General features: G+C 37.3%; 1 protein-coding gene across 3 annotated transcripts; it reads left to right on the top strand.

Annotated features, from left to right (window-relative positions):
• Nucleotides 1–20,363: 20,363 nt before the first annotated feature.
• On the top strand, nucleotides 20,364–71,168 carry LNPK (lunapark, ER junction formation factor). 3 transcript variants are annotated; one of them, XR_005602346.1, is made up of 14 exons: nucleotides 20,364–20,447; nucleotides 24,179–24,260; nucleotides 25,495–25,539; nucleotides 26,674–26,861; nucleotides 30,160–30,218; nucleotides 33,442–33,482; nucleotides 39,639–39,719; nucleotides 39,806–39,857; nucleotides 46,900–47,118; nucleotides 53,336–53,441; nucleotides 54,144–54,214; nucleotides 55,487–55,657; nucleotides 63,763–64,019; nucleotides 70,424–71,168. XR_005602346.1 is itself a non-coding variant. In XM_039555093.1 (13 exons), exons 2-13 carry the CDS (start codon nucleotides 24,234–24,236, stop codon nucleotides 63,954–63,956), a joined length of 1,251 nt encoding a protein of 416 aa, XP_039411027.1. In that variant the 5' UTR covers nucleotides 20,364–20,447; nucleotides 24,179–24,233; the 3' UTR covers nucleotides 63,957–65,203. The 3 variants fall into 3 exon arrangements, 2 of the variants coding, with proteins under 2 accessions (XP_039411027.1, XP_039411026.1); XM_039555093.1 differs by lacking the exon at nucleotides 70,424–71,168 and having other exon boundaries at nucleotides 25,498–25,539; nucleotides 63,763–65,203; XM_039555092.1 differs by lacking the exon at nucleotides 70,424–71,168 and having other exon boundaries at nucleotides 63,763–65,203.
• Nucleotides 71,169–72,089: the final 921 nt, after the last annotated feature.

The raw sequence follows: 72,089 nt of genomic DNA, 5'->3' as shown, positions 1-72,089 counted from the left end.
TCCCTGACAGTGCTATACAAAAGGTGCCCTAGGCCTGGGGGGTGTTGGGCAGGTTACAAACACATGGTGTTCCAACAAGAGGTTCATTGTACCTCAAGATGTGGATACACCAGGTGTAACTGAACAATGATTTAATCAAAGGTATTTCATGGAGTGAAATAGTACTCTGTCCTCACTGGGGAGTGTCAAACACACATTTGGCTCCAGGCTAGCAGATGATGCAAAATAATCTGGTTTACAGTTGCTGCAAGTGCCTTCATCTGGATTTTTTTTTTTTTTTGGTGGAAAGATGTCTCATAAGTAATGTTTTATATATCTAGTAGCATAGGACCTTTTAGGAAAAGAAAATAATTTTTCATATATTTTGACCTAGGTATTACACAGTCTGACTGGGATTTTATTGTTTAGGTTTGTCATTCTTTTCATTACATAAAGCTTAAACTGACCTTGTTTCAATATCAGACATCCTATTGTCACAAGGACATGATCATTTTGTTTTGTTTTGCTTCCATTTGATAGGATACCTCTAGTCCCTTAGTATTGTATGTGTATGTCTTATTGTCATTTAATAATTTTATCTCTATAAAATCTGGATGTTAGAAAGGTCAGATTAAGTCCAGATGGTATTCCAGGATCCTGACTATAATTAGAATGTCCTAAAATTTATACTAAAATACAACCCACCATTAAAAGGGTGGCGAATTTACACAATTTCAGGAGCCACTGTTATTCAAATGAGAATTTGGGGAATGAGACAGCAATACTGCCCTGAAAGGGACCATGTAACATTTTTTGTCTCTGTCCCTTCACTTCTCCCAAAGACAAGCTGGCCTTTTCCTTAGCTGATACTCCTAGAGGCCAAACCCAACTGCCTCACCAGCTGAAGCAAGACCACAGGTCACTACACCTTGCCTGGGCATGGTCTTGAAAAACCTAAAGGATATAGCCTGACATTTTAATTTTTTCTTGTTAGGCTGATTTTACCTTAATATTAAACTAGTAATTTTCTCAGAATTTACACATTAAACCCCCCTTCTTTTTCCCATTAGTAGCCCCTGAAGACCTTTTGCAGTTTGGCAGTATGGAAATAGCAGGTGCCTGAGATTTGCTGAAATTAGTTCATGTCTTCCTGGTTGAAAAGGAAGCACCAGTTGTGTTGCTAAAAGACTGTCTGGGCTGTCTTTTGAGCTTTTGAACAATTACAGCTTTTGGGCTACTATTGCTTCTTTCAGAAGAGTAATTCAGAGCACTCACCATTTGGAAAATACATTGTGTTTCATATAATGTACCTACAGTACACAACTAGAACAGGAAAGTCAAATCCAAGCAGAGTCCTTAAAGAATACAAAACATTACAGGGAAATTAAGAACTCAGTTATTCTGTGAAGTGAGTATGAGAATCATCCTTCCTTTTGCTTTTTAAAGTCAGTAGCTCTTTCTCACATATGCAAATAATTTTCCACACATATAATGTAACTGAGGAGTATTTTTTCTTATATTATACTCAAACTACTTGTCTGAAAACATGATGTCTCTATTTCTTCCCATTTCTCTTATGGAGAGTTTAAGTTACAAAATGCATTATTTTTTGCATTCTAATTACAGTATCACTCTTCTGAAGCCCCCTAAATGCAATAATTTCAGTGAAATTAGCAGAAATGGTAGGCTTTTAAAAAAGTCATTATCTTCCTTTTATACAATTCTTCAGTCAGTGACACAAAACTAATTTTGGAAAATCAGAAATTCTTGCAGTAATGGTTGACAACAGGTAAGTTGGATTATTATTATCTGAAAAATGGAAAAACAGTGACCTGCCCTGGGTGACTGGCCAAAGACAGAAAATTCACAGCAAAACCAGAAACAACTTTTGAATCCCAAGGGGGCTGTACTTTCTTCTATTAAACATCCTAAATCTTTTTCTGCCAAAAAATCATAGCAGGAAAAAAAGTAGGAGACAAGCTGTATATACTGCTATGAAAATGTTCAACATTTTTGTAATGTTGGAATGCTTTGTAAAGTTCAACATTTGTGGAATCTTGTTAGAGGTTTCATTTGCTCATGACATGATCTGTTTCCATCAACCCAGAACACAAGAAAATGTAGCAAGGCAAAAAAACTATGATTGAACATTAATATTTGTTAATTTTATTTCTCTCCCTAGAACTGAACATTAGTTTTTACTAATTTTATTTATCTCTCATTTGTGAGCACTTTCCCCTTCCTCTGTAAGTTTTCTCTGTAGCAAGTGACTGAACCACCCAGCCCCTCAAGAGAGTCCTTGTACCATCAGAAGTAAATAATGAGAGAGAGGGCACCTCTTGCAGAGGGCCTGAGCTGAAGCCTGATGAGATCAGTAGGAATCTCAGTTACACATCCTCCTTTGCAGAATGCTCACTCAAGGGGTAAGCACAACTCAAAGCACATAAATAAAGCTTTAACAGGTGTAAGCAAGGCACAGTCCTAGGTGAGTCCCTTGCTAAAGGAGGAAATTTCACTCCAAGGAGAATACTTCTATAATATAATTCTCTCTAACTCAGGGGAAAACCCAAACCTGTTACTGATTCCTAAAAATTTGCATTCATACACCAGTAAAAATACAATGAATTTGGAATGAGCCATCTGAAATTACTTTCAAGCCCACTTGGCAAGCAAAGTGTGTTTTTTTCCCAAGGCACTTTATTGAAGGAAACATTGGCCTTTTATCCTTTAAAGTCTGGTATTTACAAGTGAAGCTCCTGGCTGTCTAATTGCAGCTCACAAAAACATCACACAGTCTCATCTAATCTCTCTCAGTTGTTGCTATATTTAGTTTTCTGTGGGATAATTTACATATACCTGAACTGAATTATAACTCAGGTTAGAAGAAAAAAAGAAATGAAAAAGACTGAAAAAATCCCTAATATGATTTGCATGCAATTTTTTTTCTAGACAAAAAGGAAAAGAAAACACTTCCCTGTGGAGATACAAGGATATCCATCCCCACACTATATAGTCAACAAATTAGAGCTGGTGCCAGTGACATCTAAAACAAGTGATAACTTTCCTTCAGAACGGACACTTGGACGGATACTTTGAGTGGGAACGACTCCCAGTCACACCAAAACTATCCCACATGTGTTAAAGGCTTTAAGTCAGGATAGATGTATTTTGCAGACCTGTGTGATGTTCTGATCCATGTGAGGGTGTCAGGCAGCTGGCCCCCCCACAAGCTTTCCCTGGTTTCTGCCTTGCACCTTAGCAGCACCACATCCTGCTTTCTGTCTGGCTTTGGCCAGTAGGAAACCCAAACCTGGGTTATCCAGTGCTGAGAACCAAGGCTGTAAAAGAAAACTCACTGCTGGTAACAGCTGTATAAAAAGCAAGAAACAGTCCTCAGTGGGTAAATGCTGGGATCAGTTCACCTCTCCACCGGCAGCAGGGAATTACTTTTATTCACCAAGGTCACATCTTCAGCTCCACAAATGAAGAAAAGCCTTCTGGATTTGAATCTTTCTCTGTATAGATGGAAGAAGATCACTATCACTGTTTAAAACACTTTTTTGTCCTTACAGTTCTTCTCAATCTGGGGAAATACACATGGTGGGAGAAGAGGGAGATGTCATGGCAAGGAAAGGAAGGTTGTGGTATGTACAGGGAGTATGAACCCTATGGTGTTATCCTCCGGGGCAAATATTTCACCCCGTAAGAACATGTCTGTGTGTGGCAAAACTGGTGGGAAAGAGAATTTAAATTTTAAATTCCCCTAAGTAATCAAAAGACGAACAGAAATAGCAAGTGGAATCAAGAATCTGGCTTTTGCTCCATTTCACAATAAAAGACTTTATAGTGGAATCAAACAAGATGTAGATCTTAGAGTAAGAATCTGAGTGCTTTTTGCTTTCCAAGATTCAAATACTGCTCACTAGTATTAATAACCTTTTGAAACTAGTTAATTTTCCCTGGGTATCTCCTTCACAATAGACAGTTTCTTTTGCAGAGTCAACACATGTCAGTAATACATGAGGAATGCACGTTAGAAAAAGTATTTTACAGAACGCAGTGACATGTGCTTGCTTTTCCTTTCTGAATGTATGTTATCAGTTTGCTTCCTGGATGCCTGTGATATTTTTAGACTTTCTAACTATGCATTAAAAATCTAGACAAGCCATGTGTCCTTTTGTCTTTCAGGTGATGATTTTTTCCTGGTAATCTTCATCTCATTATTATTTACTGGCTTGTATTTCTTTAACAGTAAATTATGATTTATTTGCTAACTGAAAATAGGTGATATATGGTTATAAAGCATAGTAAGTTGGGAGATTATACGTGCTACATGAAGAGTTATTATAGCACCTCTATTTGCCGTAAGTTCATCTTTGAGCATTGTTGTTACTGTAATTAATACTTCTAAAGATTCTGGTTTATTTGCATTTACTACTGCCATAAGGCAGCATATAAAAGCAAGCTTTCTATTATTTTTTTCAACACAGTTGTGATGCATTGATGCCTCCTCGCGATAGCTATGAAAGTTACTGTTCAGCATTTTGTCAGTGTTCTATTTCACGATACTTTAACATCTACCTATCCTTGTTTTATTGGCCTTCAACTCTTTCCCCAATAACATACCTCCTAATTCACTCAGCCAAAGTTTCTGACCCACCAGCTACTTTAACTTTTTTTTGTAGAACTAAACCTGAACTCTTAGGATGCTCTATTGCCATATGTTGTTCAAGACCTTTTTCTGACAGTACTTGAAATGGAAGAACAAATGCTAAGTATGTGGACTCTTCCTGAAGTACTTCCCTGAGATAATAGCTCCCTTACAGAACACTGTGTTTCATAACTGCATTTTGAAATGATTTGGTAAACTTTCTCAGGAAATGCAGAAGGGCTAGTGCAGCTTTATTGCATAGGAGCTCAGTCTGTTGTCCATAATAGGAGTTTCAATTTATGGGCAAAAATGCTCTTAATGACACATATGATTTCAACATACACATTTGCTTTTGATTAAACTCTGTAACACATTGGTACACCCATGTAGAACTGACATTTGTCTTTATGAATCTCATGTAAAATGACACTTTGAGTCATGCATAAGGAATTTACAAGAAGAACATGACAAAACAATGTCCTTTTTGTGAATAGAGCCCATATTGTAAGCTTTTATTGCTTTACCAGTAATACATAATTAAATATGTCTACAAAGTCTGGCTTTGATCCTGGGGCTTTCTTCCCTGGGTTTAAGCTAGATACAGTTCCTGTATCCATGATACGACTACGTAGTAGGTAAGGTTTATGCCCAGCCTGTACTTTTAAAACCAACTCCCTTGTGAATTCATTGTTCTCTAAACATAATCCCAAAGAACAGTTTAAAGCTACAATGACATTAAGATTTCAAGTCAAAAGGTCTAAAAAGAGATTAAGAGTGGAACGTGGTCACAGATGGACAGCACAGGCAGCACACGGCAGTTCCCGGTTGCTAAAACACAGTGTGTCCCATGGAGCATGTTCCTGCACAGCCAGGCTGAGATACCTGTCCAGAACCACCAAACCAGCTTTGCTCCAGGGCTTCCTTCACTTACAACACAGCTGAAACTCATCCCCAGGGTAGTTGTGGAAAAGCTGAACCAGGGTAAAATAATTTGGAATTCTGTAGAAATAGAGTGGAGGATTTATTAAAAATTTATTTGTTTGTGAATCTTCCTCCCTTCCATGTCACTGCTTTGCCATCTACTTTTTAGACTAAAAAATTATTAATAGCTGATACTTATTTTTGTTTTAGCTTGTCCTGAGCAATCTTTGCTGAGAAATGATACAGGGCAAATAAGAACAATTTTGATAGAAAGCAACTAAGTGTATTTTTCCACAGTGAGATGTAGTTTGATTTTCAGAGGTATTTAGCATCTGGAATATCCTTCATAAAACTTCTGAAGGAAAATAAGTATCTATTTATTTTCTTGACATAACTTAGTATCCAATGCCTCTATTATATTTTGCTTCATGATATTTACTTTCTAAGGCTAACTGATTATTACTATTAGATTCAGGCTTCTTGAGCTGTTAAGGTCACTTAGAAAATTTTGAGATATCTGCATATGGAACCTGATCCTCACACATACACTGACTGCAGGTATTTTGCAATATTTGGTCCAAATTCCCTGTTTTGCAAATATTTACAGTAGGACAGGCAAGACAGCAACCCGAAGAAAGGATTCAAATGCTGCCAAGGAGAATTTGTCCAAGTACTACAACATCTGAAAAATCCTGTCCCATACTTTCAAGGCTGCACTGTCTCACCTCCGACCTTAGAGACAGGCAGACTGTGTATGGCAAGGTGAGAAATATGAAAGGGGATGGCAGCAAAAGTGAATGAGAGATGATGAGGTGAGATGAGATGAGATGAGATAGACATTTACGTCACAACTTAGACATCTGAATCAAACGGAGATATTTCTGTATCATTGTAAAGTTGTTTTTCTCAGTTGGTCAGATGGATGGGAAGAACCAGAGTCTGGGAAATTCAGAAGTACCATCAGAGGCAAACTGATGAGTGTTCATAGTGTGCTTTTTCTTCTGGGGAGAGTGTGACAGCTCTTAAGTAAGGTCTCGGACTCCTCAAAGCAGAAAACCATTGCCAGCACAGCATCTTTGTACTGCAGGAAATCCAAGAGTGTTTGATGAAGTTAGTAAAACTTTCATTTGTTTTTATGTTCAGGGTTCAATGTTCAGTTTATATTCCATGTTCAGGGCTGTTTTCTAATTTCCTCTGGAGAGACAACCCATGGCACCAGCTCTATTGGTCTATGGCAAATCTAGAGCCTAAAATGGTGCTGAAGGATAAGCTTGATAGCAGAAGAGGAAAAACAAATGAACAAGTGAAAATTAATTCACAACTCCAGGAAAACACCTGAATTTGTGCAATTACAGCCATCAAACTCTCTGCATGTGAGTTTTAATCTTAATTTTGGTACTGCAAATAGTACTTCATAGAGCTAATGTTTCCCACACCTCCTAGAAGATCTCACTGTCCATTGTTCCTGATACCCTGACTTACACTGTCCACACCCACTCATCCTGTATCTGCCTTTTACCAATGTTTGAAAATTTTAACACCAAAAATTAAGCTCTTGTATTAATGAAAAATATTTTGTTTTCTCCAAGGTAGAAAAACAAATCCCAGTCTTGAAGCCTTTTTCCAGACAAACAACTTAAGACTAGCAGAGTTGTCCTTAAGTTCGGTATGTGCTTTTTTCCAATTTGACCAATAAATATGCCTCTTATTTCGCACATCCTGAGTGGCAATGTGCAAGGCCTTAGTAAATAATTTCTCTAGAGGTCTATCTGCAGTGAACACAGTCCACCTTCACATGGCAGACCTGCTTGCTGCACTGGATTGGTACATTTTTAGAGGTGCTTTGAATAAACTTTCCTCTTTCATTGCAATTGCTTGTAGCTGTAACTAAATCATGTGGATCCAGGCCATGGGATACTTGAATTTCCAAGCTCCCAGTCTGTGTGCAAACAGTATGGGACAGGAAGGATGAGGGCATAGGAATGCCTGTGGAGCACTTTTTGTATGAGAAGAAAAGATTGAATGTGATGCCATGAAGATTGCCTTAAAAAGAACCCCTGAAATCTTCATGTTTTGTCTCAAATGGTGTCCTGGTAACCTATTCAGATTATAATGCTCAGATTTGCCCTTTACTGTTTTCTTTGCCATCTATACCAGATCTTCCATATATAGTCAGAGTAATATGCTATTGCACAAAGTGCTCCCTCCCAACTGCATTTCTATTCTGTTTTCACATTCTTTTTATTCATGCTTTATTTTATTGGATTTGCAGTACTTTTAACTGTTTAAAATCCTCACAATAAGGATTAGCTATGTATCACTCTTTTACTTGATGAACAAAATCCCTTATATTGCTGGTATAATGGAGAAACATCTTCAACTTAAAAATCTTTTGATGCTGTAAGCCATGTGACTATACTATTTTTAATAAATCCCCTTCTTAATTCTATAGGAAGCTGCACTTGGGGTTATTGCCTTTAATTCCCCAAGCAAGCAGATTGTATGTTGCAATATCACCTTTTTTATCAGTGTGTAGCTTCCTTTTCCAATGTTTTACTTCAGTTTTACTTGGCCTGGATTCAAACTGTTCTGATCCAGCTTCTTTCTTTTAAACATTACAGTCCCTACTGTATTGATAAACTGGTCAACTTCTATGAACACTGCAACAGTCTTCAGATCAGGCATTTCTTTTGCTAGGTGAATATTTTCTAGAGTCCGAGGGATGCTGAGCTACTTACACCCCTCCTTGATTTCATTTGGGGAATTACCTGTCTCTGTCATCACATTTTTCCCTTGATGTTTAGGCACCATTGACACAAGTACTTTATCTTTTCCTGCATCAAATCTATTACAGGACTTTCCTCATTTCATAGACTTTGTAGTTTCTCATAACTCTTGGATCTCAGGTTTTGGTGAAAAGGAGGCAGGATGCTGAAAGTTGACAATGAATTTAGGGCTTACTTCTAATGTCTTTATATGTAGGTCATTTGTTACAATTACTTTTAATTGAAGATATGTTTCTTCTTCTTAACATATTATATTATGTATATGGAGTGGCCATGGAAAAAAAATAATAGACTAAAATTTGCCTGGGAACAGGAAAAGCAATAGACTATTCAACTGAGAGATGTATTATGTAGCGAAAAGTACAAGATTTAATACTAGTAGTATAAAAGAAGCTGCACATAAAGTTGTCTCCTTCCTTATAGAAATGTGAGTCTACAAGCAGCGTGTGTGATACCTTAACAGTAGCAATTGAAGCACACATACAAAGCATGAAGGCTAAAAACACTTCCAGAAAGACCATGGTTTTCCCAGAGGGCAATTTTTGTTGCACTAATGGCTGGCACTTAAAATTAAGGACAGTTTGAGAAATACGGATAAAAACCTGAATTAGTTATTTCATTAGGAATATTTGTTTTCTAAAGGTTGCAAACATACCTGTGATTTATCCTAGATAACTCACACTGAAACTAATAGCTAAGCCTTGATCTGCTTTTTTGATAGAAGAAGAAAAAAAGAGCTTTTCAGCTTAATTTGAGTGTGGTATTTCAAAGAGTGTGAGTATTTGCAAACTCAGAAAAAAAGACCTTTTCATTAATCCATCCTTTTGGAAACAGTCACACTAACCCACAACCACATACAAATACAAAAATCCTAATGGGACTATTTTCTTACTAAGCCTGTAATAGTTTACATTCACCTAATGGCCTGGGGTTATAAGCAAACTACTCAATTAGAGAATTTAGGCTGGTTGCCCACATATTTTAGAGCAAATTATCCCTTCTCAAATGCAGAACCCCCTATATAAAACGCCTAAACAGTATTTCCTGTTAAAAAAGTAAAAATACTATTCCCTAAATTCCCACCTTGAGTCTACTATGTATTTCTCTTTATGCTAGTGTAGCCATTTTATGGAGAAATATTTGTTTTTGCCTCACATACCTCAATCTAGACCCTTTTGTTGGAATGTTTTTAACCTATCAAGCAGCTAAAAAATGCTAATGCGACTTGTTTTCTTTCTTCTCAGAGTAAAATTTTAAAGGGCAGTTTCCCACCCTCCTTATTGGTGACACTGGAACACAGAGGTTTTCCAAAGGCCTAGCATTTTGAAGCTTCCAGGATAACAGATCTTCCTCTTCTAAGGGCATTCTGAATTCAAATTATCTTTTAGCAATTACAATTTCTTCTACTTTTTTTTTTTAATTTAAAAGAGAGGTTGATGCTTTTAACCTATAAACACCCATTAAAAGTTCCTCACCCTATTATGTTGAACTGCTGCTCTTAATTGGACGCAGCCGGGTGAATTCTCATGTCAAAGATTAAAAAATACAATCAATTAGATATCAACTCCTCCTAATATACCCCTTTCTGACATCTAGATAAGTGATTTCTCCCATGTGCTGGGAATTAAAGTCTCCCTTGTAGTGTTTGGCTACAGCAGGGCAAGTTCAGCTCAGGCCCAATGTGGGTGACCAGTGTCATGGGTCTGATGGCACCAGTCTGGTTTCGAGGCTGTGGTGAAGGGGTTCCAATCTCTGTTAATCCTATTCTCCTGTGTGTTGTCATAGTTACACAAAATTACTTTCTGGGAGATGTAATATGAGCTGAAGGATCTGTTGGTTGGTGGACGTGTAAGTAGATGAGACACAGACCCCTTTGGAAATGAAAATATTTTATATATGTGCCATGAGTGCTGTCACAATTATGAGCACCAGCGAAGTGCCCTTTCTCTTGTTTGAGATCTGGGGTAAAGAATGAGGGTGGCAGATCTTCCTCTAGGATCTCTCTGAAACTTAGAAAGGCTTGTTCTGTGATTCCTAGCAAGAGAGAAGCCTTGTGCTGTACAATAGAGGTTGTAGATGTCCTTGCACGAAATTCTGCTGAAGTCAAAGAGCCATCTTCAGTTCATCTGAAGACAAAATTTAGCTCAAAAAGTGAAAATGTATGCAATGTGATGTAAGTTAATAGCTAAAAAACCTTTCAATAAAGCAACGAGATCGTGAGGAAAGTTCTGAATTTCCAAAGGAGACTTTAGAGCTGAGGAGCCTTCCATTTTTGACATGTTTAACATTTTCAGTTCTAAGTGCCTCCATTTAATGCTTCAAGTAGTCTATTCCTAAAAGTCAGAATCTCTGGAATTTCTTCACTATATCACCCAACACAAGCTGTTGCTTGGGAAGGCATGGGTGTTACAAAATTAGGTGGACTGGACAATCTCCTAGACCAATGCACAGTTCAGATAATGCAGCAGCAAAGATAAATAGAAAGCATATGTCCCCTTTCAACTCTGCTAGCCTTCAAACACTGTGAGGGGCCAGAGTTGAAAGAATAGATTAAAATTGTCAAATAATTAAGGAGATGTGTGTCATGGAATTACCAGGTTTCAGTCCTGCACTAGCTTATGGACCCCTACCACTGTGTAGAACCCCAATAAACTCTGGGGAAGGATGCAGATAAAATATCCCACTAAGACTGATGAAAGATTAGGGTATAATTTCATGCAACACCCAAAGAATAGAGAAAGCATAATTTCTAAACTGAGGAAAGAATGTGTTAAGGAACAAAAGATGATGCCAGTGTAATAAAAGCAGTTAAGTACAGTGTGAAAACCAAAGAATTATTATAGCTATATAGAAATTACGATATAGTATTAGTATTATAGATATACACTAATTAATTAATTAACTAATGCACATACTTTTTTCTGCTAAAGCAGTCTCTTAGAAGAGTTTTAAAACCAGTAGGCTGCAGGTGTCTATTCCATGAGTAGGCTGTTCCTTCTCTTATGGAAATCAAGAACAGCTATACCAGTAGGGAATCACTTACTCAAGAAAATTTTTAATATCACCAGAAAAACAAAATGCAAATATACTTCATTTTCTCTAATGGGCTCATTAAGCAGGATTTCTTCTATTAAGATAGAATTTCCTTACTAAGAATATGGTAAATTATTTACAAAGCTAAGAATATCATCAAAGGAACGTGCGAGTATTTCAGGATCAGACCAGAAATTCTGGAGCAAACTGGGTAAAAATAAAATGCCCAACCTATCCATGTGATAGAATTTGATTAAGTTTTACTGGATTTTTACTACAATTTCCAACTTGATAGGCCCTACTAAAGCTAAAATTGGACTTCTTATACAAAGCTTATGTGGTTATGTTTGTTATTAGCATTGTCTTCCCCGGAGATATTTGGATTTTGTTTAACTGAAAAATAAACAAGTTAAATGCCGAATTGCCTAGCTAAGACAGTTATATGATGTGGTCTTTTCCTTTCATTATAAAGACTGTGAGTTTTGGGATTCATGTTTAGGAGTTTGTGGTTACTTTACTTTAAATCTAATACCATGGACATATAACGTTTTTGTTCAATGTTCTGCTTTTTTCATATAAAGTTCTGTGTCCCGGCCAATTTATGGCCAGACTTATCCAATAAACAAGTTTGTAGGAATGCATTTATAGATTGTTAGAAATATGTGTGGTGCCTGCACTTTTCTCAGCAATAATGTAATGATTTATTTTGACTGTTAATTTTAAGCTATATTACAACAAAAAGGGAAAATAATTTACATACCTCAGAAATTATTTTCCTAAAAATTAGACAAAACCAGGAGGATGCATAGGTCAAGATAAAAAAAAAATACCTAGCAAGTATGAATGGATTCCTCTGCTCCTGACATTTAAATCCCCTTGATTTTCTAAGGTTAGGCAATTAGCACTTCCTGAAAATCAGATCCCTTGCAGTATCCCACCTGAAGCATTTCTGAAAGTTTTCTTGGTAAATCAAAGAGTAAGCAAACAATTCAAATAGGAAAGCCTATAATTTGTCAATGCATATATCAGAGAGATATAACTTACTACATTATAAAATAGGAGAGGGATATTTTCACTGTGGAAGCTCCCAGGAATCCTAGGATCTAATTTGCTAGCCATAGGTCATTCAATCGTAAAACAGAGACAGCACCAAACTGTTTATATCTTATATATAGGGAAAGAAGCAAAAAGCATCCATCAAGAAGACATCAATAAGACAATACTATTTAATTAACAATGTGCCAAATATTGCTATTTTTCACAGGTCTTCTCAGTGCACTATGGTGTTAGAACTTCTGTGAAAATGAAGGGAGCTTGTGATGATTTGAAAAACAAGTTGCTAAGACAGGCAGCTAACAATGAAAGCAACAAAGTTTTCATTGTACTTCAATAGGTTGATGGGTTTGAGATTAGTACCCATCTGTCTTAAAGTGAAGATAATTAAATTAATGTGCAAAACTACTGTTCTTCATAAAGAATTTAAGTCACTGACAAGCATAAAATGTATTACAGTAACTTTTTCTGATTTTCTGGCATGAAAGAACTGATCTAGTACTGATAAATGTATATCACTTAATAAAATAACCTAGACCTAACAAAAAAACATATTTTACCCTAAAACAAAAGTCCTATACTGCACTACATGCTATTTGTATTTTATAGTAACTCCCTTTATTCTCAACTACTTCTCCTGGAAAATGAGCATTTTCTAATGCATTTTATTCTGGTTTACTTTGCCTAAAATCCTAAAGTTTAATTTCAAATTTTTCTCTTCCCCCACATCTCATCTGCATTTTACCTTTGACTCATAACACCTTTATCACTGGCCTTGTTTTTCACTGGTTGATTATGGGCCCACTGGTTGATTATGGGTCCGTTTACAACTGGAATGTGGAGAGTACCCCAAAAATGTGCAATGAAGACCCAACACATTGCTCTGAAATGCCAGTTCCCAAGTGTGCTTTTAAAATTCAAGACACATTAATTTATCTAAGCACCTCTATATAGCCAAAGGAGGCTTGGAATGATTTTGAATACTATAATTTGAAATTATTGGAGTGATCACAGTAGAAGTTCTTCTTTTTTGTCCAACTTCTATATGCATTTAATGAAATAAATTTATTTTGAGAAAGGGAATATTTTTGATACGCTTCTAATGCAATTAATTCAAGCTCTGCTTCAGACATTTATTAGTATGACATACTATGAGAAAATCACTTTGCCTGGGAGTTTTGCATGTGATGGGACTGTAATTTCAGATCTTAAATTATGTAAACTTGAAGCAGTAATAGTCATAGTAAAGGATATGCAGTAGCTGCAATATGTTCAAAAATTCTGAACACTTTCAAATTTCACATTCTTTGAAAAGTTATTTGAAAATCACATGTGAAAAGACTAGCGGAGTTTATACCACGAAACATGAACACAAAGAAACTGCTCATTGTCCTTCAGCTTGCAAGATATATATTTGCTTTCAAGGGGAGCCCTAATATTTGTCATCTTTAACTGAATGAAACCACAGATACTTCTACATGTGGATTTTATTATAAGAATTGGTTTATAAGCCTGCTATTTAACATGATTATATGAATTACGAACTGTGATTTTATTTCTTTTATAATCTCTGTAGAGCTTTGCCATTACTTTTACATGTCTGTGTCTGGCATTATGCACCTTTGAAATTGTGCCAGAAATATTTATTGTCCTATTTCTGGCATTCTGGGACTCTTGGTTCCGTTTGGTTTCCAACCAGAACAAGGCTTATTAGCAGACCCAGTTCTTCATACTTTACTGAAAACAATTTTATATGTAAATTTAATACTTCATTAAAGTAAGCTTTTGTAACAATCAGGAGTATGTATGAGCTGCATTTACTGTAGGTAATGTTCTATCTACCATTTGAACAGTTATCAAAAGCAAAATATATGTACTGATTAGAACTTTCCTTCTCATTGCCTGTCTTCTCCAGCTTGACTAATAAGAAAGCATTAAAATGCAGTCAGGTTGAGCAGAAATGGGACACTCTTCCTGCACTTGCCTGTGCTCTGCACACACACGCAGTGCCCTGGAAGGAAAGCTTCCTGCAGTAACAACAGCACATTCGCATTCAGCCCTTGAATCACATTTACTTGGTTCCAAATTCCATTATTCTTAATCAAGTAAAAATCCTCTTAAGGTCAACAGAAGTTTCATTCAAATTACTTAATAATTTGGCCCTCATTTTGTTGGGGTAGTTTCAACTTTGCCCAGTAGGCACAACCATATTTAAAAGGCTTTTGGAAAGTATTCTTTATTTTATTTAGCTTCAAGGAAATAGATGTTAATAAAATTTAAGGATGTACTTACATGTTTATTAAATAGGAGGAATCCTGTTGGATCAGAACTCTAATTTGTTTAAAGAGCAAGCTGCTCCAGGAAGCAAAAATGTAACTGACTTAGGTATTAGTACAGCTCAAATACTTTTAATGAGAATAATCATGCTTTCATTTGGAAACTAGGGAAAATTGATTTAGTATGGTTTTTTTTTTACAGAACATTGAGTTATTGTTTATATAGTAATTTTTATAACTATAAACATAAATTACTCATTACAGCCTTTAAGGGTCAGAAGCTTGAAGTCATGCCCATCATGGAAGGGAATGTACTTACATGTATATAATAATTGCTTCTAAAATTTCATATATGATTCGAAGCATGACTGATCTCAAATAGAGGTAAAACCATTTTTCTCCTTCTCATGTGAGAATTTCACACTAGGCTTCTTCTGTTTGCTCATGAGATCTTAATGACAGAACACATTCACTTCAGTATTTTATAAGAAATCACTTGCTTAATTCATTGTGCCACAAAAACAACCCAAAGTTTAACCATGTTCCAAAACATATTGTCAGAGATGTATAGTACTCAAATTAAGAAGAACCTCTCATGTCTACTTTAAACTTGACTGTCTTCCAAGTAGAGAAAAGGGTATCAAACAAGAGGATTAAGACAGAAAGATATTTATTTAATTTAATGCTTTTAAATGTTTACATTTGTGACAGAACAATAATCAGTAAAATAACCATAGAAATAATAATAGAAACAATTGTAATAATAAATAACTACATAGTTATTAATTACTAGTTATGTAACAATAACAACAGTAACAGTTGCCATAGCAATACAAAAGTAAGTAGTAATAATAGTAATATTATTAACCAAAAGCAAAGACCTTAATCACAACAAGAATACTTTATGGAGTGGAAAAGTTGTTCTTGGCTTCTTCTGGTGACTGTATGCAACTGCTAAGAGATTTTTATATGAGCCTTTTACTTGAAATTATATCTTTTGACCTGATGGACTATATATTTCTTTTTGAGGTAATAATTTTTTGGCAAGAATCAGATGCAAAGAACTTAATGAAAGCAATGGAGCATCCAAATGCCATATATGATGAAATACCAAAAAGCTCAGGGAACTGGAGGCAGCTCTAAGAATACAGACATCTGACACTCCAAATACTACAGCTGGATCAGAACATCAAAAGAAGCATATACTATTACATATGAAAAATTAAATCAAAACTATTATATCTTTCTCAGTGCTCTTGTTGTGGAACATTTTTAAAGCACATCTTGTCAAAATATGTCACTGAAGTCACCCCAGCATGGGAGTTCCACCTTTTTTGTATGCTCTGAAGTAATTTGAATGTCAAAAATTAAACATTATGCATTTGGTTAATCCAATTTTAATCTTTCTTGCAGGTACCAATTTATATCTGCCCTCAGGCCTCAACTCTTTCTAGTTCAGCAATTCTCGTACTAGGGTTCTATCTGTCCCTTGTAATATAAACTATTTTCTTTAGCTCTTTTCACAGTCTCAGTCCTAACTGGGACTTGCAACAAAACAAGACAAGAAAGTAGTCTGGAGTCATCACAATCAGTCACATCAGTTAAGAGCTAGGTAGAGGCTTTGGTGTGACTTTTACTACAGATACGCCCACACAAAAGTTATTAATTACATACGTATTTTCTTGCATCGGTAAAAAAGAATTTCTTCCTATATTACTTCTCCAAATATATTATAAATGAAATAGACATAAACATAATTCTATTTTCCCCCAAGCTGAATTACATAGGACATTCAAAAATGTCTGCCAGTTACTGTGTGTCATTTATGAAATATCAGCAAGCACTCATTCTGCTCAAGATGCAGAGAAAACAGATTCCAGGCCTTGAGACACATCGTCCATTCTTGTCCTGATTAAATTTTGGTGTCCACTAACACCACTGGCTGTGGTACCTTCCACTGAGGATGGGATGGCAGGATGCTGCAGCCACCCAAACCCCACACCACCTTTATTCCACCAGGGGTGGTAGAGTGGCTTTGCAGGTTGAGAGCAGAGCAAGGAAAGCCTGGATTGTGTCCCTAACACCTTGGGCTTGCTTTAATCACTGAGGTGCCCACAGGGCATGAGGAAGTGCCCCAGAGTGAAGCTGTGCTCTTGAGGAGTCCCCTGTGGTGTACAGCAGTGAGCACAGAACGGCCAAGGCAGACAAAATAAGTGGAGCACAGTACCCCAGCTTCAGTCTGAACAATGCAATGTGCAGCAGCACCTAATCCTCAAAAACTGGGAAGTGAAAAACATGGTGAGATGGCACAGAGCATAGTCATAGTGGTATGGGTAGTGAAGTTCCTGATCTTCAGGCTATATACATACCTTCATTTGCTGCAATCACATCTCCATTTGCAAAGTAAACAGTAGTTCTCTTTCAGCATCTAAAATTCCCCAGCACCTACATGGCCTCACCAGCCAGAGAAGTCCAAAAGAGTCTGTTTTAAAGAAAAAACCTCAAGTAAACACCATTTGGCAACACTAAGTTTCTCTTAACCAGACAGCATTTTCCAAATGATGTACAGACCCATACACTTATTTAGAAAAATAAATTGGTCTACTAGGCTACATATATTGCTAAAATAAAGGAATGCTACAAATGCTACCATGGAAAAACTCTTCTCAACAGCAGTCTTAGGGTGTGAGACCAAAACATTTTAAAAGAAGCTTATTGTTTGATTTTTAAAATAAGTTGATTGTTTAGTGTTCTGCATATAGAGGGACTGAAAGCGCTAAATGCTGCCTATGATGCTGGGGAAAATTCTGAAGATGTACTCTGCTGCTAGAGTGGTTATGCAAAGTCAGGTTAAACACTAATCCTGCTGATAATGAAGGATTTTGAAGGGAATCTATTTAAGAGTTTTAAATACTCTGTAGGGGGCAGTTTTGAACCAGATTAATGAAAATTTTAAGCTGGCTGATTCAAAGTTATGTTTTTATACTCAGTTTTATTATCCTCAGCAGCTACATGGGCATAATTTCTTTTTTTTAGGTATATCTTGGTGCTTAAGCAAACAGGGAGCTGCATGCTATTGTATAACATCACCCAGATGAGAGGCTTGTCTGCATGTAAAGCTCAGTAATGGTAGCTAATAATACTTTTTTAAATTACCAGTTAAATAGATTCATAGCTGAATAGCAATGATTAGAACTTCATGGTGGAGGCCTGCATAAAAAGCTCTGCAAAAGGCTCCAAGGACAGAAGTAGAGTTTGGGATCTCCTTCACAACTCTGGTTCAGCCCTGAATCAGGGCTCAATTTTGTTGTGACTTGAAAGTATTTATGACATTTTTGGGGAAAAAAAAAAAAAGCAAAAAATGAGGCAGATTCGTGGAGACACTAGTGTTGCCTGCAGCATTTTCAGAGGCCTTTAAACATGGTATCTTCATTATTTGCATTTATTTTAAGTGGATATGCTGCTAGACCGTGGAAAAAGATGTCAGCACACTTAAATGTGTTAGCTTAAAGATGAAGATTTAAATCAGCCTCTCTCCAGCAACACACCACTTTGAAGTATCAAAGTCAGAAGTGGACTACAGCTGCGTTTGATCTGAAACAAGAACGAAAGATATCCTCTCAGCAAAGTAATATTAATTGTTACAAGGATTTAAGTAGAAGTTGCTCTAGAGTGCAACCTGAAGAGTAGGAGAGGCTCAGTCACTGAGTTTTTTTCCACTTGGAAAGGAAGGAACAGTCTAGGCCTCAATGAGAAAAAGGAAGTTGCATATGTAGGTGACCTCTGTAACCGATAGCAGAGTATTTCCAGTAGGGTCAGTGGCTCTCTGTTGACCACCATTATTTTGATTTGAATGAAGCGTCTTGAAGCCGGTCCTAAACCATGATTCTCAGCTGAAGTTGTTACTTACCTGGTACTGTAACTATCTGATCATGTAGAGCAGCAAGGTTCACAATGAGCACTGGTGGGAACTAAAAGAATCAACTTCCCAATGTCCAAACTAAGAACAAATGCTTGGCAGATGATCAGACTCAGCAGCTCTCCTACGTAAAGCTTGAAGCTGATTGTGTTGCCTGGACAGGTGGTGGGATATCTTTTTTGTCCTCTCCTGGCCTAAAAGCTTTGCCTATTCTTTTTGAGTTTGAATGATTTTTAAAATTAACGTACAGGGTCTGGCTGGGTCGAGTTAATTTTCTTCACAGCAGCCCATATGCTGCTGTGTTTTGTATTCTGTGACTAAAACAGCACTGATGACACAGCAACACTTTGGCCATTGCTGAACAGAACTTGCACAGCATTGAGGCGTTACCTTTTTCATGCTCTGCTCCCTTAGAGAGTAGGCTGGGGGTAGGCAAGAATTTTGGGAGGGGAAACAGCCAGGACAGCAGACCCAAACTGGCCAAGGGGATATTCCATACCACATAATGTCATGCTCAGCAATAAATCTGGGATTGCAGAATAAGAATGTGGGAGGGGTTTGTCTTCCAGAATCATCAATTGCTTGAAGACTAGTTGGGCATCAGTCTGCTTATGGAAAGTGATTAGTTATTTCCCTTGCATCACTTTTTTTTCTTTCATTCACTTACCAAACTTTCCTTTAACCCAACCCATGAGCTCTCTGACTTTTCCTAGTATTTCCCCCATCTTCTGAGAGGGAAGGAGCAGGAGGATGTGTGAGTCTTTACCTGCTGACAAGGGTCAATGTACCACAGCTGGAAAAAACCCAACATTTATAGGCTGTATTATGATGCACTGTTACATACGAGTTCAGCAATGCAGGGTCAGCTGAAGGTGTACAGCTTTTGCATAGGAATTTGTACTACAAGGCACTTTGACTTGGACTTTCTTCCACATCTGTGCACATGCACCCACTTGTGTAATTGCTAAAGTGCTAAAACTTCTGAACAGGGCACATCAGAAAGATAATGCAAACAGAGCAAGTATTTACTCTCTGTTCCTGCGTCCTCTCAGCATGAGGCAAGGGACGGGTGTCAGCGACATAAGAAAACTGACGAAAGCAGAGCACCAAGGGAGAGGACATTGTTATTACAGTAATGCGATTTAAAGAAACCCAGAGTTCTGTTTCTCTCCAAGGATATTCAACACTTGCCGTCTGGAACGAAGAGGACAGTGAGAGCGGCCCTCTGCTGTGACGCTAAGGGGACATCCAGCACGGCGCCTCTTTGTCAGCACTGCTTCATTGGCTGAACACGAGTGCCAGGAGGCCTGCAAACCTCCATATGACCATTTGACCCTCACGTTCCTACGTTTTTGCGTTAAAACACCTTTATTTTCTGTAAACAGGGACCAGCGAGAGCCGCAGGAAGACGGGCTCAGCGTTCCTGGGCCCACCGCCGGTGACCGCCTTCCGACACCCGCCCGCTCCGACCTGGCCGGGCGGCGCCGCTCGGGACAGCGCGACACCGCCCGGGCCGGGCCGCGAGGCGCGGCGGGAGCGGCTACCCGGCATGGCACGGCACGGTGGGCTACGATTCGGTACGGTTCGGAGCGCCGGGTACGATACCGCACAGAGCGGAGCGGAGCCCCGCCCCACACCCCCCATGCCGCCCCGGCCGCCGCCCGCCCGCCCGCAGCGCGGCCCCGCCCCGCTCCAGCGCCCCCCGCGGCAGCGAGCCGCTGATTGGCTGCCGCGCCCGCGCGGGGCCTGGTGGGAGTAGCGGCCGGGCGCCGCGCTCCTCCTGCGGCGGCGTTGGCGGCGGGCGGGATGCGCGGCCCGGTCCGCGGCAGGTACGCGATGGCGCGGGATGCGCGGCCCGGCCCCGAGCGGCTCCGCGGTGGGAGAGGGCCGCGGGGTGGCGGGAGAGGGGCGCCCGGCGCTCCCTATAACCGCACTCAGGCACCGGCCCCGCGTCCCCGGGCACGAAGCGGAGCAAGGCGGCAGGTGCCCCCTCCCTCTTCCCGCGGGCAGCCGGGCGGCAGCGGGGCGGCGGCGGGCCGGGGTGCAGCCTCGGAGGAGGAAGCCCCCGGCTGCGGGGAAGGGCGGCGGGCGCCCTGCCCGGAAGAGGGGGCGCGGCGGCGCCGTGCGGCTGTCCCGGCCGGCGGGCCGAGGAGCCGGGGGCTGCCGCCGCCCTCCCTGGCCGCCGGGCCCCGGCCGCTGGCGGCCCCTCGCGCTGGCTGCCAGGGGTTGGGTTTCAAAAAAGAGCGCCTGACCCGCCCACTTCTCGCTCCTTCGCTTTGCGGTCCGTGTGGGAGCTAATTTGCCTTTTTAATTAAGGCTCTACAAAGCATAGGACCTCTGTGGGATGCTTCCAGACAGAAACAGCTGAAAACGAAATTTAAATGGAAAAAAGTTCAGTATTTTGTTGTAGCTGGGGCGTCCTGGGACAGGCCAGCAGTAGGTGGTGGGTGATGCTCCTGGTTTGGTTTTGCTTATTTCCTTGTCTGTGGCACTCATCTGGAGAAACTTTTTATGGTCCCAGTGGAAGTTTCTGAGGTCAGTAAATTGTGAGAGAACTCTGAGCAGAACTGGAGATTCAACTTGAAAGGTAGAACTTGTTTTCTTTGTAATGGTAAATATCTAAAAAATATTGACATAAAGTGAAGTCACTAAGTTTGCAAGAAGCACCCATTTAAAAAGCATTGCCCATTCCTTTAAGGGAGAGCTCTGTATGTCTGTATGCAAGGCCTTGATTATGAGTTGCTAACTTCTTTTTTTTTTCTTTTAATATGTCTTCCCTTGATGTTTCTCAGTCTTGAATTTCAGCATGTCAGTTATTGAAATTTATTTAGGAGACTGAGTTTTTGGAGAACTTCTAACCTTTAAAACATTAACAAGCCTGAAGAAATTTGAGACTGAGTTGATAAAAGTGTAATGAGATCATGAAGCTATTTTCTCCACCTGGGTGGATGGGCGTGGATGACTTCGTGGATTTATGCCTCTTTCAAAAGAGAAGCTTTTTCTGCTCTGGTCTCTTAGTCTGGCACTTCTGCTTTTAAATAAATAATGTACATGTTTTGGAAGTAGAAGAGCTGCTATCTATTTTTTTCTTGAGTGAGTCAGGTAACAAAATTGGTAGTAGTGTTTTCTTAAGATTCTCTTCTCAGTGTTTTTAACGATTCTGTTGCCTGTTTTAAGCCTAGGACATGTTGCAGCTGTCTTACTTGTGTATTGAATCTGTGATAATGGACGTGGAAATAAGTCCAACTGCACTACTGCTTAGTCAGTGGCATGCACAGCTCTGTGCTAGAATGCAGCCTTCAGAAGGGAAAAGTGCTATGCAATAATTTGTTGGTTAGGGAATGGGAAGGCAGAACATGTGGAAGATCTCTTGCCATGAATAGCAGGATATTAGTGGTGGGTATGTGGAGTGGCAAGTAAGGAGGAAGGAGGAGAGTTTGAAACAGTTGAAGACAAGTTGTGTTGTCATGTCAAAAAGAAGAGAGGGGAAAAAGGAAATCAGAGAAAATTCTCCATCTCCTCACTGAGGATTCAGTGACTAAACTGCAAATGTGAATCTAGTGGCCCTAATCCTTTAATACCTCTTTGGGGAAGGGTTTTGGTAGTATTATAGACTTGCAGAGCAGCATCTGTAAAGCCTGTCGTCATCATAGCTCCTGTAAAATCACATGTGTAAGTGACACTTGCCAGACCTGTTTCTCTTCTGAGCATTTGCCAGATATTTAAAAAAACTTGCGTAGCAATAGCTCTGTGAATGTGTTATTGATATAAGTCAGTGTCACCAATAGCTCATGGATGACCTATTCCCAAAAGATCCTTTAACACTTCTAGTGGAGAGGTTCTCAAACTATGGTTTGAAGGAAAATGGCACACAACAAAGGCTGTGTGAGCATCTCTGTGTCTATGTCCACCCCTAACAGCAGTGACAGTGCTAGGAAAGCAAGCTAGATTTGCGAGCTTTGTGCTAGCTTTACAGACTTCTCAATTGGCTATTTGACATAGTATCTTGATTGCAAAACACTATGAAAGCCATCTATCTCTGTAGAAATATCTGGGAAGAAAGTGTATGCACGGATCTACTGCAATACCTGCCATGCAAAAACTTACCTGTATCTGCAAAGTCACAGTTGTGTAAAATTCTTGGTGTTGGATTGGGTTTGGAAAAAAAAAAAAAAAGACTGCTGTTTTACTGAGGTGAGTTGCTGCAGTAGTGATTATTTTGAGAATTTGTTCGAGTCCAAGGGGTAATTGCTTTTTCCATATCTCACCCCTTTGTGGTACTAATTTGGCAGCAGCAGAGCTAATTTGCCCATCTGTTCCAGCTTAATTTTCATGGCATTTCCAGTACGGATTTCCTTATCTTTAAGGATTGACTTCTGAAACCAATAGGGCCTATAGTTCTGAAGTCCTTGGCTTTCTTAAAAGATGATGAGGTTACCAGACTACAGTAGTGTTTGTGCTAGTGAGCAGTGCATATCCTATACATATTAACTTGTTCTAACAGCCTCAGACAATTTGAAAACAAACTTGGATTGAAATATACCTTTCCATTTTTGGCCAAAGGAAACTTAATAAATGAGATGATAATCACTTACATATTATTATTCTGTCTAGCTAGATCAGTGCTTTGTTTTAATAAGTGTTAGTGTTTCATTCCAGAATGAAAAAGGTTTGAGCCCTGGTTGGGATTGAGTATTAGTTTACTGTCAGGGTTGTTTTGAACTGATTATTTTTTCGTTCAACAGATAAAAAACTTGTAAATTAAATGATTGGAGAGAAATTCTGCCATCCTAAAGTTCAAAGTCCCTTGATTCAACTACCTTCTGATGGAAAGTTGCTACAATTTTAGTTCAGGAGCTTAGACCCAGATCATCAAATTAGTGTTGTTCATGGGTTCCAGGTTTGTAGGGTGAGGTGAGCTGCTTTTGCGGCTTTGGAACTGTTTTAGTGTAATTTGATGTGCAGAGAAGACCTGCCAATGTAGTGCTTTTGTATAGCAGATGAAATCTTTGAAACTGGTTATTTGAACTTAAAACTGAGCATACAAAAGAAAATAGTGCTATCATGTGTATTCTTACTGATGAGAGCATAAAAAGGAAGTAGATTTATTTGAGAAGCTTTCTCATGAACAGAAGGATGTTAGTGCTGAATGCCTAGAGTGACAGCTGAAAAGGAACACTGAGTTATGCTTATGGGAAGCAGAGGAAACAACTGGAAATCAGTATCTTGAATAATCCTGCCCAGTACTAAGTTTTTATAATTGTTTTTCTGCTGGAGCATTTTGGTGTCTCTTTTCGCAGTTACTTTGTGCCTGTGTTTTTGGGACTCCCCTCTGGTTAAGTATTTCCAAAATAAAAATGACTTTGGCCGCATCTGAGCTGATCAACTGACTTACAAGATGGCCTATGAATCAGAAAACTGGATTTAAAAATAACACGTAGGTAGATAGCAAGACTATGGCTTTATGCAATATTTTGATTTCTTAAGATGTTGGAATGAATTTGAGAGTCTTTGATTATGTCATTAGATTGCTCCTAAGTGCTTAATACTTTATTTCTAGCTGTGAATTCTTGTAGAAGATTGATAGCTCTGCCAACATTCGTCCAGAACAGAAGATGGGTGGATTAATTTCAAGGTGGAGGGTAAGTAACATTGTGTAACAATGTAGTCATCTTTACTCTAGAAGACTAGGACATGTTGGCTGTTAATGCTGGCTGAATGTTAGTGCTAAACTTTTCCTGTATGTCCCTTAAAAGTCCAGTAGTGAGGTATCATGACTAAAAGCATTTTTTGCTAAATCAGTAAGCTGTGAAACACTGCTGTTGTCCTTTATTTCCTCTGTAGTACCAGTCTGTCACTGGCTTGGTTAACTTAGAAAAATACCGTTTTAACTCTTTCTGTAAATCTAAATACTTTTGTGGTGCATCATTAGGATAGAGACTGCAGCATCTGTGACTTGAGAAGTTGGTGACCTAGGTAAAAATGAATATGTGCAGAATACATTTCTGTCTGTTTTAACAAAGTTTGGTAGCTTCTTAGTCCTGTACAAGTGTGTCTTCTTACCTGCTTTTACTGCTTTGTATGTTCTTGAGTGGTGTACTGAGTTTATGAGGAAGAAGGGGCATGAGGTTTTTGACTACTCTCCTGGCAGGTGTGAGTTGTTTGAGTCTAGAATTGCCTTTGCTTATTAGCAGTTGGCTTCAGAGCCTTCCATACAAAACTCCTTTACAGGTGAAACTTAGGTGGAATGTCAGTTTTGTATAGTAGAAACTCACTTTCAAGGGTGATTCACTGTGAGCTATGCTTTTTGAATTTGTGGTGTGAAGGGTGGGGAAAGATTGTGGCTTGATAATTCTCAGAAATTAGGAAAGATTCCTAGAAGGTGGATTTCCAGTTGCTCCTATGAGGAATTTTATTGGAGATGGCAACACTTACTTGCAGTTGCTTATGATTTATTTATACTATGTGTCCTTATATGGAAAGAATAGTAAGAAAAAGCTGGAGTACTCAGGTTAGGGCTTCCTCTCTATATTCTCTGTGTTTTGCCTATTTCTTCCACTCATCAACTCTGTTCTTGTTTTACTTTCCACCCACGCATTCATTAGTGCTGTAGATGCATTATAGGTTTTCATTTTTTGTGATGTAGGAGAGGAGCCTTCTGTTAAGAATAATGCCAGCTGTAAAATAGTGATTCATTATGGTCCCTTCTATTTGTCACCATTAAAGTAGGAAAACTTCTTACCTTTATGTAAAATAGATAATTTATTAATCTATTATGAATATGTCTTTTTGTTAGGAAACTGTTAATGTACAGTAATCCTCCAAATACTGAGTTTTTAAAAGTGAGATTAATATCTTTGTTCTTTCCCTTGTAAGCAGGCAAAACCTTCCACTGTAGAAGTGTTAGAAAAAATTGATAAGGTATGTGTTTGCTTTTTGGTGCTTTGTTTGATTTTTGTTTAGAAATATGCCTCATTTTTGCTGTCCATGTATTTCTCTCATATTAGGTAAAATACTCTAATGAAATTTTAAATTATTTTGGTAATTATTCCAGTAGTAGAGATTCTGCATTTCAGAGGAATTATCTTTTTTCCCCTTATTGTTTAGTCATTTATAAAATACCAATACTGTATAATAGATAGTGAGAAACTACAGGGCAAGTATTTATTTAGAGAGCCTGAAATGGGAATGAATATTAAGCTGCCTTGATTGCACAATTCAGTTATAACTAATGGTTAAAGTCCCGTGTAATGGAAAATGTCACTAATGCAAAGTTCCATTCATCAGGTTGATTAGAGAAGCTTCAATGTATGCTTTTGTGTGTAGAAGTTGTAACTGTAGTGGTGGTAAGTAAAGTCAGGGGCAGAATAACTGGATAGATTGTTCAGTAATCCATTGTGATTTTTCACCAGCATTTGTGACAGATGTCTGTACTCTGTGGGGAAATTAACTGTTTTGAAATATGCTGCTGATATTTTTGTTTTCCTTTTAATGAAAGTGCGAGTACTTCTGTTGTCACTTAAAATCCAGTCAAAATGGTTCACATAGCAGAGCATTGCTCCATCACTTACTAATATGCTGGAAGCATCATACAGATGTTCAGGATTTCACTTTTAACGTGAGGAAAGCACTGAAAGGAAAACAAGTGAGGTGATGGAGAGGTTTCAGCAATTCCCCATGTTAGTAGAAAGTGTTAGAGGCATTTAAAATTCCACAGGTACCTGATGAAAGTTTTAGAATGCTGAGTATGGTTAGTAGTGACTTATGTGATTGTGAAGACTGCCATTCATAAGATACTGGTATTTTTCACTTGTCCCAAATATACTAATGCATTACAAATGTGGAAAAGTGCTGATTTTTGACTTTTCTTACTAATTGCTAATAAGGTGCAAGTGGCCCATATCATAACCTTAGTAGTGTCATTTATCAAAAAGGTGCTTGACTTTTCTAATCAAGTACCAAAGTGATAGGGCTGATTTTAGGAAACAGTTCAAGGCAGCTTAGTAAAACTACCTACTAATTTCACTAAAAAGGCTGAACCCTGTTTATTTGCAGGAAATACAGACATTAGAAGAATTTAGAGAAAAAAATCAGAGGCTACAGAAACTATGGGTTGGAAGGCTTCTTCTCTACTCCTCACTTCTTTACCTTATTACTTGCTTAATTGTATATTTGTGGTGTCTTCCTGACGAATGGACAGCAAGGCTGACAATGACACTTCCATTTTTTGCATTTCCATTGATGTAAGTAAATATGCCTTTTTATTTTGTAACTGCTGTCTCTTTGATAAAAGGAGATGGAAAATACATCTCAGCAGGGGTTTGGGTTTTCTTTGACAATCCTTGAGATGTCATAACTTGCTGAATTTTTTCTTCTAAAATAAATTCAAGTAGTTAGGCAGACACTTTCTTTGAGGGGAATGTCTCTCATGGGTCTGGGTTTAGTATAGAACTAAGTCTTGTCATCAAAAGATAATAGCATCTAAAGTTACTTGGTTTGTCCAAATTATACTGGGGCTAGAGAGCTGTATCTGAACAGCTGTAATGTATAAGCACAAGAGCATTATCTTGGGTTTTATTTTTACTGCAATTTGAAAAGTAACATTACTATATGGAAGCAACCAAAGGCATGTCACCTGCACGTAAAATGTAGTGTATAAAGCCTGGGAAAAAATAAAAAATGAATGGAAAAACTTACTTTCATGTGTTAGGTGGCTATTAACACAGAATTGACTTGAAAGGTCGTCACCCTAAGTGTATTGAAGACCAGTTTTACACAATTAGCTGTTTTTCTGGAAAATCATTGACTGTTTTGTTCAGCAAGAAGGTATGCAGACTTCATCGTATGTGAACTGGAGGAAGTAATTGCCTACATTTTTGTTCCACTGAGCTGATTGGCTGCTTATCCTGATGAGTGGCTTTTGTTTTCTAAGAAATCTACTTTTCTAAAAGTAAGAAAATGGGCTTCCACCTCACTGAACAGCTGCTTTGCTGTTCCAGACCATCAGGGAGGTGAAAGCAGCCTGCTGAGCATCTTTCCTACCGACGGGGAACACAGTGCATTTGCTAATTTGCTGAAATGATCATGAGTACTTCTGTATTTGTACAGCACCTTTGTGTGAAAGCATGGCTTATAGGTGCCTTAGCTTTAGACTTGAAAGGCAAAGTCAAAAGTAAATATTTAAGGCCTTGCAAGTTTGATGAGTGTGGGTCAGCATAACGTGCAGAAAACCCCCAGCCTGAAGATGCTTTTTGTATGTCGTACTTTGTTATGCATAATATACTGATATTCTGCTGTTGTGGGTTCCTGTGGAGAAGATACATGGGCAGCAGTATCTTGACTGGAAAGGATTAATATAGAAATTAGAGCTCAAATTAATCTTTGGCAGTAATATGAATTAATTTTGTTCTTCAGGACAAGCATTTTGAAGTCTTTGTTGTTAGTGTGTGAGGCTTGCTCATGCTGATAGAGAAGCTTGTAAAAGAGGAAGTATTACCTGCCTCCTTTTGCATAGATGTGTTAGAATTAGTGTAGAAATTTTATTATTGAAGGTGATGGCTTCTAGTGCTGTGGTTTGAATTTACATGTTGGACTTCAATTCTCTAGTTTGTCTTCCAGTTCTGCTTGTTTTTCTCAGGATGGCTCTCTGTAAAACTCTGACTTAGATATCAGCTTACTAGGACTTAGATTGTTGTTCTCTTATGACTTGCAACTGTTTATCAGATCTTTTTTCCTTTAAGCTATTCCTCTTCAGCTTTTTTTTGGCAGATATGAGTGGCAAGCAGCTGCCAGCTTGTCTTTGTTCTCGGTCAAGAGGTGATTCCATGCTGAATGCCTGGTGCCACCCAGTAATAGCTCTAGAGATTTTTCAGCCCTAATCAAACTGGAGTATGTCTGCCTTTTCCAGCTTGCAGTCAGTCACCAACTTATTTCTGCCTTAGGTCAGTCCCTCAGGGTCTCAGCAAGTTACTGATGTTGGTGGAGCAAGTTAAGTTTTAGGAATATAACTTCATTAATTTTAAATGTATACTGAGATACCGGAACAGTTGAAAAAATATGTTAGCATTTTAGAAGGGTGCTCTTCTTGAACTGATTTTTATTTGAATTAGTTTTAATTTGAGTGTTCTGATTTTCACTGAAATATGGTGTTTTTTGGTTTTTTTGGTTTTTTTGTTTTTTTGGTTTTTTTTTTTTTTGGTAAAATTGGTCTGAAATGGTCTGCTATTAAATTTTCATCTTGGATTTCTTAAAGTGGAAATGCTTTTTTATTTCATGGTGTCCTACCATATTTAGAATACAGCTTTAGGCAGAAGACTCTAAGGCATACATTAAAAAAGAAGTAATGCTTTTGCCTGTGTAACAAGATATTTAAGGCAATTTAAACCCCGTAAACACTTATTTCTTCTGGTAGTTTATGAAGACACGTTTTGTGTTGTGTAAGCAGATAAATCAACCTGTATTCTTAGATCAGTTATTTTAGCACACCTTTGAACATGAAATAGTTAAACTTCTTTGTTTTTCCTACCTTGGATAGGTTGCTCTCAGATTCCAGTTGCATCATCTAACTTGCTTAATTTGGGTTGTGTTGTTAATATGTGAAGACATTTTTAATTGGGCAACTATTATATAAATACAGACAATGTTCTTATGAATTAAGTCAAAACTATTTGAAATCTTAGAGCCTTTTGCGTGCTTTCTTATGCATGTTGTTAGTCAGATAACCTTTCTAGCCTTTATGATTGTTTTTTTTCTTAAATGAAACATTGCTAATTTAGGCTCTATTATTTAATTAACGTTAGGAGCGCTTTAAATAAGATGCTTGGAATAGCTTGATGTATGAGGTTTGCCCCTTGACTTAGACTGAATAACTTACCAGGAAATGTATTGGCTTAATACTTATAAGCAATTCTAAGCTTTAAAACAAATGAAGTCCTGATGATTGCAGAGAGACCTTTCAAATGTAAAATGGTCATAGATCAGTTTATCTTGACATAAACTGCTCCAGCTAAGTCAGCTGAAACCCTACAGAAACTGAGTAGACCTAGAGCTCTAAAATCACTAGGACTCAGGTCAGTTAATTCTGCTTGGGAGAACGTTTATACAATAGCTGTATCTCATGGTTTTCGTTGGTATTAGAATTCTTCCCACAAATCTCTGGGGCCTTAATTTTGGGCCTTAACTGGTAAGTTTCTTTTTTTTGGAAAAAATACATTATGAAAGTATCAAATAAGAAGTGATGACTAAGTAATTTTCAGCTGAACATTTTTTAGCAAGTGATGATGTTGCTGCTGCTGCCTTAGTATTTCTGCCTTAAGTAACAATTTTAGTAGAAAATACGATTTTATTTAGAGCAATGTTGATGTCTTGTTGACAAGATGCTGATTTAATTTTTAGTTTTTATATAAATACTGTTTGAAGTTTTCTGTCCTTTGTATTTGCAAAATAAAATCTCATCTGGTAAGTATTCTGTTTGCTAAATGATTTCAGAAATGGTTGCTGTAATATATTTTAATTAATATAATTCTTCTTTGTCTTCTAAAGAATCTGGTGTATAAGAACACTGCTCATTTTTTTCTTTTCCAAACGGACAGAAAGGAATAGTAAGTACTTTCTCCTTGTGGTGTTTGTTTGTTTGCTTTTTTAATATGTAGCTAGTTGAGAATGATGCTTGCTATGATAATGGAAATGCTTTGATCATTTGGCTTCCAGGAGGACAAGAGTAGCCTTTTAGTTGATGCTGGGTAGTATGAGCTGAACTTTTTTCTACCCCATAATTCATGAAAGAACAGGAAGGAAACTGCTTAACCTTCCACTTAATTTATAAAATTGTGCTAACTTTCTCCTGTCTTTGCATGTGTCAAAAGTGTAATGGAATAAAATATGGTGTAGAAGTGGGAGCACAGGGAAAGGAAATATAAACAATAGTAGTAGTTCCCTTGATACTTGCATCTCGCAAGTATTCCAGCAGTCTTAATCTGTTATCCTTATACAAAAGGGAAGAGATTTGTAGCTGATGTGTCTAATTTATTTGTCAAGATAGCTTTTCTCTCTCAAGTTCTCCAAAGCATGCTTACGTTTTCCTGAGTGGGAAAGGTGTAAGCAGGTGTTTTTCTGCTTTTTTTAAGAGCTAAGGAAAATTGGAAGTCGTGTAACAAAACCAAAAAGTAATGGAGGTGTTCAAATATATATAAAAAGTTGTTAAATTTTGCATTAGAATGAATCTGCATGCTATTTAAAAACAGCATCTGTGGCACTTGTCTGCAGTAGTTAGAATTCATTTGAGACTTTCCTTGAAAGCAGTCCAGCCTGTAACAATATCTCATGGTGATGTGAGCAATAATACAGGAAAACCTCAATGTTGCACTGTGTTTTATGACTTGCAGAACAGCATGATGTATTTAATTTGTGACAGCTTACAAGTTAAACATCACTTTTAGAATTTTTCTTAAACTTAATGTTTGTATTTGATATGCAAGTGCAGAACATACATTTTTATGTAGAAATAAAATTGTCCATATATTCCGTGGTGCTGTGTGATTCATTTCTAAGGTGAAATGAATGATTTGCATTTCATGGCTGAATAGGAAAAAAAAGTATGTTTTTCTATTTTGCTTAAATGTCTTTATTGCTGTTTTGAGCATAGAGGTAAGTCTAGTGCTTTTGTTGAACCTGTGTTTAAAGGGTTTAGTAGATGATAGAACATGTCAAAAGGGATTATTTTTGTGTGGTTCCAGAGACTGGATAAAAATGAAGTGTTTTAGCTCAGAGATAAAAGTCCTATGTTTGAAAAAGAAAAATCGGCTGTAGAGTTGAAGCAGTAAAGCAGGAGAAAGTGTCGCTGAGAGAGCAAACTGTCAACCAAGTTGCTCAAAGCTAAGTTTTTATTCTGGGATAAGTTAGTATAACATACTGAGACACTGGAGGTGGTTATTTAATACAACAAAGCCCTGTGCTGGATGACCAGTATACACCAGATTTGGGAATGATGCTGTGAATGAAGAAAATTTATAGCTAGACTCCAGGAAAGGCGATGCAGAGAAATGATAGAATTTCAGTTTTTAGGACTGGTCAGGCAAACAACTGTTAAGGGAGATTTAGGCTGATCTGTCCCAAAGCGTGGAGAAAAGAAATGAGGTATATTGCAGGTATTGACTTCTCTAGTATGAATTCTTTTTTTTTTCTGTAGGTTTAATTAAGATGAGATATATTGGTTTCTTGAGAGTACTTTGCAGTAATTGCCATTTGGCCACATTAGAAGGGGCAGGTGTTTCATGAGGTTCTTGTTGAATACAGGAGGTACAGTGATCAGAAAGAAACACCCACACTTTAAAATGATTGCATTGCTTCATGGAAGGCTATGCCTGAAGATGTTCTAGGCATTTCTGTAGCAAAAGCAATTTCAGTTTCTTGAGTAACCAGCCATTAACAGTTGGCTGTAGTCTGCTGTTTATTTGGCTTTGTGATACCACACTGCATTGCAGTACATTTCAAGATGTTAATCTGTGTGGAGCAACATGTGAGATTGTGTTCTAATATAAATGTAAAATTTATTGAAAGGAACCTTACTAATTTGAAGATGCACACTTTCTGGAATTGTCCAGCTTCTGTGCTCCAGCCTAGTATTAAATACGGTCTTGTTTTCATGTCCTATTAACAAATACGGATAGTTGTAGTTACCCTTTTATTGCATAAAAAATAACCTTTTGGATATGTGCATGCCAGTTTCAGTATTGTGGACATTTAATAAGAGGTTTATCTGATCAAAATGGATTTTCTGCATTCTGCTAGTAATTATTTGTTCCCTTAATTTTAAGTAACAGTTTTCCTGAAGTAAATTTAAATGGTATAGGATACTTACTTACAAATAAATAAAGGTACAAAAAAAAGTGTATTTAGTTTGGTTGGTTTTGGTTTTGTCTTATAGTTCTATGAAGCTTTTCCTTTCTTTGAAATCTGAAAAAATGGGTAAAAATAGGTAAACTGCCAGTGTTCAGTAGAGCTGAGAAGGGGTAAAAAGTTGTACAGTTTATTGTTACAATCTTCTTGCTGTGAATGATGGTAGTAGAAAGCTAATTTGTTGAGAGAGTATCTTCTGCATTAGGTGATGGTTTATTACAGTGAGTTTTCCTTGAGTGTCAAGCTCCAAACACTGACTTCCAGGAAAATCCCACATGCATTTGGTCTTTCTTCTTCCTCTTAGAGAGGTTAGGTGCTGTGCCTACTTGTTGTAACAGTTTCTTAACATTTAGTAGTAGAATGACCTTCTGGTATCTGTTCTTACAAAACTGGGGGGTTTTGCTGTAGTCTGAATGTATAGAAAGGGGGGAATAGATTGAGCTTTGAAGCTTGGAATTGACCTGGCATTTGAAACTAGTATGTGTTAAGAGGTTTATGTGGAAATACTGAACCCAGTAAATCTGGTGCTCAGATATATTAATGCTTAGACCTCAAGCTTTTTTCTGTATTTTGACTCATGAGATTAAATGTATTTGGTCCATTGTTGTACCAGTTTTAATGTAGGTCAAAGCAGGGCACTGGCTAGAATTGGTTTGCTTAATGAGGAAATGGTACATAAAATTTTTTAATAGTTATAACTGTAAAGTGATAACAGTGGGCTATAATTTATAAGTGATTTCAGCATTTTAAGTGATTTATTTTCACATAAAATCTCTAGTTATTTTATACAAAGTTTACTGATGTGTAGAGTTGGTAGTGGTCAGTGCATAATTTTTCCTCATTTCACAAGGCGAAGTCAATGTTTAGAGTGTGCTAAAATTATCTTAATTTATATTTGAAAACTAATGTATAATATTCTTCTTTTAGATGATGCGCTGGAAGATTTAAAATCTCAAAAGAAAAAAATAGTAAGTAAAATGTCAAGAAAAAATCGTTGCTATGGTCCACTAAAACTGGTGTATGCCACATATTTGCACCAAACTTGATCAACATTTAATCTTAGACAAATTTAGGATGGAAAAGGTTCCAAGTCTTGGATAACTTGCCCTCTTTGCAAAGTTTGTAACACTGAAAGCTGTTTCCTCTCTGTTTAATAATTCCATAAGGAAGCTTGCTGTTTTCTCACATGGTTGGCTTCAGCTGCCTTGTAAGGCAAAACTTAAAAGCCACCACAACCCTAACACTCTCAGCCCCCCAACCCTACCCCACCAAAGCAACTCCTCCTCCCTCCAAAACTCCAAAAATTGTATTATGAGGCTTTGTTATTAATGAGTTGCCCAAAGTGTTCACCTCATACCTTCTGGATTTTGCCATGGTAGCTAAATTAATAGAAAACCCACAACAAAGGTACCAAAAATGAGTTGCATAAGAGTCTGGTATTATGTCATGATCTGTGTTTTACCACTTCTAAAATGTAGATGTAAAAAAGATAACCTGTAACCTACTGATGTCATTGTCCTTTGGTGTAGAGGATTTGCTAGTATTTAAATGGATGTGTCCTTTGGTTGTAGTGGTGATACAAAGGGGTTTGAGAGGCTTACATTTTCTGGGAAAGAAACAAATGAGCATGACAACTGCATTGTTACGTTTATTTTATGAAAACTGCTTAACTGAAATTAGTTAATGTTTCCAATTAACATTGTCATTTGGTAGCGTTCAAGGAAAAGTTCTTGAAGCCGAAAAAGCGCAGTGGAGAACAAAAGAGTTTTTGGAATCTTAAATGTAAAGTCTTCATTTCAGTTTAAGTTTAGTTTTCTGTAATCATGAAAATCTTTATTGTAGAAGAACTAGTAATGCTGAATTTTTGTATGTGAGAAGCAATTAAGAATAAAGGCATTGAATAAAAGATTAGTCAGGAAAAACCTAAATGTGTATTTTGCATATGCAAAACATCAAACCAGCATACTGTAGAAGAACCAGGAGTAGTTAAAAATGAAGCAACTGCACAAATACTTTGTAAACAATAATGAAATTATAGTGTAACTATGGGGAATTTAAATCTGGAAGTATAAATTGCCATTAGTATATATGCAAGTCAAGCTTTAATCATTAAAGACAAACTTCTAAATAGGATTAGTGAAACTGAGTTCTGGGAAGTCCAGTAACATATAACTCAGATATTTTTCACAGTCTGTGATTATCACGTGGTCTTGTGGGTGCCTGGTTCCTAGCAAGGAGCCAGAAACAGAGGACTTACTGCAACTTCTTGAATCAGTGCAGTGTTGGTATTTTTTACTCAGAAGATGGACTCAGGAGGTTCATCATAATTTAAGATATTCAATTAAGCATTAAAATTAGATAATTATACACGATACAGAATATGTTGAAATGAGCTGGAAGGGGATGCAGGTAACAAGACAGAATATAATTCATGTTTTAGATAAAAACACTGATAAAATTGCATTCTTTAAAATTTTGTTTTGATAATACTCAGACTTGATTTTGTTTTGTTTTATTAACTTCCTAAGGAGTGCCTTTGGCTATGAATAACCTACTTTTGAGTAAAACAAAACAAAAATCAAGTGAAATAATGGGGAGGGAGAGGTTTTTTTTTTCCCCTGTTGAATTCTGATTTGCTGCTAAGTTTGCAAATAGGATTAGTTACTAAGAAATTTACATTGTGGTCCTCAAAGTATCTAGGATAAGTAAATTATGTGTTTCCTGTTTATTTGTAATGCAAATTGTTGCCTAGGCACAGATCCTGTCGAAACAGCTGTGCTTTTTCACTTTGTTGGAGCTCAGCTACCTAATTGCTGGATCAATCTTATACTGAAGACAATTGTCCTTTTGAAAAATGTTACAGTACTTGTGTTTTACTGTGATGTGGCCCACCTTTTCCCTACAGACATTACTTGCATGCTGAAGGGATATAAGGCTGTTACAGGGCTTACCTATAAATGGTGTAAGCTCCTCATTGGCTAGATAAAATGTCCTTGTGGGTTTGCAGTGACTGCTCAATAGAAATTAATTTCTGTTTAATTTCTGTTCTGGCTTTGGTGATAGTCATGTGGATACTCATGTGGGTAAAATACTTGACAAATACAGATGCTTCATCTGGAAATTACCATTAGTATTGTCTATCCTGTACTTTGACTTAAAGTTTGTGTAATACTTATTTCTCACAGAACTGACTGTCTTATATTTTTTTCCTAGTGAATACTTTAAAGCTTGTTGAGTTATGAATTAGGGGTAGGGATTAAGTTAATTAGCTGTAATTAAGGCACTACTTCAAGATACAGCTTTGTTTCCCTCCTTGATCATAAGGGATACTGTGGTTGTGTTTGTGACTCTTTAGCTGTGATTTTTGGCCTCAGAGTTTCTCAGTTAATGAGGATGTCAGCCCTTAAGCCTGAACATGGGTAGTTGAGCAAGTTCAGAGGGTTAAGCATATTAAAGCAAGGGCGTAGGACATGTATCAAGCTGATACCATGGGGAATTAGTGGAGAGTTTACCTGGAACAGCAGTCTTAAAGATAGGATAATTCTTAGCCTGAGGACAAAGTCGTGAAGCTAGTGTAGTAATTACCTTGCTAATTTTAGAATTAAACTTTGCTGAAGCTTGCTCAGCTACTCTGAATAGTAGGCTAAGTGTAATATTAGACTTTGACAGACTTCCTAGCCATTTCAGGTAAGAGTTTAGAAAGTTGCATTTGTTAATCTAGGAAAAAGCCCCCAACTAGTCTGATTTCAAGGCTGTCTTGGAGTTATGTTAGTAATGGGAAAAAAAATTCAGCATATGAGTTCTGCTACTTAAAATAATTACTCTTTAATCAACTTTGTCTTCAGCATTCTAGGTGTAGGCAACCTTTGATATTTTGATAATTTTCGTATGTGATAAAAACACTGCGAGGAGTTGGTTGTTGTATAAGCTCCATTTTGTCTACCTGGTATATGCTAGAGTACTGCAAACATGCGGTTGGAAACTCAAAATACAGTTAAAAATCATATTTACTGACGATGGGTCAAATGAATTATTTCTTTCATGTAGCATTCACGCAAAGCAGTTACTTTGGTGGTTTTAATGTTGGCATGGATCTGTTCAGAGTACACTTGATTACTGTGACTTAAATGATTTATTTTGGATTTTAATGAAACTTCTGTTATGTGTACTGGTATATCTTAAATGGTGGACTGGAATGAGTGTCATGGCTTTGTGTGAACATAAAGAAAGACCTCTTCGTAGTTGGGTTTGAAATACCAAGTAATTCTCAGTTCATGAACTCACGTAGTAGTATGGTGAATAATGAGTGGTTTGCACCACACCAATACTTAAGTCTGTGGTTGCTAAATTGCATTTACAAGAAGCTTAAAATACATTACTTGTATTACTTTTCAATTTAGGCAACTGATGTTGTTCCCAAAGGAATTCTGTTTGGTTGCCTGTTGGGAAGGAGTTCATTGATACAGTTGCTCATATGAAGAGAATGTGATTCCATACTTCTTTTTTAATATTTGATTAATTCCATGAGAAATTCATGATTAGGCTGGTATTAACTTTCTTAGAGAGTTCACTTCTAATTCTGGTTGCTCAGTATTATAATTTTATTGATAAGGATAGACTACAAGTTAGCCCTTGGCAGAAAGCAGAAAATGGTTTTATAGGAAAAGTTTTGGGTCTCAGAGAAGACTATTACAGAAAAAGAGGAAGAGGTGTTGAGCAATTTGCTATGTTAGTGAGCCAGTGCTCAGTGTTAAGTTAACCCTTCCCAGATTATGCTTCAGGATGGTGAATGTTCCAGAAGTCAGTGTGTTGGTTTACATTCATCAATGAGCTTCCTGCGTTGGCACGCAAGCAGTTTTCCTCTGCTATGCAAACATAGAAGTAGTATTTAAATTTTACACAGGCTCTTACTTTCTTCTAGTAATTACACTAATTTGCTCACAGTAAGTAAACTTGGACTTTTTTGGTTCTTTATTTGGTATTGTCAGCCAAGATGCAATTTACTTTAGAAGAGTATATTCTATAAGTGAAAGCATGAGAAATGTGGCTATGCTTATAGAAATCCTGACAATTTCTATATATTTTCAAGAAATTTGTAAAGAGTCAGTTGTGATATTGAATTCTTGTTCAGATTCAGCTTTACTAGAATTTTAAAGCTATATATGAATTTCAAAATATGAAGAGTAACTCGTTGAATTATCCAATAACTGTGTAATGTGAAGGATAACTTCGACATCTGAATCTTGTGGTGAGAGTTGAATTATGTTTCAAAATAATGTTACTGTATTTGCAAAACTTATGTATCCACAAATAGCTATGATACTGTCTAATACTGCTGTGGCAGGAAGTGCTTTAGATAAAGAAAGTGTCGAGTGATGGTGGAGCATTCTGGTTTTTCTCTCCCCTAAAGGTCACTTTGTCCTGCAGAAGGTTATTTCTCTTTTTGGCTATACAGACAACTGCATGCATTTTATGTTCATTGATGTGAAGTGAATTGGGTTTTTTAAATTTTGATTTGCTGGCCAGATATTAGCACTGACTGTTAATGCTTCCCTGCTTTGCAGCTTCACCTCACTAGCCTTACCCCTTTATATAAAAATCTGTCTTACGATTTTTACTTTTATAAGCAATAAGTACTTTATTTTTCCTATTAGGCCATTAATTCTGCTCTTATTGCACTGTGTGGCATTTGTTTTATGAAGTTAGTGGGTTAACTCCAAAGTGATGCTGAAATACAAATTTAGGAAATTGATTTTTACTTCCTTCTTCACTCCCTTTTGTTTGAACAGTCCTTAATTAACAGCCTGGAAAGTATTCCTTGCCTCAAACTTCAAGAAATGTGTGGAGGAGTGAGTGTTAAATGAATACACAGTAGCCATTAAATGGAGTGAATTTTTATTTAGCTTCTGAGGTCTATTTGTAATCCTGAGGTCTGTCAAAATGTAAAACTCCTTCACAGTCTGTATATGCAGAATGGCTGAAACTTTAGTTTCTCACTAGCTAAATAATGGCATAAAATTCATGTTAACCTGCACCATTTGTTATTTTAGCAGTGATAAATGAGTTTGAGAGAATTTAATTTTTTGACCACTGACCTTTTCAGTTTTGCAGTTTATGCCAACAGCAAACTTCAGAACAAACAAAGCCCCCACTTTTAGCTGAACATGGCCATTAGTCAGCATATCTAGAAAGGTCTGCTTAAGATACTGTAAAATGTATTATAATTTCTATACATATTAGGTATTTGTCATAACTTCAACTATCTCACTTTTAAAGTTAAGATGCTTCTGATGTTGGCTGTTAACCACTAAAATGATACTTTACTAGTGATTACTTTTTTTAATTAAGCCTGTGTATTAGCAATAAAGCCACTTGAGTGCATTGTAAATAAAATGCTGTAATAATGAAGTGCTTTAATTACACTCCCTAAAGTATGCATAGTTCTCAGTAAATTTTTTTATTTAAATTCTTAACGTGTTCCTTTTTCTGAAAAGCAGTTTGAATTGCTGTAAAGATGTAGATCTAGCCTTTAAAGTCATTTGAGCAAATTCCATGGCTGTTCTCTAGTTAGTGAGTTTTCACAGCATTTGCAGCAAGCTAATTGCTTCTGCTAATAAATAATCTAAAATCGATGCTGACAGCAGTTAATTGGCACAGGGACTTTATTCTGTAAAGCACTTGGCTAACGACCTTCCTTAAATTAATAGCATTAAGTGCTATGAGGAAATAAATCTAAGGAATTGCCTGTCATTTGCTTGTCATGTCTAATAACTTCCAATAATGATGGCTGATAGATTTTTGCACATTCCATTATTGAAGTTGGTGCTTGTAATTATTCTCCTCATTATATGTAAACAATTAGCAATATTTGGTGTTTCCTTGCAATAAAGCTGTTAAGTACAAATAGTCCATTAGTGTTCAGAAACTCTTTTTGGAAGCAAAATTTATTTTCCATTGAATACAGCAAATCTGCAGGTATCTGAAAATGCTACTGGTTCATTGGATGAACCTCACCTTTTGGTAACATTGATAAGATGCTTGTAAATGGGAGGCTGTGGTGCTATGGTGGGGGAGAAATACTTTGAAAAATTCTCTACTGATGTGTGGAACCTTTTTGTTTCCAGCTTGAGGAAGTAATGGAAAAGGAAACATACAAGACTGCTAAACTAATCCTTGAAAGGTTTGATCCAGAATCAAGTGGAAAGGTGAGTCTTGTTATTGATACTGATGTTATGTGAAAGGTGCTATGGAGCTGAGCATTCAGATAATGTTATTTATAATTAATTGGCAGGAGACTGAACTACCATCTGCTGGAACATCTGCAACCCCAAGACCTGGACAAGGTAATAGCCCTGTAAAACAGGTGCTCTTTAGCATAGATACTCATCTTTCACAGCAATTTCCACTCTAGAAGTCTGTCTATGATAAAATTTGTAGATCAATTGACCTTTATTTAGGGTTAATAGACTGTTCATTAGGCTGTGCCCATTACTGTTCTGTATTTTTCAGATAAGGGATCTATTACTAAAGCCTGATGTTCTAGACAGCAGAATATTTAATGCTGCTTGATGTTAAAGCTGAGAGAAAATTAACTCCTTGTGGCATACTTGCAACTTTTCTAGAATACTAAGGTGTTTTCAAATCTAGTGTAATATTCATTGACTTAGCTTTTCAATTGTGTTTCTATTCATGGCTAGTTAGACCTTTCCTAATGCAGTGCTTAAACTACTTCTGTTTAGTGCCCAGAGAGGAAAAAGAAGCTGGTGCGTAATTCAACTACTTTCTAGTTGCAAAGAGTGGACACTTCTTTACCGGTTTATGATGTTCCATTTAAAGGTGCTATTGAATAAAAAAATAGAAAAAAAACTTGAATGTGTTTCAAGGAAGCCTTGTTTCTAGATTATCCACACAAGTTTCAAAACTCTAAAGATATCACACACAGTAGAATGCTTACATTAAAAAGGTGGTATTTATGCAAATATTTATGTGACCAAACTACTGTTAATTTTTGTTAAGGTTGAGTGTAATATGCTGTGCTGTAGTTAAACTGAATATACTTGTATGAACACAGTATGAAGGCTGCCTCGTATTATACTACTGGGGATTGTACTCGCACTTTAAGACAGATCTTTGCTGTTAACTTGCTGTTATAACCTGAAAGGGCTGATGCTCAAAATAAACTGCAGAATCTGATATGCATAATTTTTCATAAAATAGACAGATTGCTTTAGAATTTATTATTAGAATTGTCAACTTTGTGTTAAATTCTTGTGAGTAACCAAACTTCCATTTTTCCCATTTCTCAGTCTTAGTAGTCATTTTGTTGGGTGCAGAGCACCTGGATTTACTGACAAGGGTATTTATAAGCTGCACCATCAAATTTGCTGGTTTATTGTTCTTGCTTAGCTTCAAATTGCCATGAAAATGTTTTAAAACTATCCTTACTTGTTGACATTGACAGTGAATAGTTGCTGTGCAGTACCTCAATAGTGAAGCTTTAATCTCTTCTGGTGTCTTAGGCACAACAGCTTTTTTCAAGTTTGCTCCTTACCTGCTCTCCCATCATTCCATTTCTTCAGCATTCATAGTTTTATTCAGGCTGAAGGGCCATTCTGACACCCTGTTCTGTTCTCTGCCTTAATACAGCTCCTGTGTGGTTGCCAAGAATTTTCTGTTATACCTGTAATGTGTAGGTAGTCTGTTGGCTTTTTTTAACTCTTTATAAAATTCATCCTCCTTAAGCTATGTTAGAAATTACTCCAATAGTCTGGTAGTAGCGTGACAGATCTGTTTATAGAATGCAAGTAACACTGACCAGGGTATGAAACTGCCTGGAAATGTGTTTCTGTATAGAAATCTACAGATAATTAGCTATAAATTAGATGGTGATAAGTCTTTAGTCACTCTGGCTTTATTAAGAAGAGAGCAGCAGCAGTTTTGAAACTCCTTTGGAGGTACATGACTGATCTCTTCCCCCCTACCCAGGCAGTAAGGAGCAAGTAAGTGTAAGGAGCAGTGCTGAGAAGTGAGTTGGTGAGTCTCTATTAATTAGTCTTGTGTGTGTTTGGGTTTTCAAAGCATAGTGCCCCTGCTTTTGATCCAGAGTCTGCCAAAAGCAGATCAGTTGGGTCCAGCATATGCTGTGTTGTGTTGATTGTGTCTTGACTGTTAATAGAAGGGCTGGGAGGGAGAGGTTCTGAGATAGAATTATTTCTGAGAGCCAGTGACTATAGGCTGTGGTCTACATTAATAAGTGTGGTATGAGTCGATTTGTGAACCAGTTTTTGCTGAGAAGTTTGCTCACACTGTGCTTTAGAACTTTTTATTTAGAGCCAGCTGGAAACAGGTCTCGGGCTTGGTGGAAGGAATCTTTTAGTACAGTTTCATTTGCAAAGAATGCTCTCTGAGACTGTCATGTTGTGAACCAATAGCCTCTAAGTGGGGACACAACTGAGAAAATGTACAGTTCTCTTTCAAAGAGATTCAACTTTTTGGGGTGCATGGACATTCTTGCTTGAACCTGAATAAAAGTGCAGTTTAGCTTTGGGAAGGATTTTGGAAAATAAATTTTCTAGGTTGTCATGGCTTATAGTTGGATTTTATGATCTTAAGGATCTTTTCCAACCTAAATTATTCTAGGAGTCAATGTAACTTTGTTCATATACAGCACAATTTTATTTTATTTTTTCTGATCTGTTCTCTAACACATTGAATTTGGAATCGGTGCAGCTTTTATCTCCATGTAAGTGGTTAGTCAGTCTATTCTATTTGGAGGTGTGTTATAGTTCAAAGGGACATGCCGTGTTTGGCTTTGGCTTGTGAAATTATGGAGACTTAATTTCCAAATAACTTGTTCTTGTTATATGCAGTAATTATTTCAATTTTTCGCTATCAAAAAACCTGCTAGCTTACTGCTGTTCACACTAAATGTCTGCCCAAAATGAGTATTAGCTTTTGTTCTGTGCAGTATATAACTTACTGTAACTAGATGACACCTGCATTCTATGTGGTTGTGGTATAATTTGGTGCATGTAGTATGTGGTAGAATTAGAGTGGTTAGGAATAATAAAGTATCTGTTAGCAAGTTAACATTAAATCTTCCCTGATCTTGTCTTTGCTCACTTTGGACACAAGATAGCTAAGCAACAGAACTCATTTTCTTGAGCTCTTTAATGGAGTCTTTTTGAAAAGAGGGTAAATAATGACTGATGTATAATCAAGTTGGACAATGTTGTGTGTGAGTCAGCTGATGAAAGGTTAATTAGTTGGTATGTTTTTGACTTACTGGTTGAAATGAAAGCTTGCACATCATACTAATTGGTACAAAGGTTTAATCAGTATTGCGTAATAGTTGGTTCTCAGAAAAACAACTGGTAGTGCCCCAATTTTCCTGTGTATTTAGCTCTTTTTGCAGTTCTCATGATTTTGACATGTACTGCTTGAATTAAGTAATGGTAGTTTTAACAGATGATTTAGGTCAATCTTGTGTTTGGCATAAAAAAAACCATGAGGAAATCCAGAAGGAAAGGAATTTGAAAATTTAAGTGCTATTTTATCTGTTCAGAAATGTTTTGAGGGGTACAGTTAGTGAATATATGCTTGTTCAGTACTTTGGCCATAGAGAAAAATAGTGTAAGTATATATTTGCAGTGAAATATTTATCAACAATATCCTGTTGTTACCTGTTCTTCTCATTTTGCTAACACCACTGTTAGCAGGGGTGTATTGTAAATGAGATCACTCTGTGACCTGAATTAGAAGTAATGCAATAAAAGATGGTTGCAGGCTGTCAGATGGATATAGGCATGAGGAGGAAGAAAGAAAATTACTGGTTGGGCTTTGATACTAAAGCCAACAAGTTATGTAAACTATCTACTGACCTGCAGTGTACTGTAGCTCTATAAAAATAATATATTCTTCTCTACAAAAGTCAAGGTGTTTCAAAGGGAGGGAAAAATAAAATAGTTATGCTTGTAAACATGAAACATATCACTGCCTCACCACTGCAACATTGTAATAGTCTTTAAGAGCTCGTACTGAATCATCAGTTGAGTAGATACCTCTTAAGTAATGTGTCTGCTTATATGTGTGAATTGTCCAGTGCCTGTAACTGCAGAATTTGAACTGTGTTCTATTTTTAAGCTATTTGTCTGTCTTCATGCAGTTGACTTTTGGATACACAAATACCGTTACTGAAGAGAATCCTTGGAAAATGGCAAAACTTCGTTAAAACTACATCAGCAGTACCTGTATATTGTGTTAGTGTTGAGGTCAACGGACATGTTTCTTAGCTAAGCTGTGTAACTTGGAATTACGGAAATCTGGAGCTTTGCAAGAGGCTCATTTCTAACACATTGTATCTTAAGGCAATTTGAGAAGTATATAGATCATATTCAGTTACATCAGAAGAATATTAGGGCTGCTGTTGTGGAAGTGCACAGCAGATTTAAAAGGAATTAGGGGAGTTCATGGGTAAAGGGTCCACATGTGATACTAAGATGATGAGACAGGGCTCTACTTGCTATGCCCATGACAATGCATTTATGGATCCTGGGGATGCTATCAGAAATGTAAGCATCAGAAATTCAAGTTTGTGTGTTGTCACTGGATAACATCTGCAGCCACTCTATGAAAGGAAACACTGGAATGAATGGGCTGTTGGTCTTGCCAAGGAGAGTGTTTCTCACTTTCTCATAATGCAAGTTCTGGTGACTTCTCTTACTTGGGGAGCAGCAGAGTGTTGGCAAGTTCTCTTAAGTATGAATCATAGAATAGAGTGAAAGCCAAGTGAACTTCTAAGTGAAGGCAAAAAATAAAGGCATTGTGCATAACCTAATATTTTGTGGAAACTAGCAATGAGTCTTGCATTCTTAACTCTGTAATGAGACTAAAACTACTGAAGCACATCTCTCTAATACTGACTGTAAAGTACTGGTTCAGCATCTTTATAGGAACAAAAATATGGGGAAAGAGTTGTTAAAGTAGCAGTATCTTTTTAATTGAAAGTCATTTAAAGAAGACTTGCCAAAAATGACCCTTCAGAAAGAACAGGCATAAGGGGCAAAGCTCTTGCTGGCGGCATGGAAATTGCTTAGAAATAGTGTATTATGGACTCAGAATAAATGTGAGTGTAGCCATGACCTATTGAAACAGACTCAGAACTCTTAAGCAATTAAAATTAATATGCTTAAACCACATGATCTAGTAAGACAGCCTTCAAAATGTAAAACTAACATCCATTTTTGAATTTTGTTTGGTTTTGTAATGAAAAAAGAATGGATTATGATCTCTTTTTATACATGTTGAAAATTATCTTGGAACAAGTGGAATTGGGCTTTATCACTCATTTTTTGTACATATGTGTACCAGAGAAGACTTGAGAAATTACATACCTTGTAGCCTAATTTTGGAAACTAACACACGACTGGAAACTGTAAACCAAACTTGACAATAATGGTTAAATAAATCATGGATTTTAATCAGTATTTTGTATTTGGAGGTGGGTCATGCCTGTTGGTCAGATGGCATAGAGAGAATGCAGTTGTCCTAGTGTAGTAAAACTTGAAAGGTTGCTGCTAATGTCTCTCACAAAAAGCTCTTGAAGACATGTTAATGGGGAGGTTCCTCATAAATGAATTCTTACTTCAGATAAAACTCTCAACACCAGGAGCAGTTTTCAAACTAGAAGCAAGTCACCAAGGAAAAGCTGATGGGATTTCTGCAACTACCTCACCAATTAATCCTGGTTTCCAGATTCTGAACATCTTAAATAGTGAGGGGGCAAGCATTAACTTCTAACTTGTTAAAATCAAGTTAAAATACAGAACCTTCAGACTTATGGGGTGATGTAATTTGGATGATGAAGTTGTGTGAAGTAATGCAGCTATGCACATGAAGGTGTGGCGGGGGAAAAGTAGTAATTTGTTCTGCTTTGTAGGAAACTGAACTAGATGGATTTTTAGTAAGACTGTAGTTTTTTAACTTGTAGTTTTTAAAGTGGTGATACCAACAAAATTTTAATTCTTTCTTCTGTTGTATATTAATCCTATTTATATGTACAGATAAGTAGGCAAGACCATAACCTATGTATGTTGCAATTTTCATGGCACTAGATTGGCTGTTTTCCCACAGAATTGTTATGTTTGACCTAGTACTTCAGTGATAGCAGCTTTTTCTTAGCTAGTGCAAGCCGATGTAGCATGCTCCCCTCCTCCACCCAAAGCAGGAGCTTGGCGTGGTAGTATTGTACTTTTGGGGGCAGGGATCGTTCCTTCAGGCTCAGCACACCCATTTTCCAGTGGCTGGTTGCCAGTGGACCTATAAACTGCCTGTGAAGCATTTAAACTCTTCCAGCCTGACACAAAGTCAGCAGATAAAATCCCTCTAATCTTGACACTCATGGAAATGATTTTAGAGTCCAAATGTAGTGTTAAATTCCATTTGCTGTGAAGGAAGACATGCAAGCTTGTTCAAAGTGACTTGGGTGCTATATGCTAACTGTGTAGGGTATTACAGCCTTAGGTGTGGGTGTTACTGGGGTGTCCCTTTTAGAGACTAAGCTGGTACTTTTTAACCATGTGAATATCTGCAGACCTAAAGCAATGGTTACATTTCAGTTCAATTTGTTGCAATAGTGACTATTACAGCATTGAAACCATAGTATGTTACTCTGGTGATATTTGGCTTCAGGTAAGAACAACTGAGGAAGTATGTTAAGGTTTTCGTGATAGTGATTCAATACTAACTGATAGTGGTGTGAGAAGAGGTAAAAGTAGGGATGTGTTCCAGCAGAGCCCGTTCGTGCTTTGTGAGAATCCATGCACGTGGTTTGATAACAGGGTTACTGAAACAAGTGAGTGAAACTACATTACTTGAAAGAAGCATTACCTTTTCTTCTGTTTTTAGAGTTGTTTCATTTATCCAATCTGATATTTTAAAATAACTCTGGGCACTTAGCCTGGGCATTTTAGGTACTGACTGAGTAATTTTGGTCCCATGAAAAGCTGAATACTTGGAAGCATTCTTAAGCCATGGAGTAAAAAGTGGTCAGTTCTGTGCATTGTGGTTTGAGTCTAACTATTCATATGTCCAGCATTCTGCCTTAGCAGATACTTTATGGTTCTGTTCTCTAATTGCCTTCTAGAAGAATTTTGCCCAAAGTGTTTAACAGTTATGATAATTGCTATTGAAATATCAGTATTCTATGTGGTATTTACTTCTGCATGGTATTTACTTCTGTGACATGCTCAGCTGATGATATTAAGACCTTCCTGGTTTTGTTTGATTCTGTAATTTGCTAAATGGTATAACAATATTAATGTACCTTTACTAATATCTTGCCTATAATGCTAGATACTAAATTCAGTATGTACATGTTCTTGTCAGAAATTCGTCAGAGGACTGCAGCTCAAAGAAATGTTTCTACACCTCAACCTGCAACTCCTAAACAAGGCTCTCCAAAGTCCCTGCTTCCAGCATCTCCGAATCTGCAGAGAGAGACACCAGCTGCGAGCGGGCTCCTGGAAAGAGCTGCTGTGGTATCCTTGCAATCAAACGTTTTACCAAGACGCCCTGGATCCCCTGCTACTTCAGTGCCTGGAATGGGTAAACACAGCACTTAATGTTATTTACAGTTTATACTGTTTTCTCTGGTTACCAATAAAATAGGCCATTTTCAGACAGTATGGAAATGGCATTTCATTTGGAGATAGCAGAGCAGTTATCTGATTAAGCAGGAGTTCCATATTCAATTAGCCATAACTCTTTACAGCTGGCACCTTTTGATGCTGAAACCTATTGCCTGAGCTCATTTAACTGTTATGGCTTCTTTGTTTAAATGGCAATAAAACTTTGCAGTATTCTGTAGTCAACAATATAGCATACCTTTTTATGTTCTTAGTTTAGAAGAGCTCTATGCTTGTATAAATCAGGTACAGAGGAGAACACTTTCAGAATACATTCATGCTTCTCACTAAACCCTGCACATATTTTTTTTAACATGCATTTTGACATTTATTTAAATTTTTACTCTAGAAGGTATAGTCATGCAGCCTCTACTCATAGATTAAAGTGTGGAATACCAAATACAACAGAAAAGTTGTCTGTGTTGTAGCTGAATGCTAAAAAGGCATTGTTATTTTGGTACAAGAGTACAAAGTCTAGCAACAGGTTGAAATCTGGTAGGAATGAGTAGTCCTTACAATTTGGTTTTGTAGCCTGAAAATGTTTTTTACTTGATTTCTTATTTGGTATTCAGATGGGATGGACTTTCAATAAATAGAATATGAACTAAATGGAATTGGAGGAATTGCAAAATTTGAGAGTTTTGGGTGGGAAGCACAGTTCTCATTTTCCTCATGGAAGGTAAAGCTGTGTGTAAAGGATGGTTTGTGCCAGGCCTTCCATTCTTCATGGGATGTTTGACAAATTGGATCACAAGGCAAGAAAAGATATGAAATGCTGTCTTGAAAATAGAAGGGGTACAACTTGCCAAGAATCTCGTGAGCACCAGTGTAATGTGGAGTAGTTCTTTGCTCTATGTATACAGAGATCAAGAGTATTTTTCTCTGCCCTGTGTTCCTGATTTTTACTTGAAGCTACTTAAGTCTTACCAGCTGTATGTCCTTCCTTACTAATTTCCAAGATACAATCTAAAAGTAGACCTGTAGATAATATATTGACACCTGCTCTCTAAGATCTTGGGAAGCTGAATGTTAAAATGCCTTTTCCTGTTGCTTAGTGGAGTGGAATAAACTTGTCATGGAAAGTTGTGATCTCCCTTCTCTGTAGAGTCCATTAAATCTTATCTGTTGTTAGTAATTCTTTACCTGTGTTATGAAACTGCTAAATTTGTTTTTATCCCTGAAGTGAACTGTAAAGGCAAATTGTTAGTAAGTCTTGATTATCTTGAAGTACCAGAAATTAGCTCCTTGCACCAGGAAATTGGTCATTTGGTTGCAAACCACATTCACTGATATCTGATTACCAAAAATTCCATAATGAGTTTAAAATTGCCTGCTTCTTTTTAAGGAAGCTGACTGTATAATAAGGTATCAGCTGTATAATAGCTTTGTTCTTTGGGGAAGATTCAGGCACATTGAATAAGCTGGATGAAATTCAGCCTGTACTGCATAAATGTTTTAGAGGAGGAAGGAAAATAAAGTAACTGACTTGTTTGAAAGGACAAGCTTGTGATTTAAAAATTTTAATGTAGTTTTTGTGATAATGCCTTACAGGCACTTTTTCCCCCCACTAGTAACTGGTATTTTGACCAAACATGTTACTTTACCATGAATAACAATGGGAGCCACTGCAATTGTCAGTTAATATGGAAGTCCTCTTTTTTTCTTGAATTTCCCCAAACCTTGCAGGTGTATGAAATTTGGTCGTGTAGCTGTAGTGAAAAGTACATAAATTCAGTATCTATAAGAACAATATTGCATCTAAGTTTATGCATGGCCTGCAACAAATATGAATAGCCTTAATTATCTCTATTTTACAGAAGATTAATAATTCATTTTCATTATACTATATTTTGTAGGGGAGAATCAATTTAACATGTATTACCACAGAGCTTCCATATGTTTGAAAATTAATAACCAGCAGGTAGTTGAGAGTTTGCCAAGCTTTGCAAAAATGACCAGTCTTTCTACAATGATTGCTTTTGATGTTTATATTAATTACTGGTGTCCATAACAGCATGAGAACCGGGATGGTTGGTTTGAGTTATTAGTAGGCAGGTAATTGAAGTTGTTGTTGGAGTGTGTTGTGATGTTTCACTCTAGGTAACTTTATTCAATTTTTACCTTGGTTATTGACTTTTAGAAACTTCATATATTGGTGATTTACAAGTCATATGAAAACTTGGTCTTTTGAATAAATTCCTAAGTAAACATTTGAGTGTAAACGAGGTATTCACAAAGTTGTTCTAGAGCTTTAATTCTAGTGCAGATTGTATCAGTGCCTTTTTTTGATGGAAGTATTGGATCTTTTAGGTTTTTATGAGGCTCTAGGAAATGAATTTTGCCTGACCTCTACTTTGGACAGCTTTAGCAGAATCTAGCTTATACTGCACTGAATTTGTTCTGTTTTGCTGCTGTGAGGGTTTTGTTGCTGTGAGGGTCTAGGTTCCTGCTTGAGGGCAGAATACAGGGGTAACTTGGAAATGCATTCACTGATTGTTATCTCTTGAATTCATTTCTCTTGTTTGTGAAAATTTAAAAAATTTTAAAAACATTTGTGTTGAGTATGGAATCTTTTTACTTAACAGATGGGTTGTAAATTGCAGTATTTTCTGAACAAATTTTCTTGTGTTCCTAAAGATTAGGACAGTCCATTTAGGTCAAATATCCAATATTGACAAGATGTATCTTGAAAGACTGTTAGAAATAATGCAGCCTTAATGTCAAGATTAGTCTTGTTTTATGTGTAGCACTGCAAGAGGGCACTGCTGAAAGTACTTGATTCCTACAATGTTTGACATTTGCCATAGAGGATGGAGGTTATCTGTATGTGGCATTGAGCATGAGGTTTACCACAATGTAGTACATTCTGCCCTTAGTTACTTTTTCCTTTGTTGCTTCTGTCTGTGAAGATTGAAAGGTAGGAGGCTTGAAATGGTAATTTGCTCGCAGTTATTTTTAATGCTGTGTTTAAACATGAAGCCCATCTTGGATCAGATTATTGAATAGTAAGACTTGCTGTTTTCTCTGCCTCCTGGTCTGGAGGTGAAGATTTATGAGGAGTGCCTGAGATACTTGATGCTTTCAGCCTGAAGAAGAGGAGACTGAGGGGAGACCTCACTGTGGTCTTCAACATCCTCATGGGGGAAGGAGAGGGGCAGGCACTGATCTCTTCACTCTGATGACCAGTGACAGGGCCCAAGGAAATGGCATGAAGCTGAGTCGGGGAGGTGTAGGTTGGGTATCAGGGTAAAGTTTTTCACCCAGAGCACTGGCATGGGCTCCCCAGGGAAGTGGTCACAGCACCAAGCCTGACAGAGTTCAAGAAGCGTTTGGACAGCGCTCTCAGGCACATGGTGTGATTTTTGGGGTGTCCTTTGCAGGGCCAGGAGTTGGACTCGATGATCCTGATGGGTCCCTTCCAACTCATCATATTCTATGAATACTCTACTTAAGAGGTACATGTTACTTCTATTTGTATGTTTATCAAAGTGCTGGAAGCTATGATTGTGCATGTCCTGATGCTGTCCCTGGCTAAGTTGCTATAAGAAAACTAAATCTGAACAATCCTGAAAAGCTTGAAGTCAACTGTTTTTAACACAATATCTTTCAATCAAATGTCCTTCTGAAGTAGTTCAACATACTAACAAACTATGCTCTCTTAGTTATCCTTTGTTTGGATTTTTAAAAAATCCTATTTTGCATTTTTAGACAGTGCGTTTAATCTGTTTTACTCTGTTGCATATTGAGACAGTGATTTTAGTTTGTTTTACCCTTTAACTTCCTCTTTGTTTATTGGTCATTACAGGGGATTCTGTGAAACATATCTCAAGAAAAACACTGGAAGCATACAGCAAATTGAAAAGAGAATTGCAGGCTGACTTCTGTAGTTACTAAAGGCCTTTCTTTTAAGCCCTGCTGTTTCTATATTTGTTTTTACTGGATGTAGTGAGAATAGCTACAAGCCAGAACTTTTTGCACCTCCATTATTTAATTTCTATGAATTACATATACTTAGTTCTTGCAGGGCTTCAGGTTGCCATATGCTCATCTCAGTACAAAACCTGCTAATACTAGCTGGTTTTTTTTCCTGTCTCACCTTCTTAGCTGTCCTGAGCTTGTATAGGACTTCTGCATTTTTACTAGTAATTTTGTCATTGGTTTAAACCAAGTCTTATTTGCAAGGAGTCACAGTTTTGTCTTGAAGTGGCTGAAGCTGACCATTTTGTCCCAGTTTGAGAGTTCTGAAAGACTGGTTCGTTGTTCTACTCAAACACTGTTTATTTTGCTTGTTTGTTTTGTGGACTTTGAATGTAATTCATAAAGCTCTTATGGGAATAGATTTTAAGTCTTCCCTTCTCTTTCCCCAAATGCTGCATTATCTTACACTCAGAACTGTTTGTTGAAAGTACTGTAACATAATGCTTCTGGTGCTTAAATGTAAAATGTTTCCTCTCCATACTTAGTTATTTGAATGGTTGCATGACACTGAACCGTGCCGTAAATCAAGTCCTTCTGAATGGGAGAGAATTTGCTGAAAGTCCTTGCAAGGAGTTTCAAAGATAAACCGAGACTTTTCCTTGAGTTTCAATGCTTCCAGATAGTTGTTTATTAAGTCTTACCAGAGGAACAGAGCCACTAGCGTGACCCTGGTACAGCATAGAGCACAGAAAAGCAGAAGTGAGGGCTTTCTATCAAGATTTACACAGCCTTTTAAAGATATTTTAACCAATAGTTACTAAAAACGTACATTATTTTCACTTCCCTACAATTATTCAGTAACACAGCCTGGAACTGCGGCATTTTCTATCCAATCATTCCAAACTACTTTTACTGCAGAACATGGAGTAGTAGAAGGAGAAGTTTTAGAGAACAACAACAATCCTCCATTTTGATGTTTTTTATTCTTATCTATTTACTACAGAGAGAAGCCCAAAACCTCTAAATTTTTCACCCTGTGACAATCTTACATAGTAGTCTATCACCTAATTCACACCACTGTGTATTCTAGTTCTTGTCTAACTGTTGGTAATTTTTTCCAAGGTTTGAAGCTAAAACAGTGTTGTTCAGGGGGGTAAGAACCCTTAAAAACAGGCAGAGAAATATTCTCGGCACGCTGGGTTCCTACACTTGCATTGGAATGATTCAGACCTGAGTTGCTTACGTTAGGCCTAGCTTATTCTGTTTTAAGGCTGCAAGAGAAAGTAGACATAAGAACTCAGCTATATAAATGGAAATTGGTAGTTTGCATTGGTCTTATACAATGGACCAGATGTTTTAAAACTTTGTGGAAAGAGAAACTTGTGCCAGTGTTCTAATTTAACTGCTGTGTGTAGAGGTGAAAAAGTACCAACCATTGCTCTTACCTTTTCTTTAAGGAGTTTCGTTTTGATAGTAGTTTGTTAAATGCATGGGGGAAATAGTATCTTTATAGTGGCCTTCTGGCTTCTCTGACTAAGCATAAATCTGAAAGTATCCAACTTGCCATTAAATGAGGGATTGCCGAAGTGACAAACAGCTGGACAGATTTAATGTAAAGACTGAATGCACACTGAGGGCATGCTCATGTGGTATAGTAATTACACGGAAACCAGGGGGTGTTTCAGTGGTGACAACTTCATAAAGTCATAGAATGGTTTGGATTTTAAGGGATCTTAAAGATAATCTATTTGAAAGCCTCATGCCATGGACAGGACACCTTCCAGGAGACCAGGTTGCCCTCATCTCTAGTTCTGCTGTTGTCATTGATTTTGCCAGACTTATTGGTATAAACTAGAAGTATAAATTTGCAGAGTTGAGAGTGTATGAAGAGAACTTAGTTAAGTTGTTCTTTCTTAAAAAGAAATATGTTAATAATCATTGAATGCTATTGATACATTAAGTTCTTGAGAAATTAGAAATTTAATTACATGCCCAAGGTGTAAAAATGGAGTGATTTAATAAAATTGTAAGCTAAAGGAGCAGAAGAGGAATTTTCAACTATTGTGGGTCGAAGAATCTTACAGCTTTCCTAGTGGACTAAGAAATATGCCCATGTATATTAAGTTGATGCAATTATTTTGTTACAGTAGCGCACACAGTAAAATACGATTTGTAATAATATAGTGGAAAATAATTTTGATATAATTCATGTCTTCTAGGTCTTCATCCTCCAGGCCCTCCATTGGCAAGACCTGTTCTTCCTCGAGAAAGAGGAGTTGTGGATAGAGTTATTGAATATTTGGTTGGTGATGGTCCTCAGAACAGGTAAAATGTTCTTTAAGAAATACCTAAGCACTTTGGGGAAAGGAAGCTTCTTAACCTTTTCGTTTAAGCCAGACACATCAAGGTTAAAAGAATTGCAAATGAACTTGTTCAAAATTTTCGTAATGAAGAAATGGTTCTTTCTCAATGATTCAGTTGAAATCTCTTTGCAGGGAAACTGCTAATATTTGGGCAAAACTAACCTCTGTTCTGAGTGGTATTAGCCGTGTGATACAAAGAAAAATCTGTACTCAAGTGGGTGAATGACTTATTTTGAAATAAAAAAATATCAATTGCCTCAGCACTTTCTTTATATCTGCTATAAATGCCTTTCAGAATGCCTTCAGAACGATCCAGACATATCAGAACATAACACATTAACTGTGGTTACTTTTCATATTAACTGTATTCTAATGAAACAAAAGCTTAATTTGTGTGTTGTTTTCTGACACTGATGATATTAAAAATATGTTGAACTGTGATTTAAAGTGTAGCTGCGAGTATTTCACAGTGGTTAAACCAACTTCAAAAAGTATTATTTAATCTACAGATGTAGTTTGCTTTCAAGGGTAATAATTTCATTGTGGACATCACCTTTTAGAAGAAAAGATCTAAGGTATTAGTCAATATGTAAGGTAAAATACATCTTCCTTCAATGTGTTTTTACTTAAAGGTATGTAATTATGTATTATTCATGTTTTCTAGGTATGCTCTTATATGTCAGCAATGTTTTTCTCACAATGGTATGGCTTTGAAGGAGGAGTTTGAGTATATAGGTAAGAGCTAATCTTTTTTAGACTCTATTACTTGGCTTATGTTTCATAACAAACATGAATCATACTTCATTTTGGTTGCAGCTAAGTACTTAACTGACATTGTGACATATCACTTCATGTGGGATATTTTTTGCTAACTTATTACTCTGTATCTTAAGATTTCCTTCAAGACTTAGAGAAGTACTTTATTGCAACCTCCAGGTCATGGATTTTATGTGTAGAAAACTATTCAGTAGAAATAAGCTTCCTCCAATACATCCCTGAACATTGCTACTGGCTATGAATGGTTCTCAGAAGAGTTTCATGTTGAGAAACTATCTAACATTAAAGTGTGCCTCTTTTAGCAGAACTTAAACTAAATTTTCCTTTGGCAAGAAGATCTTGGGGACGTATTGGAAAAAGTGGGAACAAGCCCTAGGGGCCTATATGTGAATTTATGGCTGACAATAACTTAAGACAGACACAGCTCTTTATTGAACACAGATGTTGTATTTTGCCTGCTTTCTACCACAAGTGTAAGCCTGATGCTTAAGAAACTATGGATTCTTAGCTAAATCTTCTATTTAGTTTTGTTTTGTTTAATTTTGTGAGTAAATATACTGCACTGTAAGAATAAGCTAAATGTTTCCTATGAAACCAAAGATATGTAGTCTATATGTCATTTTAGTTCACAACTCCACTGTACCAGAAATTGCCACTTCCCTACTTGTCTTGGTGAGAGTGGGGAGGACAAAAATAGTTATTTAAGTATTAAATGGTATCCAGTACTTCTACAAAACAAAACTGCTTTTTCTTAATTAAGCGTCACTTGAGCAGAATGCTCCTCAAAAGGCAGAACGAGACATACCTTGTGGAATTCCTAACATCTCCTTACTCAGGTTGTGGCGTAAGTGGCATCTTAAGGGGAGGGAAAAAAATTCATCTGCCAACGTAATTCTTTTGTAGGAAAGAACAGAGCACCATGTGGCAACATCTGGTGCTACTGAATTGCATTATTTTGTTCATTGTGGTCAAATCTTTCACAGTGTTGGGCAGTACACAGTGCAGCAGAGCTGAAAGTAAGCAGGTTTGCAAAAAGCAAATGCCTGCTCAATTTAGAGAAGGACCTGTATAGAACAGCATATGTAAATTTGATGAAGGTACTCTCTGGTACTGATAGTCACTTAGTTAACTCTCTGTTTTTAGTATTTTTGACCATCAGAAGATAGTGTAGGAATAAAGGTGAAATGTGAAGTTAATTAGTGAGGCTGCTTACTGGGTGTCTCTGTGTAGCATTTAGGTGTGCCTACTGCTTCTTCCTGAATCCTGCAAGAAAAACTAGACCTCAAGCTCCACGACTTCCAGACTTCAGTTTTGAAAGAAAGCAATCTACAGAATTGCGATCTGAAACTGAGCCTCTAGAACCTAGAGAGAGAAAGCCCCAGGAGACTCAGCAGACAAAAGGTATGTACTAATCTCGTGAAGTCTGCTCTTTTTTAAAAGTTTAATGAAATTCCCCATTGTCTCTCTCTGTTGAGCTAAGTTTTCTTGTAAGAATGACAACAGCTGAAATACTCAAAACACTGCTCAAACAGGGTTCCTGGTGAGATGATAGATGACTGAAGTCTGTCAGTGTTTGAGGCATTTGGACAATGCCCTTAACATGCTTTAGCTTTTGATCAACCCCCAGTTGCTTGGGCAGTTGGTCTAGATGATTGTTGTTGGTCCATTCCGACTGAAATAGTACCGTTTATTCTGACTTCATAGTAAGTGCAGTTTATATATTTTTTCAGTTCTTGTCTCTGCTCCTAGCTTAGGTCGTTGATAGTAGAGTCTTCTTTCCTGTACCCTAAAATTTCTTCATATTGGTCATTATCTTGTGCAAATGATGGCATAACAATTTTTTTCACTCTAATGTTACTCACAAACAGATAGAAAATAGCACTGTAAATTACAGAAATAGTTAAGGAGGGACTATGTCCCAAAGTAGTTAACTTTCACTGTGTTTGGCAGGTCGTTTGGTTGAGGTGTGTTGGAATTTCTGCCTTTGTTCCTTTTGCTCTTTTCCTCAGGGCAGGAAAATCTAGTAAAACTGCCGTGTTTAATTTCAGGTAGTTCAAAGACAAATTGTCATTTTAATTTAACATAGTTCCTTTTGAGACATTTTATAGTCTGCAGATACAGTAGACATCTGGTGTACAGCCAACAGGAAGATGCAGTGTTTTAAAAGACTCCAGAAATCATGATTTCAAACCAGAGGATCTCCAGTTAGATGTGCTGTTGAGTGCTTGATGGGACTTCACATTATTTTAAGCAGGGGTCCTGAGGGAAAACTATCAGATAGTGTGCAGCGCTGAGGTTCAGGCTACTGAACCACACAGCAACTGTGGGAAACTCTCACAGGGTAATAGAGTGCTTCTGCTTGATTATTTTTAACAGGGAGTACAAAATAACATTGGGCTTTACTTTCTGGCATGAGAAAGCTGCAAAAGAACAGTAGGGGAGTCATACCTAATGGTGGATGTCCTTGGGCATGGCCTCATGAGGGTGCATTGTAGTGAAAACCTGGTTGGTTTCTTTTCCTGTGCCATACTGCACTCTTACCTCAGTCCAAGTGCTGTTACTGACATGAAAGTAAGACTGAAATCGAATGGATGAAATGAAGAGAATGAAAATATCTCATTTTGCCTTAAATCATAGAATCATGATTAAGCGAGGGGAGGGTAGGTTAGTAGCTTCTTGGCTACTTTTGAATTTAGAAGATTCTTACAGAAAAAGACATACTTTGTTACTGGGATCTTTAAAAGTGTGCTTGTTTTCCTTTTTCTGACTCAAATAGAGATCCTTAAAAAAGGCTGCTCAACTCTTGTGTGCCTCAAGGGCTTCTGAGTATTATCCATTATTGCAGGTTTTTAGAGAGTTAAGGAGAGGTGCTTGCTAATTCATCTGGTATTATCGTTGAAAGAAATTATTATCAAACTGTGCCTATAATAGGTCTGAGATGCTGAGTCAGTCTATAGATGTTGTAAAAAATGTAAAATCTGGAGAATTAGTGTGAGATTGCTGTTTAAGCACTTCAGATGTAGGAATGAAAACTGCGAGAACTTGCTTTTTTTTGGAAGCAGAATTTTATCAAGCATTTCAGCAGAAAAAATAGGATGGATTTATTGCGGTAAATTTGATTTTACCAATTTACCTTTAATAATGAAAATTACTTGTTTTATTCTGATGTTGTCTTGTATTAATGTGCTGTTTTACTTAAAAACAGCAGGAAAAGAAACGACTGTGAGCTTCATTGCAGAGTTCTCTTTTCCTGATAAGAAGTATATGGTGAAATTTTGCAGCAGAGGCATAAGAAATAAGTAAGGGATATACAGACTTTTGGTTTTCTGGGTTAAGTAGCTGATCTTTTCTGAATATTTATTCTCCAAGATGATACAAACCATTCTATTTTGGTAATTGCTAAGCAGCCAGACATAGAGTATGTCTTAGTATTTTACATAACTGTTATCTGAGAAATGTCTTGTTGATGTAGAGGAGGCCAGTGCGTGCTGTGACTTGCCACAAAGGAATCTCTTCTGAATGAGAAAATATTTTCCGTACGTCACTTTTTCCATCAGAACTGTAATATGAAACATAACTGCTTACATGCTATTGGGTTTTATTAGCAAATGAACATATCCCTTGATTGTAAGTTTAAGGTACAAAGCTATCATTGAGGTAGAGCTCTGGGGAAGGCTTTTGTTCACCTCAGTAAAATAGCTGCTGTCATAGCCAGAATAGAGAATATTTTCACTTACTGATGTAGACAAACATTAACGTCAGGAAACCAACTTCACCACAATGTTGACAACGCAGGGGAGTACAACTCTTGTCTGTAATTCATTTAAACCATAGCTAACAGCAGTATGATGTGATACAGAAATGCTATAAATATTTTTTACCAGTCAGCTACTTTGACTAATGAGTAGAGCATGAAGCTAAGTCTTTTTTTCAGTTGTGTGCTCATGTAGTGACAAGCATGCTACATGCAACTCCTGTAGATAAGAGATCTGAAGAATGCTTATGGGGCATGCTGTTGGCACTGAACTTTGGAATTTTTTTTTAAACCTCTGGAAATACGGAGTCATCAGCTGTCAATCTGGTGCAGATTACTGGCACAAACATCATGCTTCCTTATTCAGCAGATTAACGTAGGAAATTTTGGTACCAGAGTGAAGAAATACACTTGAGCTCTTTTCTTACCCTTTCCATATATGGCTCAATTTCGACACCCCCTTCTCCCCCATCCCTCCCCCAGTCAAAGGCTAGTTGGTTTTCGCATGTACTTTTCTTAAATGTACTGAGGTTTGGATCGTATTGACAGAGCCAACGGGGAACCACTTTTAGCATCTTGATTAATTTTGCCTTACCTTTATTTAGTACTGTTATGCTGTATTCTTGATTCAGGTTTAGCATTTTGCAGTATTTTGAAACAAAATTGAAAAAAAAAATTTGCTCTGTCAGTGTTCTGTGTTGAATATCCGGTGCTGATATTCAGAGGTTTTCATTAGATGTCTTTGAACTTCAGACTTCACCACAGTGGTCAGCACTTCATGGACTGCTTTATGTCATATCTGTAGATTTGCATGCAATTCCTTGACCATCTTGCTCAAATATTTTTATGATGATTTAATACTCTGTCACTTGTAAGGATTCTTGGAATACAGCAGCTGCTAGTATGTTTGAAAGGGTTTCCATTATAAAGGCAAGTGCAGAAACTTGGCTCGTTGTTCAACTGAAGGGTTCACAGTAATGCTCTACCAGAAATAATGCCATTTCAAGTGTTTGCTCACTGTGAGTTCTACAAGTGGAGCTTGGCTTTGGGCAAGTGTTACAGATGAAACAAACTTTTTCTGGGAATAAAACTGATGGAAGACAAAGGACTAGTAAGGCTTGAACTCAATGATTTCTCAAGCAGACACAGATCAACTCACCTTGAGTTTAATGACTTGTAAACAAGTTTTTTTGATTTAAAAGTCTATTATGTTTCTAGTGAACCACAGTTCAGTTTTGCTGAGTAGCGTAAGTTGCCTTTTTGGTAGGACATAAAGGGTAGAGGGGATGCTGTGCTATTATCTGAATTGTTTCAAAGGTTTCACAAATAGCTTTCTCTGATATCAAAGCCAATAACAGATTACTGTGGGACACACATCCTTTAAAGATACTTCAGACATGTGGCACTATGTGGAAATCTGTCTTAAAGGGGAGCTCTAGTAGCAAAGAAAACTTGTCCCAAAGCTGCTTGAAAGCACAAGCAGCTATATTTTAGAGCAATTTCAACATTTTTATGAATTCCCACTTAACAGAGATTTTCTACTTAATTTAATAGTGATGCAGTATTGTGATTTCACTGGTTACACAGTGAGATGCTCTCTACAACAAGAGGAAGGGTGGCTGACTACTTAGAATGTGAAGTCCATAGGCTTTCTAAGTACTAAGCGTTAAGCAGGAGTGTTGGGGGGAAAAACTGCTGTAGCCAAGAGCAGGTTTTTTAAGGTTGCATTGCTGCAGCTCTTAAATATGCAGCAAGCATAGGGCTGTGTTTGTTGTTAAGATCATGTGAGTGAAGCTACATTCTTTGATAAAATCATGGATTAAGTATTACTCTTCAAGGACACTTACATTTTCTTTTGTCATCCTTTTAAGTTTATAGTCAGAGCTTTCACTTGTTGGCTACTGCTCTCACAATGACTTTAATCGTGTAGTATTTAAATCAGGTTGACTTTGGGCAAGCTTTCCATTAATTGCTGTGTTTAAAATGGAATCTCTATATATTTTTAATGAAGACTGATCATGTTTATGGTTGGAGTTAGCATCACTTACTCTGAATGCCCTGACTACTCATTTAAAGGACCTACTCTTTAGTTTCTTGTAACTTTCTCAGACTTAATTATAAGACCAAATTTTTCCATGTAAATTTGTATTACTGTATATTCTGGAGAGTTTCAAGAAGTTTAATCAAGAACAGAGTGAAGGGAAGATTAATAAAAAACCTGTCAATTTTTGCTTAAATAAGCAGTGTCTCCATACCTTTTAGTGAAATGTAAAAATGAAAGCACCATCCTCTTCCTTTAAATATAGTTAGAATATGCATTTCATCAGGTTTTCTCCTTTCCATTAGAAGCTGGTGGCTGTGGTTGTCCCTAGGTCTTACATCAAAGATGTTGTAGATGCTTGGCATCCTTTTGATCAGACTGAGCAAACAGTCTCTTTACCTTTGTCAGAGTAAGAACAAGTCACTGCTGCAGAGTGCTAAGCATTATTCAGTTGAAGACTGCAGGACTGAAACTCTGTAAATAGGTAATGGTTGGGCTATGCTACAAATGAGTTGAGAGGGCATGGAGCTGCCTCTTCCTTGCATCCCATACTTTCTTTGACTCTAGCCTGAAGAGTAGCAATAAAGGAATGTAACTCAAGTGTGGACGGTTGGAGCAGGAAAATGCACAAACTTATTCATAGAATTTGAGGCTGAAGAAAAAATGCAGAGATGAGACAGAAAACTGACAGTTGGGAGATAAAGATTGAGCACAGACAGAGATGGGATCAAGATGGAAATTGAAGAGCAGGAAGAGAGAGTGGGATGGGCTGGAAAGTAACTGGGGACATTATTTTGCTTGGGCAGAAGTAGGGTTGAAAAATTTTGGAACAAGAAGCCAGGGCAGGTGTTGAGCAGCTTGTGGTTGAGAGAGCAGGGAAGGAACCAGGAGGTGAGTCAGCTGCAAACTTGCTAAAATGAAAGATCGAGTCTGAGAAAAGAATGGAGAAGCTGGGCTGCTCTGAGCAGTCTGAAATGAAGCCTGGAACTAGCTAGGTGGAGCTTTGTGTGGGAAGAGGGGTCTTAAGTTCTTGGTGACAGATGGCATTTGTACAAGGTCTGCTTGACATGGGTGTGCCAGCAGCTCCTCCACTCAGTCATGGGCCAAGAAGCCAGAGCAGTGCTTCTAAAGCTTTTGTCTCTGCTTGAATTCTGTATCAGCCTGAAGCAGTCTGATTACTTTCAGACACCCAACACATTTAGATGAACACGAACACGTGGCACTTGACTGACACTGTTTTCCTCAGACGTTGGTATTGGGACCAGCACTGCATGATATCTTTGTCAGGGCATGGACAGTGGGATTGAGCACACCTTCAGCAGATTTGCTGATGGCACTGAGCTGTGTGGTGCAGGGAAGGGATTCCATCCAGAGGGACCTTGAGAGTCTTGAGAGGTGGGACTGTGAACCTTATGAAGTTCATTAAGGCCAAGTCCGAGGTCCTGTGTCTGGATCAGGGCAATCCCAAGCACAAATACAGGCTGAGCAGAGAAGGAATTGAGAGCAGCCATGAGGAGAAGGATGTGGGGATGTTGGTTGGCAGGAATCTCAACATGACCTGGCAATGTGTGATTGTAACCCAGAAAGCCAGCCATGTCCTGGATTGCATCAAAAGCATTGTGGCCAGCAGGGTGAGGGAGATGATTCTCTCCCTCTGCTCTGCTCTTGTGAGACCCCACCTGGAGAGCTGTGTCCAGCTTTGGGGGACTGACCTGGTTTCAGCTGTGATAGAGTTGATTTTTTTCTTAGTAGCTGGTACAGTACTTGGTTTTGAATTTAGTACAAGAATAACACTGATAACACATGGATGTTTTGGTTATTGCTAAGTAGTGCTTATTTTAAGTCAACGACTTCTTGGTATTTCATGCTTTACCAGCATGAGGTGCCCAAGGAGCTTTGGGGGGCATAGCCAGGACGGGTTATTCCAGAGTTATTCCATACCACAGAATGTCATGGACAGTGTGTAAACTGGGGGACTTGGATGTGAGGGGCTGAACACTGCTGGGGCATGGGCTGGGCCTCAGTCAGCAGGCAGGGAGCCATTGTATTCGGCATCACATGTGTTTAATTTTTTTTCCTTTCTCTTCCCCCTGCCCCCCTGCTTAGATACAGTTATTTTTGTTGTAGTTGTTACTATCTTAATTTGTTGAATTATTAAACTGTTCTAATTTTAACCCTGGGGTTTAACTTTTTTTGTGATTCTCCTCCCCATCCCACCAGGGTAGCAGGAGGGTGGGTGGGGAGTAGGCAGGTGTCTGGGCTGCAACCCAGTTGCAGGCTGGGTTAAACAACAGGCCCTGGCATAAGAAAGACATTCTCCTTTTGGAGCAAATTTGGAGGAGGGCCACAAGCATGGTCAGAGGGCTGGAGCACCTGTCCTGTGATGACAGGCTGAGAGGGTTGGAGCTGTGCAGCCTGGAGAAGAGAAGGCTTTGGGGAGACCATAGAGCAGCCTCCCAGGATCTAAAGGGGTCTCAAGAAAGCTGGAGAGGGACTTTATACAAGGGCATATAGTGATAGGATGAGGCAGAATGGATATGAGCTGAAAGGGTAGGTTTAGGTTAGATATTGGGAAGAAATTTTTCACTGTGGAGAGGGATGAGACACTGTAACAGACTGCCAACAGAAGCTGTGGGTGCCCCATCCCTGGAAGTTTCCAAGGTGCAGTTGGATGGGGCTTTGAGCAACTTGGTCTAGGGGAAGGTTGGAACTAGACTGATCTTTAAGGTTGCTTCTAACCCAAACCATTCTATGATTCTATGCAGTTAGAAACATTTGATAAGGCTAACATTTTTGAGCTGTAACTTTGCATCAGTTTTGCAAACTTTTTGCATTCACAGTATGCATTAGTACTGTATAGTATTGACTAATACTAGTCAATAAATCAACTGCCATCAGCAATGCCATTCTACAGTACCTTTGTGTCATTTAGTGCAACCACATTCAGTTTTTCAGTGCTTTTGCTTACTTCAAAATATGACTTTTCATATGCTACTGAAGTCCTGTTGTGAAGCTGGAATTTACTTTAGAGGCAGTACTTAAAATAAATGTTTTTGATCTTAAAAATAAATGTGTTATCGAAGAAAGTCCCATCCCAGATGAAGAATAAGTATATTCCTGTTCAACCTTCCTGCACTACTCCATGGAAGACAGAATATGTAGTAATTTTCATTGGCTGGTTTGATATGTTTGTTAGGGTTGGTTTTATGGGTTTTTTGGTTGGGATTTTTTGGGTTTTTTGGTGTTTGAATTTTTTTCTGGGTATCAGACTCCTTATGTTTAAAATAGTTTCCATCAAGTAGAATGTTTTAATTTGTGTACAGATTGAACCCTTATTAAAAAAATAAAACAGTTGATGAAACTGACATTACCAAGCACAAAGAAACTGAATTAACATGTGTCTAACATCTCACATTAGTGAACAAGCTTAGAAAGCTTCTGTTGAGGGTGAATATATGCAAATAATAAAGTATTTTTCTAGTGGGAGCTAAGCTCTTTTCCATAGTATTTTCTTTTTTTCCTTAAATTTTAATTGTTTTACCTGTGACTGTCTTAGAAAAATCAAAGTTTTTACGAGTTGAGAACATCGTGCAGTTACTAGTCAAAACCTGTATGTGATTGCAGAATGTTTCATTTGCTTTTTAAGAATATTAGTTGCCTCTTAATTTCTAGAAATGTAATTTTGCTATTTTGTAATTTTTCTTTTCACAGAATCTGAAGATGATGTGGCCCAGATCGTTGAGACAAATGACACAGATGATAAAGCACCAAGTTCTGAGCATCTAAATGATAAGCTAGCTGAAGAAGTAGAAAAAGAAGCAGAAAACGTTTCAGCAACTGAAGAGACTATTTCAGAGTCTGCTTCAGCTGAACAAAGTGAAGAATCTTTAATAAAAGCAGAATAAAGTACTTCAAGTGCCTTCTGTAGCTAGTTTTTAGCTTTGTTCATGCCTGTTGTTACTATTCAGGTGAGCTTTTTTTTTAATGGTACAACTTAATAATCTTGCTTGGGCTTAAACTGCCTCAACTGCCACAGTGTGTCAAAGCTATGTGTAAAAGTGGGTATTGTAAACTAAGCATGTCTCTTTAAGTTAACACATAGACCATGTAGTTGGTTGAAGCCTAACAGTTGTAGCCCTTGTTTAGTTTGTGTCTTGAAAAACATCGAAGTACAAGCTTTGCTAAGGGTGACTTACAGTTTGACATCTCTTTAACTGTCACACATAGAGCAATTACTGATGGCATCTGACCTAGTAAGTTTGGTCTAGTGAACTTAAGATACTTTTTAATGCTGCCTTGTTAAAATGGATTGAGTACATGTTTAATACACAGATGTTTACAAGCTAAAGGGTCATCCGACATTTGACTTAAGCATATGGAAGTGTCATTGCAGTGGTGTTAATATTATTCATTGTCTAACTTTTTGACAGAATTCAGTTAAATGGCACTTGGATAAATGGCATCTCCTTTGGTGTTTGTGTTGCAGATGAACCAGAGGCACCTTCATGCAAAACTATTTTGTGTTTACATAAAATATAGAAAGTCTCTGCACTCGATTGTACTTGAATACAAAGCACTATTTATACCTGTACAATAATTACAAGATATAAGTGAATTTTGTGCCTTTGTGTATTTTGTTAAAGGAAAATAAAGACATCTAGCAGCATTACTTGCTTTGTGATTCCTAAAACTGAAGAGAATTCGTTCTGCTGTGTGCAGCTATTCTGCCATTACTTTGTGCAAGTTCAGAAGGAGTGTGCCACCTTAAAAGGAGCATGTCTGTATGTAGCTAAGGTGGCTCTGATAGAATAGAAATAGATCCCTGATGGAAAGGGAAAGCGCATGTGCATTTGTCAAAAGGCTTCTCTAACTGTACCTAAAACTTGTTACTATTTAATGTTACAATTGCAATGAATATTTGCTGCTGGAGTACTGAAAATGTTTTTTTTTTTTTTTTTTTATTGCATTGCTTTTTAAGATAAGGACATTTGTTACACATTTCCTGTTAAATGTAACAGCTGGGATCCTGGATTAGAAGTTTTCTGTCTGTGAGGTACCTAAGTCAAACAGATATTTTTTTTAGAAATAAAAGCTGACCATATGTAACTTGGTTGATTTAGTAATACTTCTGATAAAAGTATTATTTTGTGCAGTGTTGTGTATCTTACTACAGAAAGAGGGGAAATTTCAAAACCAGTTTTAATCTGTTGTCTTGGTTCCAAATGGAAATGGTTTTTACACTGTGAAGACAACAAACCCCATAAATCTTACTATCTTAAGAGTCTTCTACAAGAAAAGCATGTTTCTAAATGTGACCTTAATATCCATGTCTTTATGCAAGACATAATTGTTACATGAACAACAATGCTTAATTTTGTTTTTCAAATACATGCTTAATTTTCTGATTCTTTGGGGATAGTTTAGAAGCTCAGCCTTGCATCAGTCAGAATCAAGTTTGGTCTGTATTTAGATTACAGAGGAATTTTTTTTCTGCTTCCCTATGTAAATTGCAATTAATATTTTAATTACTGAATTTTAATTATTCTTAATAGACAGAATGTAGGCATATGATTAAAGGAGTACTTATAGGTGCTTGTCCATACTTACATAAACAATTAGCAAATAAGCATTTTGTGTGTGACTGTCTTAGTTGGGAATACAAAGAAAACAGTCTCTTTTCCAAACATGTTGGACAGTATGAGAAAAGTAACAGGGTACAAAGTGATAGGGGAATTAATCTTTTAATACTTCTAGAGAATATATTTTACATTACAGAATTTATTTAAAATGGAAATAATTTTGCCTGAAAGGTGGCGAAGCTTATTTATTGTTTTGTAAGTTGTTAATCTCTACACTGCACTTTGTACCTCACTGATTTATCTGTTTAAAGGCTTATTTCTTTGGAGAGAAAAAAATCACAGACCATGTGAGTAAATCAGTACAGTTAACTGTTGGATGTGCTTACATTATAAGCTCTAAAAACAAGTAAAATTTGATATCCTAATCCATCAAAGGGGATATGAAGGCATGAATTACTGTCAGTTCAGAACTTAAGGTTACTCTAGGCACAGATATTACTTCCTTTTAAAAATGTACATTTGAAGTGTCTGGTCTTTTGTAGAAGAATTTTAGGTCCCTTCCATGACAAACAGTGGCTGAGCTGTTATGCATGTAATATCTATAGAATTGACTGCGAAAACTGTTGATATTGGATCTATATATTAACAATGTTTTAATTAGCCTGGGACATGTATATTTTCACATGTCCTGCATTTGCCAAAGAAACTGATGCTTCTTAGGATTTTGGGAATATGAACTTTTTTTTTGAAAAAGGAGACTCAGTATTTTGAGTGGGGTGGGGTGTTATTTCTCCCAAGATTCTTAAATGAGACATGAGCAACTTCCCACAGAAGGGATTGGTACTTTTTGTTTAATATATCACTGAAGGATCAAGTAGAGACAGTCAACTGATGTGAAAACAAATACTTTTTAGAATGTGAAAACCTGCTTTGTGACCTAAAAATGCCTAAAACTTTTGAGCACAGGAAGATGAAGTCCGTTTTAAGTGCATGATAGAATTTTCTGAAAGACTTTCATACTTTAAAAAGGTGTCTGAGCAGTCATTTCCATTAACTGCTTCAGAAGGCTTGAAGATTATGTTAAGGATGCCCTAGAATTTTGGTAGAGAAAGATCTATTTTTAACTTTCTAGGTTTTCAGGGTTTTAAAGTAGCTCTAGTAAATGCGGGCACAGGGTTAATCTGTGGGTGAATTCAGGCTCATGATGATACATATGACTGTTGTAGACTGAGCTTTTCTCAATTTACAGTAAGCATTTGCATGTTACTCCTGCCAAGTGTGGGTGCCCCAGTCCTGATACAAATATGAGAAGAGGATTCTGCTTCTGCAGCAATTGCTTCTTGGCTTCTGTGTACTCTAAGTGTGGCAATAGTAAAAGGTACCTGTCCAACAGGAGTTGAATCGAAATCCAAAAATACCTGTAAATGAACTGCTGTAGCCACACTTAGTCATGTCTTTGTAACTCCAGAAAAACCTTGGAAGTAGGAGTATGTAGGCAAAAAAAGTACAGTAATTGTCAGTCATGTTTAATCCAGTTGCAGTTTCACTCTTAAGGATGGAAGAAAGTAGAGGGAAAAAAATAAATACTGTGGTTCCATGTTTTGTTGTCTTCTGACTTCTTGGCATGTACTTGAATCTCAATTTTTTCAAAAGTACTGAGACTTCTCACAGGACCAGACTTCTAAGATGTCATAGGAGCCCCATTTCTTTCTGTGGCTGGGATGAAAAGCAAAATTAAGTTGGGTAGTGAAGTAATACTTAGCAAGCTTGTTGGTGCAGTGTTTTTATTGACTGTGGAATATTGTGAATAACTGCAGAGATCTCCTTGCATTTAAATATAGTTTATAAATTAGGGAGGAGCTATCTCGGCTGCTTAAAAACTCTGGCACAAAAGACAAATGAGTATTCTAGTTCAAAATAAATTGAAATGGGGCAGTCAAATTTAAATTTTACTTAGAAGTGAGCAGAACAGGGTTAAAAAAGGCAATAGTATTTTAAATTCTAGTACTTCTTCTAAAGGAGAACACAATTGATTGCCCTTCGACATTCTGACATAATTAAAACTTTTAGTGGAATCTAAATGACGATTTCTCAAAAAATCTGTTTAGCCTCCATGCAGGAAAAAGAAGCTCCCAAGGAATGGCAAATGTAGAAGCTGATGGTTTAGGAATGGTTAGAGATTATCAAAAGCAAGTAACTAGGGTTGGGTATGGTTGCCTTGAAGTCAAGAAGATTGAACCCCAAGGCAGTGGAAGACTTAAAAGAATGACAGAGTCATTCATGAGGGAAACATATAGGGGGGAGGGAAGATATAATGTTTTTTTTATTTTAGAACAAAGTCTTAATCAAGAAATAAAAAATACGTGCTTGAAGAGATTTTTTTCAGAAAACGTAGTAGGGTTTGGCTGTTACCACATGGCAGTACATAACTCAGGTTAATATCATGTTCTTATGTCAGAAATAATAGGGATGCAATTGACAAGGAATCATATTGGAGAGGTTTGTTTGCTTTTTAGAATTAATTCCAGAATAAGCGTATGACAATCACTTGGTAGAAAGAAGCTGTCTCGCTATTATGAGAGATTTATAACCTTTTTAACCTTCAAAGGCTAGGAGAAACATTTCTGTGTTGGTACATGGTTCTGAACTTAGCAACGTTTGTGCACTTGTGGATTTGTGGTGCTTGGAGGAGTGAGTAGGCTAGAGGAAACTTCCATTATTCAATAGCTAAGTCTGCTATTAAAAATTTTAAAAGTCTTAATCTCTATAAAGTCTGAACACATTCAGTACAAGAGTAGTGGATGTAAAGAAAGTTTAGAGTAAGCTGCTTCTCCTTATTTATTCTGCTTCTGGAATGAGGTTTTGTTAGGTCTTCTACAATGAGGAAGGCTGTTCAGGGAGTAAGGAATGTCCTGTATGGGAATGTTGCACTAGAACAGTAACCTTGAAGATCCATTTTGTGTCTTTGGCAAATAATCATTTGACCAGTTCACTGAGTGTCTCATGCAAAATCTTTAGGCCTTCATTTCCTTCCATGTCTTACAGACTGTTTTTTGTTTTGGTTTGTTGTTTTTTTTCCCCTAATCTCTCTAAGAGGTTCTTTCCTGTCCAATCACATGGTTAAAAGTTAATGCCTCAGATGTCAGCATCTCATGTTTCAGTTCCCTTCTAGAATTGGTAAATGCAACCCTGTCCAGATTTCTGGTGTAGTAAGGCTCTGAAGGAGACTGTACAGAAAACATGTATGCCTAATACAGGCTAATTTAAAAAAAGGCTGCAGTACATCAAGTGCATAAACATTGGTGGAGAGTAAGTTTTTTAGGAATTAAAACTGGAAGTTTGAAAATTCCTAATAATTTGGACAAATAGCCTTGCAGAAGGCATTAGATTTAAAATGACATTGGAGAATGAGAGGGCAATAAAAGATTGCTCCATGACCAGTGGATTGTGTTTGATTGATGACATGTGCTTTCTTATTATTAAGAGTGTATTTAATGGCAATATGTGGATGGCAGAGATTTTTGGCGGTTGTCAGAAAGTTTTGATTCACTGATAGGAAAATGTGTGTGAAATGCTTACTGGTCTTTGGCAGTGCTCCTCTCTTCCACGGTGTGGCCTTTAGGTGGAATTTATATATCTCAGGTTTGTGGAGGGTGATGAAGGCAAGGAATTACAGCTGATTGGGTTGACTGGCATAGAGTGGTTGGCTCCAGGCCCTGGTGTGTGGTAATGCACCAAAGTGTCTGTCAAACTGTAAACTTCCATCAGAAACGTGTCCTAGTTGAGTTTGTCTGATAGTCTGAACTTCAGTGTACTTCATGCTTTGGATTCTGGGTGTTTGGAGGAAAAGGATGGCATCCTGAGTAGGTGGGAATTTCTTAGCACTAGGTTTTTACTAGAGGTTTGTTTACACAACAAATAGAATAAGCTCTAATAGTGTTTAGCAATAGGAGCTGCTACCCTCAAGCATTAAAAAAAAAAAAGAAATTGAGTTGTCCCTTAAGATCACGATTCTCAAGGAATTTGACTTCACCATTGCTTTTGATTTGTGGAACTTTCTGGGGTCTTGTCAGGTCACATTCAATCTTTTCTCTGAAAGAATAACGATTCTGTGATTCTATGAAGAATAAGACCGAGAGAGGTATATGATAGGCAGGATAGTGAGAAGGGCTTTAAAATGAAATGTATTGATTATACAATAATTTGTTCCCAAACCATAGGGTTTTGAGATTAAAGCAAACACTTCAAAGATTCTCGATAGATTATTTAACTTTGGAACAGTGAAAAATCTAAAGCACTGTATCATAATATAACTTTCAAGGTTGCATAAAATCAATTTGATCCTGACTTAAATTTTTGGTTAGAAGGGGGTGTCCTGACCAAGTCTCATAATACTGGTTATTTTTCATAGTAGTCACCGTGGGAATAAACCTATTTCAAGACTGCCACTGTATATGCCTCACATTGTACTGCTAGGATTTTCAGTGAACAATTACTAATGTTTTTCAGGAGGGCTTCATAAGCCTCTGCCACTGTGAAATCATGTATTCTCCTTTTGTTGTGTGACAAAAATAATTTGCAAAAGGGAGATTGCAACTGCCAGGGAGGAATACATGCAGCAAAATCCTGAGATAATCAGATATAGGAGAAAACAAGGGGTGCAGATACTGGAGAGCTGACAATTTTGGGTATTCAATTTGTAAATTCAAAGTCATCTCTAAATTTGTAACTTATGTTGAAATAATAATTCTTTCTCTCTTTCTTTCTCCATTTTCCTGCCTCAATGAAAATAGAGAAGCTGAATTTGTAGAAAACTCAAGCAACAAAGACCTTCCAGCTCTTCTCAAGTGGTCTGCCCTCTAATTCCTTGCATCACTTCAAGGACTTCTGCTCAGTTGACGAAACTTAATTTTGACTTGTTCAGCACTCAAAAACATTTTACAAAACCACCAGGAAAATTCATTTTAAGCAAACTGTTTTGAATGATGTTTTAAAGGAAATGTGAAAGTTGTTATTTCTTTAGGAATGTTTGTACTTGTATTTTTTGTATGTTGAGCTTTTATTTAAACAGGAGATCCTGTATATTTATAGATGCTATTGTTGTAATAGCCTTGTTGCATTAGTAAAGGGTATGTGTGTTTTTGTACTATAAATAGTATCTTTAATCAGAAGTATCATTTTAATCCTAGCTGTGGCCTTCACTAATACATCACCTGCAGTTCAAATTCCATTAAAATCAATGGCAAAAACATTCATTAGTGTGAGTTCTTAGGCTCTAATAGACTTCATGAAATGTCTGTCTTAGCTTTTCTGCTTGTAACTGAGAAAACATTTGAGCTTGTGCTCTCCCCTTTTGAAATTTACTATTTTACCAAATGAAGCAGATTTTAAAGCATATGAAATTAAATTGCATAGCTTATTTGAATATATGCTGTCTTTGCTGTGTATGTAACTTCTCAAGAAAAAAATTGATTATGAAAAAGCTATTTATTTACCTGAGCTTAATTTATGATTTAAAGTGATAATTCTGTTTTAACAGTTCTGTCTGTGCTGGCTGTACTCAATCAACTTGAATTTCGTAGTTATTTGGCTTTTTTTAAGGACTGCATGTTACAAAAAAAGAATGAGGGTGCCCCTGCCTCTTTAGTGCAGTCCCTGCCCCCCAGTTGGACTGGCATATGTAGGAGAAGAAAGTTGTTCAAGGCTGAGTAGTTTCTGATAAGACCCATTTATCTGTGCTACAACCAATTGGGAGAACTCCTGGCTCATGGCATGAGCAGCCAGCTCTCCACCCTCAGAGGTCAGGCTGGCACAGGACTGCAAAATGTTGTGTGCGCTGAAGTAGAGGCAAGGAAAACCTGCCTTGACTCAGGATTGAAAGTATGTGGCAGCTTCAGAGGGAATTGTGGAGTTGCAAAGATGCTGACTTTGACCCACGATTCCATAGACTTTTCAGGGTGGGTGTTACAGGTTTTATTGTATCTAAATGGTGATTTATGTCCTTATTCCTCCATTATTGTCCACAAAGTACTGCCCTGTGTCACAGGCCGGTATCACCTAATTTTTTCAGACTGTTTCATTTTCATTAGCACAGCTGCTTTAGCTTGAGATCAGTGTACTGCACCTCATTGATAATCTAAGAGGGTATTAGATGCACAGAAGTGACACGTAACCCTGTCAGTCTGGCTTGATTGACCCCTCAGCTTCCAAAACATGGGTTCTTTTTTTTTCTAAACCCACGTTAGCCCACATCCATTTTTGCACATATTCTGGGCAGTTTAAAGGTTGGTCGGATTCGAATATTGCTCTTTCAAATTTGATAATGTATGAGTACAGAACTGTGACCTTTGATACGTAGTAATACATCAACATGACATGAACAGTAAGTGCAGCAATTACCTTTACTACACTTCAGATTGTGTTTTAGTTCTCATCTTGCAAGCAATTATTTCAGGAAAA

The sequence above is a fragment of the Corvus cornix genome, chromosome 7 (genome assembly GCF_000738735.6).
Source record: "Corvus cornix cornix isolate S_Up_H32 chromosome 7, ASM73873v5, whole genome shotgun sequence".
In the NCBI taxonomy this organism is placed as follows: domain Eukaryota; kingdom Metazoa; phylum Chordata; class Aves; order Passeriformes; family Corvidae; genus Corvus; species Corvus cornix.
The sequence above is the reverse complement of the archived record's forward strand: the minus strand, read 5'-3'. Positions and strand labels throughout refer to the sequence as shown.

Excerpts from the sequence above, each read along its gene's own strand:
- LNPK (XM_039555092.1), top strand. The coding sequence starts at position 24,234 with ATGGGTGGATTAATTTCAAGGTGGAGG. Across the intron at positions 25,540-26,673 it reads TGTTAGAAAAAATTGATAAG|GAAATACAGACATTAGAAGA; the intron begins GTATGTGTTTGC and ends GTTTATTTGCAG. Across the intron at positions 55,658-63,762 it reads GGAGACTCAGCAGACAAAAG|AATCTGAAGATGATGTGGCC; the intron begins GTATGTACTAAT and ends TTCTTTTCACAG.